General features: G+C 42.7%; 3 protein-coding genes across 7 annotated transcripts; 2 read left to right on the plus strand and 1 right to left on the minus strand.

Moving 5' to 3' along the window:
• The first annotated feature begins 9,747 nt into the window (after positions 1–9,747).
• On the plus strand, positions 9,748–15,960 carry LOC311131336 (transcription factor BTF3 homolog 4). Of its 5 annotated transcripts, none has more exons than XM_084164271.1 (6): positions 9,748–9,834; positions 11,845–11,906; positions 13,193–13,306; positions 14,977–15,178; positions 15,430–15,489; positions 15,599–15,960. In XM_084164271.1, exons 2-6 carry the CDS (start codon positions 11,853–11,855, stop codon positions 15,643–15,645), a joined length of 477 nt encoding a protein of 158 aa, XP_084020397.1. In that variant the 5' UTR covers positions 9,748–9,834; positions 11,845–11,852; the 3' UTR covers positions 15,646–15,960. The 5 variants fall into 5 exon arrangements, with proteins under 5 accessions (XP_084020397.1, XP_084020398.1, XP_084020394.1 ...); XM_084164272.1 differs by lacking the exon at positions 9,748–9,834 and adding an exon at positions 10,976–11,063; XM_084164268.1 differs by lacking the exon at positions 9,748–9,834 and adding an exon at positions 11,059–11,137.
• A 601-nt stretch (positions 15,961–16,561) lies between these two features.
• Positions 16,562–31,244, plus strand: LOC311130995 (zinc finger FYVE domain-containing protein 9-like; the record flags this gene model as incomplete). Its single annotated transcript, XM_084163830.1, has 16 exons — positions 16,562–16,625; positions 17,983–18,857; positions 18,980–19,079; positions 20,638–20,849; positions 21,352–21,484; positions 22,181–22,303; positions 22,492–22,647; positions 22,882–23,106; positions 23,356–23,438; positions 23,619–23,723; positions 23,908–24,058; positions 24,540–24,620; positions 24,936–25,098; positions 29,651–29,756; positions 29,913–30,092; positions 30,378–31,244. The coding sequence occupies 16 exons, from the start codon at positions 16,562–16,564 to the stop codon at positions 30,537–30,539; spliced, it is 2,919 nt and encodes a 972-aa protein (XP_084019956.1). The 3' UTR covers positions 30,540–31,244.
• Positions 31,245–40,160: 8,916 nt separating this feature from the next.
• Positions 40,161–60,057, minus strand: LOC311130304 (very long chain fatty acid elongase 1-like). Its single transcript, XM_084163035.1, has 8 exons — positions 59,937–60,057; positions 45,235–45,334; positions 44,904–45,094; positions 44,445–44,525; positions 44,202–44,258; positions 43,431–43,536; positions 42,850–42,986; positions 40,161–40,988 (listed from the first exon to the last, which is right to left on the minus strand). The coding sequence occupies exons 2-8, from the start codon at positions 45,293–45,295 to the stop codon at positions 40,662–40,664; spliced, it is 960 nt and encodes a 319-aa protein (XP_084019161.1). The 5' UTR covers positions 45,296–45,334; positions 59,937–60,057; the 3' UTR covers positions 40,161–40,661.
• Between the last annotated feature and the right edge of the window lie 12,032 nt (positions 60,058–72,089).

The raw sequence follows: 72,089 nt of genomic DNA on the forward strand, positions 1-72,089 counted from the left end.
TGTATTGCCACATGCGCCGAATACAGCAGGTGCAGACATTACAGTGAAATGCTTACTTACAGCCCTTAACCAACAGTGCATTTATTTTTATAAAAAAGTAAATTAAAACAACAACAAAAAAGTGTTGAGAAAAAAAGAGCAGAAGTAAAATAAAATAACAATAGGGAGGCTATATATACAGGGGGGTACCGGTGCAGAGTCAATGTGCGGGGGCACCGGCTAGTTGAGGTAGTTGAAGTAATATGTACATGTGGGTAGAGTTAAAGTGACTATGCATAAATAATTTGTAGCAGCAGAGTAAAAATATGGGGTGGGGGGGGGGGGGGGGGGCAGTGTAAATAGGCCAGGTAGCCATGATTAGCTGTTCAGGAGTCTTATGGCTTGGGGTAGAAGCTGTTGAGAAGTCTTTTGGACCTAGACTTGGCACTCCGGTACCGCTTGCCGTGCGGTAGCAGAGAGAACAGTCTATGACTAGGGTGGCTGGAGTCTTTGACAATTTTGAGGGCCTTCCTCTGACACCGCCTGGTATAGAGGTCCTGGATGGCAGGAAGCTTGGCCCCAGTGATGTACTGGGCCGTACGCACTACCCTCTGTAGTGCCTTGTGGTCGGAGGCCGAGCAGTTGCCATACCAGGCGGTGATGCAACCAGTCAGGATGCTCTCGATGGTGCAGCTGTAGAATTTTTTGAGGATCTGAGGACCCATGCCAAATCTTTTCAGTCTCCTGAGGGGGAGTAGGCTTTGTCTCTGACCTCCTCCCTATAGGCTGTCTCATCGTTGTCGGTGATCAGGCCTACCACTGTTGTGTCGTCGGCAAACGTAATGATGGTGTTGGAGTTGTGCCTGGCCATGCAGTCATGGGTGAACAGGGAGTACAGGAGGGGACTGAGCATGCACCCCTGAGGGGCCCCCGTGTTGAGGATCAGTGTGGCAGATGTGTTGTTACCTACCCTTACCACCTGGGGGCGGCCCATCAGGAAGTCCAGGTTCCAGTTGCAGAGGGAGGTGTTTAGTCCCAGGATCCTTAGCTTAGTGATGAGCTTTGAGGGCACTATGGTGTTGAATGCTGAGCTGTAGTCAATGAATAGCATTCTCACGTAGGTGTTCCTCTTGTCCAGGTGGGAGAGGGCAGTGTGGAGTGCAATAGAGATTGCATCATCTGTGGATCTGTTGGGGCGGTATGCAAATTGGAGTGGGGTCTAGGGTTTCTGGGACAATGGTGTTGATGTGAGCCATGACCAGCCTTTCAAAGCACTTCATGGCTACAGACGTCAGTGCTACAGGTCGGTAGTCATTTAGGCAGGTTATCTTAGTGTCCTTGGGTGGTCTGCTTGAAACATGTTGGTATTACAGACTCAGTCAGGGACATGTTGAAAATGTCAGTGAAGACACTTATGATGCATTAATTCATTACTCCCTCCTCTGTCAATGCAATTTTCTTCATGCCATTTTAATCCACATTTGCCCTGACTGATCAACGGTGCCAGTGTGTTCCCAAGAATCTGAACCCACTAAACCAAATTAAGTTGAAAATACGTATTTTCCAGACGTTGAAGTTAGGTACATTTTAGGTTCTGAATGAAAGGTGAATAGTTGTCTTTTCAGGAAGTTTCAAAAATGTATTTTCCTGACGTTGAAAATATGCTTTTTTTCTCCAGATGTTGAAAATACATTTTTTCCGGTTCATTTTCGGTTCTGTTGAAAATACTTTCTCTACTTTTTTTTTACTGTACTGTACTGCACTCTGCTCTGCTCTACTGCAGAGGTTCTCAAACCTCTTCTCAGGGACCCCAGACATTTCACAATTTTGCTGTAGCTCTGAACTAGCTATTCAAGAGCTTGAGGATTAGTTGACAAGTTGAATTGGGTGTGCTAGCTCTGGAATAGATCAATTACATGGAATGGTCTGGGGTCCCCATGGAGAGGTTTGAGAATCACTACTCTACTGTACTGTGCTGTCCAAACTTGTGAAACATAGATGACTAAGATTGGTTAAGATGTGGTCAAGTCCGGACCGGACCAAATCTGAATAAATCCTAGAAGTCTATCTTTGGACCAAATCAAGGTCGGTCCGAACTGAACCGGACCAAATCTGAACCAATTATAGATGTCTATGTTTGGACCGGATGTCTGTGGATATTGAAATAAAGTCTGGACCGGACCAAATCTAAACCAAACATAACCGTCTATGTTTGGGCCAAATCAAGGCCAGTCCAGATCGGACCAAATCTGAACCAAACACAAACATCTATTATTGGTTCAGATTTGGTCCGGGCCAGACCCAAAATGTACATCTGTGGATGAGATTCCCTAAAAACATGCCACTTCCATACAGCTACAACTTTTTCATAGCAGGTTAGGAGAACTTACGCAGTGGGTTAGGATAATTAATGCAGCAGGTTAGGAGAATTAAGGTAGCAGGTTAGGAGAATTAGGTTAAGGTTAGGAAGAGGGTTAGGGTTAACAAAAATGCTCTCCTAACCTGCTACGAAAAGTCACTTGTATCTACGTTTTTTTTTTTGGGGGGGGGGAGTCCCATCCGTTAGCCTGGTCTCATAGACTAGACGTAACATAGTAAATGTAAAATCCAGGACACTCAAATTAGTTTGATCTGTCATGTTTGGTATGGTTACATAAGACAGATGGTTACTTAAGGCAAAACGAAATTAGGGTGGTTGGTCGGGGCAGATAGGTGGGCGTATAATGCAAACGTATAGCAACCCAAAGGTTGCGAGTTCGAAACTCATCAATTCGTAACATTGTACATTTTGGAAATTCATAACATATCATACAAATTGTAATTCGTAACATATCATACGAAATGGGTGATGGACATCCACAAATTAATACATACCACACGAAACGTAACATATCATACTAAATGGAGTATCTCGGATTTACATACAGAATACTATGAAATGCTCTGAGACCAGGTTGCATCTAGGGATGTTGAAATTAATGCTGGTCCAGACCGGCCTTGACTGAATGCTCATTCATTCAGTCAATTTATTCAGTACTTTGAGAGTCACTTACAGGAACTGGTATGTGTGTAATATAAAGCAGCTGTTGATATTCACCCCCCTCCCCTATATAAAGGGAGAATCCATATGTTTCCCATAAATGCAAATAACATTTACATTTTTGTCATTTAGCAGACGCTCTTATCCAGAGCGACTTACAGTTAGTGAATACATATATATATATATATTTTTTTTTGTTTCATACTGGCCCCCCGTGGGAATCGAACCCACAACCCTGACGTTGCAAACGCCATGCTCTATCAACTGAGCTACATCCCTGCCGGCCATTCCCTCCCCTACCCTGGACGACGCTGGGCCAATTGTGCGCCGCCCATGAGTCTCCTGGTCGCGGCCGGCTGCGACAGAGCCTGGATTCGAACCAGGATCTCTAGTGGCACAGCGAGGACTGCGATGCAGTGCCTTAGACCACTGCGCCACTCAGGAGATAATAACCATGTCTATGAAGTAATAGCCAGAGCCCGGGTTCCCGATAGCGATGGAATTTAAGCTTATGAGTGTTTTAACGATGCATCGCTTCTATTACGGCCGAAGGACTCACATGCGTTTCCCAAAACACCACGTAGGGAGAACTTTCAATAATTGCATGTGTCGATACTGATACAGTAGTATCGAAAGAAAGCCACCGCAGCTCTTGGATCAGCGTTCTCCATTCAAATCTTACGTTAACATTAAATACTGACAACGGATCAGCTCCTATAACTAAATGATCACCTTTGGCTGCAAGTATTGAGGCGGCTTGTTCTAATGCTTGGGCTATGCACTAAATCGAATATTTGGCACATCATTGCTTACATTTTGTTAGGCCTGAAATTGAGGACAACATTTTACTGTAGCCTACAATTAGCAAAATATAACTCAATTGAATGAACATGAAATTAATTTCAATATGATTTAAATACAGTATATAGGCCTATGTATCTACTGTATTTATCTTTGAATGCAGTCATCTCAATTTTTATTTGAAGCATCTTTTTTCCCTTTGCTTGTTTATAACAATTGCAAAGACATTGGCAACTTTGTATTGTAATCAACTTCTTTCTGAAGTTATCAGTGTCACAGAAACAGATAGAATCAAGATGTTTATGGTTAGTGGAGATCTTCTGTGTATAAAGTGACACAGAAGGGCAAAAAAGTGTCTAACAACCCAGTTAGTTGTTAAGAGTGGTCTGAGGCAGTCGGCAAATAGTGTTTTCAAGTGCAACTTGAGTTACAATGGTTTTGGGAAACAGCTCTGAGATTTAATGATGCGCCTACGAAGGTTCTAACGATGAACTTAGCCTTAAGATGCTTTTGGGAAACCGGGCCCTGGACCATAAATTATGTGAGACAAAACACATAATATTTTTTACATAATTTGAAGTGCAAATTACATTTTCGAAAAACACAATTTTCATGTGGAAATGTTGTATAATTTTGTATAATCACCTTAAAGCCAAGAATACTTGCTAGCAACAGAATTACTTGCACCATCACTGTCTTAGTCTTCATCATAGGATCAGCAAGTTAGCAATGGATGTGCCATCAGTCAAGAAGCGAAAAACAAGAGGACATATGTTTTTTAAAAGAAGTGCAAATGACTGTAGGTATGGTTCTTGGCAACTGCCCACACACCACACCACTAGCCGGGAAATGTAAGTGCTTTCAGCTTAGATATCTTTAACTTCATCACAGTGATTATGGGTCATAAAGATGTATTCCATGTGTTAAGACGTTGTTTGGTGCTATCATGATCATGGCAGGAGACAGACTGGCAGAGAGGGAGAGAGAGAGAGAGAGAGAGAGAGAGGCCACAAAACAACAGGTAAGATACTGAGAAGTGCCAATCCAAGCACATATAGTTTGTAGACTGATGATCTGTCATATTGTGAATCAATCTGAATTATCATATATGATCTCTAATTAAATGATAGCATCTTAAGTCTAGAGGGTGTATTGCATGTGTTAACTTCATGCAGGAGAGAGGCAGCCATGATGATACCCACGAACAGACACAAAGGCAGAGAGAGAGCGAGAGAGAGGCCACAAACCAACTGGTAAGATAGTGAGAAGTGCCTCTCCAAGCTCATATACTGAACAAAAATATAAATGCAACATGTAAAGTGTTAATCCCATGTTTCATGAGTTGAAATAAAATATCCCTGAAATGTTCCATACACACAAAAATTGTACTTCTCTCAAATTTTGTGCACAAATTTGTTTACGTCCCTGTTAGTGAGCATTTCTACTTTGCTGGTGCACCTTGTGCTGGGGACAATAATAATAATATAATAATAATATGCCATTTAGCAGACACTTTTATCCAAAGCGACTTACAGTCATGTGTGCATACATTTTTACGTATGGGTGGTCCCGGGGATCGAACCCACTACCCTGGCGTTACAAGCGCCATGCTCTGACAATTGAGCTACAGAGGACCACAATAAAAAGTAACTCTAAAATGTGCAGTTTTGTCACACAACACAATACCACAGATGTCTCATGTTTTGAGGGAGCGTGCAATTGGCATGCTGACTGCAGGAAGGTCCACCTGAGCTGTTGCCAGAGAATTTAATGTTAATTTCTCTACCATAAGCTGCCTCCAATTTGGCAATACGTCCAACTGGCCTCACAACTGCAGACCACGTGTAACGACACCAGCCCGGGACCTCCATATCCGGCTTCTTCACCTGCGGGATCACCCTGACAGCTGATTAAACTGTGTTTTTGCACAACCGAAAAAGGTCTACACAAACTGTCAGAAACCGTCTCAGGGAAGCTCATCTGCGTGCTCGTTGTCCTCACCAGGGTCTTGACCTGACTGCAGTTCGGCATTGTAACCGGCTTCAGTGGGCAAATGCTGACCTTCGATGGCCACTGGCACACAGGAGAAGTATGCTCTTCATGGATGAATCCCGGTTTCAACTGTACAGGGCAGAGGGCAGACAGCGTGTATGGCGTTGTGTGGGCGAGTGGTTTGCTTATGTCAATGTTGTGAACAGTGCCCCATGGTGGCGGTGAGGTTATGGTATAAATAAAATAAATAATTGGTCATTTAGCAGACGCTCTTATCCAGAGCGACTTACAGGAGCAATTAGGGTTAAGTGCCTTGCTCAAGGGCACATCGACAGATTTTTCACCTAGTGGGCTCGGGGATTAGAACCAGCGACCTTTCGGTTACTGGCACAACGCTCTTAACCACTAAGCTACCTGGTATGGGCAGGCATAAGGGCAACGAACACAATTGCATTTTATCGATGGCAATTTGAATGCACAGAGGTACCGTGACGAGATCCTGAGGCCCATTGTTGTGCCATTCATCCGCCGCCATCACCTCATGTTTCAGCATGATAATGGACAGCCCCATGTCGCAAGGATCTGTACACAATTCCTGGAAGCTGAAAATGTCTCAGTTCTTCCATGGCCTGCATACTCACCAGATATGTCACCCATTGAGCACGTTTGGGATGCTCTGGATCGACGTGTACGACAGCGTGTTCCAGTTCCCGCCAATATCCAGAAACTTTGCACTGCCATTGAAGAGGAGTGGGACAACATTCCACAAGCCACAATCAACAGCCTGATCAACTCAATGCGAAGGAGATGTGTCGCGCTGCATGAGGCAAATGGTGGTCACACCAGATACTGACTGGTTTTCTGATCCACACCACTACCTATTTTCTAAGGTATCTGTGACCAACAGATGCATATCTGTATTCCCGGTTATGTGAAATCCATAGATTAGGGCCTAATTTATTTATTTCAATTGACTGATTTCCTTATATGAACTGTAACTCAGTAAAGTATTTGAAATTGTTGCATGTTGCGTTTATATTTTTGTTCAGTGTAGTTTTCATAGACTGATCTGTCATATTGTGAATCAATCTGAATGATCTTATATGATCCCTGATGAAATGATAGCAGCTAATGGGGATCCTAATAAATACTAAACTGTGTATGTTGGTTATTATTACAATGTAATAACTGTATTATAAGTTTAAAATATTATGTTAAGTTTCAAACCATACAGTATGTAGAGCAGCAGTAGGCCAAGTAACACACTGACATAATCATACAGTAGCAGAGAGCGTACAAAATGGTTGTTTAATTGAATATATCCACATTAAGTCACACTGGTATTCAGTACAGTAGGAATGGCCATGGCCCTAAGACTGATTGGACTGTACCAGAGTAAGTGACCTTCTTAGCCTTGTACATTTACCCATTTGTAAGTTAAGATTTGTCTGTGTGCTTTTCTCAAAAGTCACTAGAAATTAGCATTTAAAACATTTCAGGGGGCATGCCGCTGGACCCCAGTAGCAAAATGTATCCCCCCCCCCCCAATGTCAGAGTCTCTCCTACGCCCCTGCACACCGTTACACCATGGCACATCGTCACTCACAGAAGCAGGAAAGCAGGAGACACCAAGGTAAGGATTCTTGCAATTGATTCGTAATTAATTTTACTGTTAGGAGAACAGTCATACGTGTTCTCATGAGTCTTTATTGAAAATACATGTCCAAAAGACCCTCGCGTGGACAAATGGTGAAATATAATTGCTGAAGACATTGACAGGTGAGGATTTTCCATTATCCAAATGTTTTTATTTGCATAGTTTCGACCAAAATAGCAGTTGTTTACCACGAGTGAAATATTGCAACCTCTAGACTAGTAAACATTAATTTGGATACAGTGATTTTTACACATGACGCACCGTAATGTTGTCAGGATATTAGCCTACCATTTAACTATGTTATAGTCGTTATTATAGTCGTCAAGCTAGAATTTAAAGTGAGTTGCTGATTTTTTTTTGACAAACGCTGTTCAATATCTATTTAAAAGTATGTCAATCCATTGGCTACTGAATCTTTACCAAGGGCAGTCAGCTCTGACAAAGGCAATGAAGTATAGCCTAGTCTACTTTAAGATGATAATTTTAATTTAACATAACAGTGCTTACTTATATGATATACTGTGTTGACGTCATATTACGAATATTTATGGACTATGTATACATCTGAAACAGAATGCGCAAACGTTTCCAATGAAAGTCACATCTGTAAAGTGCAACAGATATCAAGTCACTGCAGTATAACTTGACTGTAAATGCCTCATATGTGTTTAAACATGGCCTGGAAGCGTTTTACCGATCCCAAGGCTCAAGTGGTTTGAGATTTGTGATTAATAAATTAAATATGTGTTCTTGAGTAAAAAAAAAAAAAACGTGCAGATGTTGTGTTTGTGTCAACCATCATGCCAACAATATGCATGCCAAAGATCTGCATTGGTGAAAAACGTATGTAAATGAAAACACATTCATTGTATTGTGTATGAACATTATAGCAATTAAAATATCTGCTCTTTCCTAAAAAACAATATAGGCTACAAGTTCATTTGTGCAATGATCCCCTTTAGCATAAACTAAATTATATACATTTTTCTAGACATTGCCTTTTATGTTCAAACTGTGAATTTGAAGTATTTTGGAAGTAGGCCTATGCTATGTTGACAGGTAATTTTACATTTACATCATTTAGCAGACGCTCTTATCCAGAGCGACTTACAAATTGGTGCATTCAATTTATGATAGCCAGTGGGACAACCACTTTTTACTATTCCAGGTATTCCTTAAAGAGGTAGGGTGTCAAGTGTCTCCGGAAGGTGGTCAGTTACTCTGCTGTCCTGGCGTCGTGGGGGAGCTTGTTCCACCATTGGGGTGCCAGAGCAGCAAATAGCTTTGACTGGGCTGAGCGGGAACTGTGCTTCCGTAGAGGTAGGGGAGCTAGCAGGCCAGAGGTGGATGAACGTAGTGCCCTCGTTTGGGTGTAGGGTCTGATCAGAGCCTGAAGGTAAGGAGGTGCCGTTCCCCTCACAGCTCCGTAGCCAAGCTTCAATAAAAGTTATTACATTGAAATTAATTTGCAGTTATGAGGAAGTAATTTATACAGAGACTTGTTAGAATAGTTATGTTTGATTGTGTTTTAACACACAAAGCTTTTCAAAATGTTTTTTTTCTGACAGACCCCTGTACATCACTCCCATATGGTAGGAGGGTTAATGAGTTTCCCCATTTCCCTTTAACCCATTTTTTTCTGAACAAATATGCAATGCACTTTTCAAACTGTGAAAGGCTTGGCCCTTATAAGGACAGTACAGTATGAAGATAGCTTAAAACTGCTTCTCCAATAGAAATCCCCGATCACACTTGTAAGCGATGTCTGGAGACATTGCCTAGCTAAACTCATGCGTAGAAACACGTAATAATAATAATAATAATATGCCATTTAGCAGACGCTTTTATCCAAAGCGACTTACAGTCATGCGTGCATAAATTTTTTTTGTGTATGGGTGGTCCCGGGGATCGAACCCACTACCTTGGCGTTACAAGCGCCGTGCTCTACCAGCTGAGCTACAGAGGTCCAACGGTCGTCTCGCCCCGAACTGCGCATGTGCAAGACGTCCAATCAAAGGCACTCTTTCGATATCCAGTAATTTTTTATGAAAATGAAAACGTGTCAGTTTGTCACTTTCACAAGGTTGGAGTAATAACATGTTCAACTACTTAGGACATTGTCTCGAATCTAGGTTGTGCCTTTAGATTTCGAGAAAAATAATAACTAAGGAATAATTTTTCACTCTCTCATTGCTCTTTCCCGGAAGTCACGCAATGTTGAGCTTCTGCGTTTAGAAACTCTGTGGCAATACGCAACAAAGCGTCTGGTCGGCTGGAAAACCAAACGAAGAAGTGAGTCGGAGACGGTTTGGGAAAGATTGCTGAAGTGGATGATGAGTTCGAATCAAGCAGCGCGTCGAGCAAAGTTAGTGAAGACGAATGTTCCGAATGGACAACAGTAGTATTGAAAACTGGAACAAAAAGATAATTGTCTCAAATTGGAGTGGAGGATACTTGTATGAATGTTAATGAATCACTTCTTGCTAGGATGCGTTTGTTGAGTAAGGATGCATATGTGGGAGACCCGAATGAGGTGTCGAAAATTGTGAAGTATGCGCTGGGTCTGTCAGAGTGACCAGGAGTGGTCTAATTTTGCGTAATTGTATTTATGAAGAACTGAGGAAGATTGCAGTGAGCCTCAAAAGAATCCGGACAACAGAAGTTTTGTGTTTTTAATTTTGGAGTAGAGCACACGTCAAAGGAGTCATCTCGGGGGTGACGACGGATGTTCAGGTTGAATCCCTGAAGAGAATTATTGGTGTGGTTGGTGCCCGGCGTCTGACCCGCTGGGTGAATGGAGAAAAATAAAAGTATGTTGGTCCTGTTGTTTTTTGATAAAGAGCAAATACCTACGCATGTGAAGCTTGGTTATGTAAGATACGCTGTAAGAGCTTTCGTCCCCAAACCATTGTATTGTAAGAATTGTAAAGGATTTGGCCATGTTTCAAGTGTATGCAGACGGACAGAGTATATTGAAGAACGGTGTGTAGAAAGACAACAGTGTTGCAATAGTGGTGGGGTTCGTGATCCCGAGTTCCCTGTAAGGGTGAAAGAGATTGAGGTGGCAAAAGTTAGAGCGGTCAATCAAATCTCCTATGCGGAGGCGATTAAAAGTATTGAGAAAACAAGTGATGTTAGTGAAGAAATGGTAGTGGACGCACCACAGCCTGTAGTAAATGTTTGCTGCCGGTGAAAATATACCCTGTGTGTTAAAAGGTGGATTTTGTGGCGTTCATTGCCACAGTTATAAACTGTACTGCACGAGTCTCAAAGAAATCTAAGAAATTGGAGATTAAGGATTTTAATCTGAAGATTTGCAAAGGGTACTTGCGCCAGAAGACCCGCCCTCCCAGGTTCCCCTTGAGCCTGTGTAGGGATCAGATCTGTAAAAAAAAAAATGTTACAGAAAAGTTGTTTGATTTAGTTAATTTTATTTATTGTTTGTTCGTTTTTGGGGTATTTTGTTCCATTTTGGGGAATCCTGTTTCCATCCCGCACAGTACGTAGCGGAATGCACATTAAATTGTGCGATCGCCAATATACCATAGAAGAAGAAGGTTTCATGATGCCACCGAAGAAGATATCAGTCACATGGTAAGTGACGTATTTTCTTCGTCATATCCTCCATCTTTCGTTGCCGCATGTTTCCTCGGATATTTGTGGATCAGGTCTGGTATATTGTTATTACGTCATTTTTTAGAGTGGTGTTATGATTTACAATTACGTTTGTGTTTGATATTTGACTGGGACCGAAGTACTTTAGACGAAAAGAGGCAATGACACTTCATATGATACCCAGCAAGTCCACTGTTTTCATTTTGTTAACTATCTAGCGTTGGCGTGCTAGTATGTCTGGTTAGCCTGGCTATATCTGGCTATTTGTTTGCGTCAGCAACAGACAGCATCCCTTTTGTGAAAGATGTCGCATGTGGATTAGGCTCGTTTTCAAATTGTATGTTCTGGTTGTTTTACTGTTTTCTCGTGGTAGTTAACGTTAGCTAGCGAGTAACAACGCCCCCTTGTCAAACGTGGTTAGCTAGCTCGCTAACTGAGGTTCACATAATAAATTAGCTAGCTAGTAGGCTAGCTAGTTACAGTAGTTAGCTAGCAGATAGTTAGCTGAGAAACGCTGAACTTCATTCTCTGAGCGTTCCTCGGATAGTTAGTTTGGCAGCAGATATATGTTGATGTAATCCCTAATACCTCCAGTCAAATTATGGATCAAATTATGAATGAAACTGGTCATCTGGAGCAAATTGTTCTGCTATTAGTGCTGATAATTGACAAGATAACAACCCATATGCCTCCACTTGAAAACAGTTCAGTTGCTAGTTTAAATGTTTTAGTTTGACTCATACCCATGTGATTTTTCCAGGTAGCAACATGAACCAAGAAAAATTAGCAAAACTTCAAGCCCAGGTCCGGATAGGAGGAAAGGTAAGCTAATTTACATCTTTAGAGATTCAACAGGAAGTACCTGGGGTGCGTTCAGCAGGATAGAATGGTGTGCAATGTTTAAAGGTAGTCAGCGATATGATGGTAGATGCACAAAGTAAACAGCATAGTGGGTCAATTTCCGCAACAACTAAGCGCATTGGAGCGCAAGGCTAAACTTCTCAGCTGTTTTGGTCCCGTGGCTACCTATAGAAGTTTGTGAAGCGAACCCGTGCACATGCGCAGATATTGTGTGTGGCTGTGTAAGAGTGAAGTCTTGCATCATGCTCATCGCAATATCTGTGGTGCTGTTCCTGCTACATCATTTTGCTGACTCAACCTTTAATTCAATAGAAACTACTGTTTTGTATGGAAAGTTGAAGAATGTTGTGATTATGGGGTGTGCTGCACAATCCAGTCATGGTCTCAGCTTACAGTTGGGTGCAATTTCGAAATTTGGTTTGCATCAGCTGTTTTTCTCTTGTCAGTCACTACCAGTCACTCAATTAGCCCATGGCGGCAACAAAATGTAGCTTAGGGTCCCCCAAAAGGCTAGTGCTGGCTCTGCCTGCATGTGTGGGTATGGATATGGGTACACACACCCGTGAGCCACTGTGGCCCCTCATGATGAGTTCCTATTTTTTTGTCCCCCATCAAAGTTGCCCATCCCGCTTCTACATGTTGGAGAGGCATATTTGTTATACATAACATTTGTCTATCTGAACATTCCAAAACATTGCATCCTGTTGAACGTGCCCCTGTTGAAGGAACGTGAACCATTTTGGGAAAACGGTTTGTTCAGTACAAACTGTCACGCAACGTAGGAAAACGTTCAATGAACTAAACACACCCCGGATTTAAGGACTATAAGCATGGGCTCCACCATTGGACAGACACACACAGGTCATTTAAGGAAAAAAGTATAGTCATTCTTAGCAAGATTTGGGAGAAATATCCCTGGACTGTCCGTATTTGAAATTAATGAATTAAATCAAGTCAATCTTGAGGAGTTAGGCCTATATAATACATTTTTATCAAATGAAAGTGTAGTCTAAATGTTGTTTCAAATAGCACATTATTTTTGCCATTTTAAGGTGAAACGTTTAAATGAAATATAGGCCTGCTACTTCTATATTATATACTCAATATTTATTTATTTATTTTAGTTAATCAACCTTATGGTTTCTGATACTCCTGATACGTTGATATTTCTCTGAGGACTGGACACACCCCTGCTCTATTTAACCTTTATTGATGTACATTCTTACATCTCCCTGCGTTGTTTTCAGGGCTCGGCACGTAGGAAGAAGAAGGTCGTACACAGAACGGCAACAGCCGACGACAAAAAACTTCAGAGTTCGTTAAAGAAATTAGCTGTCAACAACATTGCTGGTATTGAAGAGGTAAACACAGCTACCATTATACATTTTGTGTAATCTTAAGCTCTTAAATGTTGTATTTTGTTTGTTTCATGCCTCCCTTATACAGTGCCTTCAGAAAGTATTCATACCCCTTATTCCACATTTTGTTGTTACAACCTGAATTCAAAATGTATTACATCGACACACAATACCCCATAACGACAAAGTGAAAACATGTTTTTTGAAATGATAGCAAATTCATTGAAAATGAAATACAGAAATATTTCATTTACATAAGTGTTCACACCCCTGAGTCAATACTTTGTAGAAGCACCTTTTGCAGTAAGTCCGTAAAAGCTTTCCACTCCTGGATTGAGCAACATTTGCCTATTATTCTTTTCAAAATTCTTAAAGCTATGTCAAATTGGTTGTTGATCGTTGCTAGACAACAATTTTTTAGGTCTTGCCATAGATTTTCAAGTAGATTTATGTTGAAATTGTAACTCGGCCACTCAGGAACATTCACTGTCTTCTTGGTAAGCAACTCCAGTGTAGATATGGCCTTGTGATGTAGGTTATTGTGAATTCATCTCCCAGTGTCTGGTGGAAAGCAGACTGAACCAGGTTTTCCTCTAGGATTTTGCCTGTGCTTAGCTCCATTCTGTTTATTTTATATACCCATAACATGATGCAGCCACCACTATGCTTGAAAATATGGAGAGTGGTACTCAGGAATGTGTTGTATTGGAATACTTTATATTCAGGACAAAAAGTTAATTGCTTTGCCACATTTTTTGCAGTATACTTTAGTGCCTTGTTGCAAACAGGATGCATGTTTTGGAATTTTTTTATTCTGTACATGCTTCCGTTTCACTCTGTCAATTAGGTTAGTATTGTGGAGTAACTATAATCTTGTTGATCCATCCTCAGTTTTCTCCTATCACAGCCATTAAACTCTGTAACTGTTTTAAAGTCACCATTGGCCTCATGGTGAAATCCCTGAGCAGTTTTCTTCCTCTCCGGCAACTGAGTTAAGGAAGGACGCCTGTATCTTTGTAGGGACTGGGTGTATTGATACACCATCCAAAGTGTAATTAATAACTTCACCATGCTCAAAGGGATAGTCAATATCTGTTTTTGTGTGTGTGTATTACCCATCTACTAATCGGTCCCCTTCTTTGCGAGGCATTTGAAAACCTCCCTGGTCTTTGTGGTTGAATCTGTGTTTGAAATGCACTGCTCGACTGGGGGACCTTACAGTTAATTGTATGTGTGGGGTACAGAGATGAGGTAGTCATTCAGAAATCGTTGTAAACACTTATTGCTCACAGTGAGTCCATGTGACTTCTTAAGCAAACTGTTACTCCTGAACTTATTTAGGCTTGCTATAACAAAGGGGTTCAATACTTATTGACTCAAGAAATTTCAGCTTTTCATTTGTAATTAATTTGTAAACATTTCTAAAAACATAATTCCGCTTTGACATTATGGGGTATTGTGTGTAGACCGTGACACAATCTCAATTTAATCAATTTTAAATTCAAGCTATAACCCCCCCCCCCCCCCCCCCCCCAAAAAAAAGTGGAGAAGGTCAAGGTGTGTGAATACTTATATATAATAAATGTTGAAGTCTCTTGCATGGACTGCAGCCTAGAATGACATGGAGTAGAATTTTAAAGTAAGCAACCCCCCCCCCCCCCCACTGTCACCAGGTCAACATGATCAAGGATGATGGCACAGTGATCCACTTCAACAACCCCAAAGTGCAGGCATCTCTGTCTGCCAACACTTTCGCTATCACCGGCCATGCCGAGACCAAGCAGCTCACGGAGATGCTCCCGGGCATCCTCAGCCAGCTGGGTGCCGACAGCCTCACCAGCCTGCGCAAACTAGCAGAGCAGTTCCCTCGGCAAGGTGGGTTGGCCATCATGTAGACTCATTAGGTTAGGGCTGGGGTATATTCACAAGGGACAAAACGTGGAGGGACCTACCAGAATTTGTCAAATAGACGCTCTCGTCTTTGTTGCAAAACGTTCTCTGTTGCAAAGAAAAGTTCTGCTACAGTTTGCTACAGTGTGCACTAATGAGTACACCCCTGGGGATTATTTTGAGACCTGAGGAGCGTCTTGATGCTTATTGCTTACAATATATATATATTTTTGCAGTGCTCGACAGCAAAGCCCCTAAAGCAGAAGATATTGAAGAAGAAGACGACGATGTCCCAGGTAAGGATGATTCCGTTTGCAAGGGAAGTATATCAGACACTTCAGAGGAAACGTTGCATCATTTGAACCTGTAAAACCATCCTTTGTTTTCCTCTCCCTTTCTCTTCAGACCTGGTGGAGAATTTCGATGAAGCATCAAAGAATGAAGCAAACTGATTGATCTTCCCCTTGAGACCCCATACAAGGATTGGAACTGCAATTAAGAAACGAAGGGCGACTTCTCCGATGTTTTAACTTCTAGTTACGAAGACATATCATTTCAAACACTATCCCGTCAACCAGAGACTTGTGTATTTTGAAATGGCCCAAGGATGACTGGCTTGCCCACTTAAACTCCCAACACATTGGTCAACGGTTCAGTACTTTTCACCACATTGTTAGTCGGGATCAGGATTGCGGTGGTCATTAATTAAAGCTAGTCTTAATTTAATAAAAATTGTTTATGAAACAAAATAAAGGTGATTAACGTTTTCTACATGGTGCTGTGGTCTTTCTGGCTGTTGAAAGGGGGTATTTAGTTTTTGAAGACTGTTGGCACAATTTCTGCCACCCTGGTTCATCATTGTATCAATATTAATTTCAAGCAGCTGTTGACTCACACTCAAAGTAATCCATGCAACTGCAGCATCAGGCCTTGCAGAGGTCATGATATTAGACTGACTTGGATGATATCGCTGATGAAAGATGGTTGTAAGGCCTTTCGTGATTGTAATTTTAGACCCATATGTTTTATTTCTGAAGTTTCATGTACATATGACTTGGGTATTATGACCTAGCACTTAAACCACTGGGATAAAGATATGAAAATGTAATCTTGAGTCATTATGTCCTATAGACAAATTTTTGCCTAGAAATAAGAGCAAGTTTTCTGTAATAGAATGATATAATTAGGTAAATATCTATTCTAATACAGCTAGAAAAGGACATTGAGGACATTCTTGAGTTTACTTAAGAAGACCTGCAGTGAGTTTGTGGGCGCGCAGAAGGGGGGGGGGGGGGGGGGATAGTGGGAGAGAAATCGTCCCTCCCCGCTAGTGAGCAAGACTGCTTTTCTTCTCACTAATGTTACAATATGTTGAAGTTCTTCAGTGCCCGGGACGATGAGAATGAAAGCCTATTGGGTGCATTGACAGAAGGTACGTTTTTAATTCTATTCCAAAGTAAAATCAGACAGACAGTGCGAGATTATGTAGTTCTATCATAGGGGAAATTGTAGCTAATCTGCAGTCATCGTTTTGCCGCGCGCGACACATTAATAGACTGGCAGAAGCACACGAGAATATCCCTTCTGCCTATATGAATTACTGGAAAAATACGACTTGAATTATATGGAAATAACGTGATAAAGGGAATAATGCTGCGAAATTAACCTGCAACGATTAATGAAGCGGGATGGGGAGCAAATGTCGCATTGCCGTTTTCGCTGGTCGAGAGGGGATTTAAACTGTTGCACGTGTGCTGGATGCGTCACCCGTCCCGCGAAGCAAACGCTCAGTCAGCTGTATCGGTTGAGCCCTATTGCAGTTTATATGCGCCGTAAAAAATAAGATATATTTACCGATAATCTGTAATCGTCAGCATGAATGGCAGGGTTGGGGCGCAATAACAGAGGGAGGGTTAAAGCTGCAATGCAGTTTTACCCCGACAAGAATTCACCAACGCTAAAGGGTAGGCCTACCTGAAATTGTGCAATAGGCAATAACCAACCAAGGCGCAATCACAGCACAATGTAACCGCAAATCTGAATTATGAATCAGATTTTCTTCCTCACAGGTCATAACATTTTGTCTTATTTCATTCGATAGTGAAGTAGAATATTTAAACAATATAGAATGAAATTGATATTGCCTTTATTTGTGTTATTGACATTATCCATCCATTCTCGATCATTTAAAACTATTTGTATGCGCCTTGATTAATAATGTGTAATAATAATGTACATAATCTAACATCCAGTTTTGCCACCTGTATTTTTTTTTATCCTGGTGTTTCACTACAGCCCTATTCCCCAGAGAATGAGTCAGCTTTACCTGGCTCTCTGGATCTGTCTCCCTCTGAAATGGCACCCTATTTCCTATATAGTGCATTACTTTTGACCAGAGCACTATGGGCCTGTGGTGCACTAGGGGGGGGGGGAATAGGCTGCCAAAAGTAGTGCACTACATAGGGAATAGGCTGCCATTTGGGACGTTACCTTGCTCTCTCAGTGACGACATTGCAAGTATGTTGGCCTCAGTGGATTATTTAACCTATTCAAAGCAAAGAAAATGGCGCCCCATTTATTGGACCCATTACCACCTAGGAACACAGCCTGTCCCATCTGGGATCATAGTCGTGTGCGTGAGTGAGTGCTTGGGTGCTCTTGTGGACTAAATGTTATGTTCTTCATATATGTCTGTTTGTTCTCTTTGTGAAGCAGAATGTCTTTGTCAGGTTCATTTGACATATACCTTTACATAGTTTTGATCTGTTTCCACGTCTTTGTATGAACAGATGAATCGGATGCTCCGTCTCTGATGGATGCTAAGCATCACTGGCTCCACAGACCCTGTCTGCTGATGCTCAAAGATGGGGATGTCACAAAGCCAGGACAGCTGGGCTGTGGACACATCGGATCAGAGTCCCCTGCAAAACCCAAAGTCCATTCAGAGGGGGTCCTGAGCCCAGGGGTGGCAAAAGAGGGTCCTGTTTCCCAACTGGAGTCCCCTGCTCAGAGACTGATGAGACAGCTAGAGGAGGGAAACTGCACTGTGACCACTCTCTCAACATGGGGAGAGAGGCATTTTGGGGAGGCTTCCACCCCCCTAATGCTCAGCCCCTCCAAAGCGGCTGGGCCGGAAGTGGAGGTGGAGGTAGAAGAGGTGGTGAAGAGCAGGCCCCAGCCATCCTCCTCCAAGGAGGACTCTGTGGTTGAGGAAAAGGAGCTGGAGGAGAGTGGACTTGAGCTGCAGGACTCCCCCAGTGGCTCAGATGCCCTAGGTCCTGACATGGACGACACGTCTGGTCCCCCTGTAGAGGAGCCCTATGGAGGCGGCCATGATGCCCAGATCCAAGGGCCTAGACTGGGGCTTCAGAGCCAGACCAAAGCCAATGGACTAGCTAATGATGAGACCAACGCCAACATAGTTCAAGCAGATAGTGAAGAGGGAGCTGTGGGGGACTGCACACCTTCCCCAATGTCTCCATTAGTGGATCCAGACAATGAGCTACAGGCCGGCCCCGCAGGCATTCTTTCCAGGGAGCGAGGCACTATCCTGGGGGAGGTGGCCCCCGTGTGGGTCCCTGACGCCCAGGCGCTGGTCTGTATGATGTGTGAAGTCAGATTCACCTTCACCAAGAGAAGGCACCACTGTCGCGCCTGTGGCAAGGTGAGGGTCTTGCACCACTATTTTATTTTTGTGTGTGTGTAGGTTGTATTTAAGGTGCGTCTCTGGTATGTTGTCCCTGAGAAATTAGGCTGACCATTAGTGATTGTGTGTCTGTGCTACAGGTATTCTGTTCATTGTGCTCTGGTCTGAAGTTCCGACTAACACACCTGGATGGGAAGGAGGGGCGTGTCTGTGTCTCCTGTCACTCAACTCTAGTGAAAAGTGAGTATCACATGACAACACTGTTACCATGACACTACAGGGTAAATCCATTTAAATTCAATCACTTTTTGACAGCACCCCTTGTGATTTAAACGAAACCTTCCATACATATTTGCCCATTGTAGAAGTGGCAATAAAGTTATTTTTTGGAGCCGAATGCCAAAACATGATATTGATATAATTTCAAACCTTAAAAACAGGGTTGTCAAACTATTTATATTTTCTGTGACAAAAAAAAATACACAAATACTAATATTTATGTAGTCCCGTGTAGCTCAGTTGGTAGAGCATGGCATTTGCAACGCCAGGGTTGTGGGTTCGTTTCCCACGGGGGACCAGTATGAAAAAAACAAAAAAACAAAACATGTATGCACTCACTAACTGTAAGTCGCTCTGGATAAGAGCGTCTGCTAAATGACTGAAATGTAAAATGTAATGTCCCTTTTTAACCTTTAACGTAAATTACCTCAAAAATACTCAACTCTGATTTTTTTCACATTCGCATATGTGGTAGCTTATACCCTATTTTACATCGTCTAAGGTTTTTGTGTTGTTCCTGCTATCGGTTGAGACACAACATGCTCTTTTTCATATTCGCAAATGTTGTAGCTTATACGCTATTTTACATCGCCTAAGGTTTTTGTGTTGTTCCCGCTATCAGTTGAGACACAACATGCTCTTGAATACAGGGTAGGTGTCATGTTTTGGCTGATGAATGCACTAAAATGGGAATAAAATAGAGATTTCTACTTTCAAATGGTACCACAAACATGGTTGGAGATCCAAACATCAGAGAATGTTGACTTGAATGGGAAAATCTGTTGTTTGAAATTACCTATTGAAATCATAGAAATATAGATAAGAGAATATACATGACAATTTAAGTTGATATTCGACAGTGGGTGGACCGGCTGTAATCTTTGTAGTAGTAATTAGAAGTTACAATTTCAATTCAATTTCAATGGTGTACCAGCTAAATTACAGTCTTCTGAAGGGATAGGTCCATTCTATGAATTTTATTTCTATGATTGAAATGACACCCACCCTGGATTCAAGAGCATGTTGTGTGTCAACCGATGGTGGGCACAACACAAAAACCTAAAATGATGTGAAATAGGGTCTAAACTACAACATATGCAAATATGAGTTTACAAATTTTTTGATAATTGACGTTAAAGGTTTAAAAAAGACAATTTTTCAAAAGAAAGAATCAAATTGTTTGACAACACTGTTTGTAAGCTTTTAAATTGATCAAACTCAACCGTTAATCTTTTCCAGTGATGAAGACATGGATGTCTCATGGTATGGTGGGGTATGCAAAACGGTTCAACTTTTAGCACCTTTATCTCCTGAATGTTTTGGCATTTAGGTCCAAAAAGTAACTTTCTGACCACTTCTTCCATGGGCAAACATGTATGGAAAGTTTTGTTTAAATCAAAAGGGACGCTGTCAAAAAGTGATTGAGGCAATAAGTGTGTTATAAAGTTAATTGGTGCAATATGGAGAAAAATGTTCCTGTCAATATTATTGACTTTCTCTCATGTATGTTTTTCTTTAGCAACCCCTCCCAGGGGGAGGAGGAAGGTGTGGTTTGCTGATGAGATCCTATCCAATGAGAAATCAGACTCTGCCCCTTGTACACCAATCAGAGGCCCCACCTTCTCGCCACTATTATTGAGGAGAAGTATAGCTGCTACAATCAGAAGCGCCACTGGCTCACCACAGACCAGCAGGAGGGCCCCAATAGCACAGGAGATGCCCCTGCTCAATGTATGTAACAACACCTTATCAGACCAGACTGAATTGATACAATTAAAATTAAATAAAAGATCTAAGGATGTGGTCACATGCACATGCATCAGTCTTTCTGTTGGTATCTTTGATATCCATAACCCCACAGTATTCCATAAGCTCTCTCTTTATGACTCTCTTTCTGCCTCTCTATCTCCTTCCTCCCTCCTCCTCCTCCTCCTCCTCCTCCCTCCTCCACCTAGGGGCAGCAGGTAGCCGAGAGGCTAGAGGTTAGAGAAGCAGGTCAGCAACTGGAAGGTTGCTGGTTCGAATCCCATAACTGACAGGAAAATCTGTCTGGAACTGTCCTAGATGCCATCACCTGCCGTTGGGCCCTTGAGCAAGGCACTTAACCCCTAAACTGCTCACCGGGCGCTGTGTGTGTGTGTGTGTGTCAGAATGGTTGGGTAAAACTAGTGGACCAATTTCTGTCTTGTATGGATTAATAAAGTATTCTCCTTCTTCTCCCTTCTCTGTATAGCCTCTGCAGGAGGCTTGTGGGCCCTGTGGCTGGGGTACAGCAGCCTTGGTCAGCAGCCACATCAGCAGCTCTGCTAACCTCATCCCACTGGAGGGCCTCCCTCCCATCCTCACCTCCACTGGAGTCAAAGGAGGTACGACCAGGCTATCAACACTGGAGATGCTAACGGCTAGCTCAATGTTCTGGGATTGTCATAGTTAGCTACTGGAGATTACTCAAATCAAATCAACTGCAGGGCCAAATACTGCAGGGCCATGTTTGGGAAACCCTGGCTTACTGTACTGGGATTGTCATACGGTTAGGTAGTTAGCTACTGGAGATGCTAAAGGCTAGCTCACTGTACGGATTGTCATAGGGTTATCTACTGGAGATGCTAAATGCTAGCTCACTGGTCATAGGCTTGTCATGTGGTCCTCTGTAGCATGGCGCTTGTAACGCCAGGGTAGTGGGTTCGATCCCCGGGATCACCCATACGTAAAAATTTATGCGCACATGACTGTAAGTCGCTTTGGATAAAAGCGTCTGCTAAATGGTATATTATTATTTATAGGCTTAGCTACTGAATGATCGGAGGGTTAGCGTTAAAGGTGTTACTCTGATTCATTATCAGGCTTATTGTCTTAATGTTGGGCAATTTAATTGGATGCAAACAGGCCACCTTACAAATCTTATTTAGTCATATTTAGACACAGAAGTTAAACTATGGTTGACTGTTTTTAAAGGAGGTATTAGCGGCTACTGCTAGCTCCCTGGGCTCAGGGTAAAATGGAAGCTAATGTCTAATAGCTTCTAGGGATGTCTAGCTCACAGTTTCCTCTGTTTTGCCCAGACTACACAGTCGAGGAGAGGCCCTCTGAGATGGTTCTCATCCAGGAGCTGGAGAGCGGCAGGCCCAACTCCCTGGTCTTTGTCCTCAACGCCAACCTACTGGCAATGGTCAAGCTGGTCAACTGTATGTGACCTTTCCTCTCAACCTTCAACCTTTAGTCATTGACAGTGTGTATACACAAGCACACACTGTTTACATGTATTCTTAGCTCACCATTGACTCAAGTCACATGCATATTTTATAAGAGTGTCAGACCGTGTCACCAACAGTGACCTCACATTGAAACGCTGCCTCTCATTGGCTCTCCCCAGATGTAAACAGGAAGTGCTGGTGTGTGACGTCCAAGGGCATGCATGCGGTAGGCCAGGTGGAGGTGGTGGTGCTGCTACAGTGTCTGCCTGAGGAGAAGAGCTTCCCCAAGGACATCTTCAGCCACTTCATACAGCTCTACAGGGATGCCCTCACAGGTGAGACTGGTGTTGACGTGGTCTGGCAACTTAGCCACCATTGATCAGCACTGGATAAAGCTCTGAAGCAGGTCTTGAAAAGGCTTCCAAGTCTGTTTAATGGTGTACTGGTCCCTCTCTATATATCTCTCATTATCTCCCTCCCTCCGTCTCACTCTCCTTTTCCCTCCCTCTCTCTCTCTCTCTCTCTCTTTCCATCTATCTCCCCCCCCCCCCACCCCCCTTTCTCCACAGGCAAGGTGCTAAGCCAGCTGGGTCTCTCCCAGTTCTCCAGTAGTTTCCTGGGCAGTGAGGAGCATGCAGGGTTCCTCTGGGTGCGCTCCACTCTCCAGTCCCTGCAGGGCCTGCCTATGCCCAACCAGCCCTTCCTCTTTGGCCTGCTGGTCCACCGGGCTGAGGTACCCTGGGCCAAGGCCTTCCCCCTGCGCCTCATGCTCAGACTGGGGGCAGAGTACAGATGTGAGTCAGGGCTCTGGAGGCGGAAGAGAGATGTAGCTGGGTAGAGAGAGAGAGAGAGAGAGAGAGTGTGTGCATGTGTGCGTGCGAGCAATATCCACAGGAACGCAGCATAGCTGTCGATTTGTGGTATCTATTACATTTATTGCATTGGAGACGCAGTGTGCAGCTTTTCTGTTCTTTCTATGCGTTTCACTGGTGCATCCACTCAGTGTCATCCCCATTAAGGCATTCCTCTCCCTTCCTTTACAGTTTACCCCTGTCCTCTGTACAGTGTGCGCTTCAGAAAGGCTCTGTTTGGGGAAACTGGCCACACCATCATGAGGCTGCTAGTAGTAAGTAGCTTGCCTCTCATTACAATAACAATAATCAACACCAAGGTTGTATTCATTAGGGCACACGGTACCAAAACGTTTTACAACGGAAAATGAAAGTTCAGATAGTCCCTGCCTGTTTCAGTCAGTTGTTTCCATTTGGGTCCTAATGAATCACACATTTTACCCTCTGCTTCCCAGGACTTCAGGAATTACCGGTACACTCTGCCAGTGGTGCCTGGACTCACTGTAGATCTGGAGGCTCAGAGGACCTGCATTAAAATCCCCACCAACGGCTATGATGAGGTACAGCTAAACCATGAAACAACACTTGGTTAACTGTAATCAATAAGCCGTTATAAATGCTTATAAATACTTTATACATTATAAAAACTCCTTTATAAATAACTCTTTCATCAATAGATCAAGGGTTGACATCAATACATTCTCCCTCTCTTTCACCTTCTCTCTCTCTCTCTCTCTCTCTCAGCTGATGAGGGCTTTGAATAAGTCCAATGAGCATGTGCTGGCCATGGGGGCATGCTTCAACGTGGCAGCAGACTCCCACCTTATCTGTGTTCAGGGGGACGATGGCCAGTACCAGACCCAGGCCATCAGCATCCACAATCAGCCTCGCAAAGGTGGGAAGCCCCTGGAATCAACAGAGGGTGATGGGGACTATGGGAGACTGCAGACTGCACTGCCTGTCCTGTAATGAAAGATAAATAACAGTAGCGGGGGGATGCTACACAGAGGCAAGCAGCACATCACCTACCATCAGAGAGAGGGAGAGGGAGGGAGAGAGAGAGATTACAGTACAGAGAGGTAATATTTACTGCCACGTAACACAACCAGTGTATCTGGCCTTTGACAGCCTAGGAAAAATCTTATGTATGATTTGCCATGTTTTTATATGTGCTCACTGCAAGAACTGTGCCTTAGCTGTCACTTTTTCACCACTGGAGGGCAATGTCGTGTCATGTGAGAGGGTGAACCATCCTGAGAAAGTTACCGGTGGAGAAAGCTTACTTCTGTGATTATATTTGGTTAGTCCAACTGTAATATTTAGATGTTTATATCTACAAGTCAAGTGGTAATATATGGTGTTGTGTTTTGTTTCAGTCACCGGTTCCTGCTTCTTTGTGTTCAGTGGAGCTCTGAAAGCAGCATCAGGATATCTTGCCAAATCCAGCATCGTGGAAGGTAGCATCATACTTGTGTATCTTCACTTAGAACTGGAAAGTTACCTTACTAATCATATTTAATTAAAATACAGAAATAGTCATATTATGATTACTTGACTACTAACTTTCATCCTAAATAAGATTTCCTTATTTAGAGTCTGTCAATGTTTGTCTGTATGTGTGTGTCCATGTGCACTCAAAGTTGTGTGTGTGGCTGTATGTATGTGCATGTGAGTGTGTGTGTCCTTGTTGGTGTCTGTGTGTGTCCTTGTTGGTGTCTGTGTGTGTGTGTGTGTGTGTGTGTTTTTTTTGCTTTTGCTGTCCCTCTCTCCAGATGGGCTGATGGTGCAGATCACTGTGGAGACCATGGTGGAGCTTCGCCGGTCGCTACGGGAGATGAAAGACTACACCATCACCTGTGGGGGGATTGACCAGTCAGACAGCCAGGAGCATGTCCATGTCCAATGGCTGGATAAGGAATGCACTTTGAACAAGGGGTGAGTGTTAGGTCATTCAACTTCTGATCAGTGTCCCATGAATAGTTCTTTAGCCTATCATTATCCTACATTTATGCCACAGCGTTGTTGAATACATGTTTCTGATTGGCTAGAAGGGCATTCTAGAATGGACATTAAAACCTGACAGTGGGAAAAGATATAGGGACAGTTGGAAAAGATATCGGGACACCTTGCAATCATGAAGCAATATGCACCTACACATGCAGACCGTACTTGCTACAAAGTTACAGAAAGCTAAACCAACAACTACACAAACTGAACTTGGATACATTGTAAACACAGGTCCAACGAGGAAAAAACGTAGCTAGCTAGCATTGATTTGTTTTTGCAGAGACATATTTTTTTTGAACATCTGATGACCTAACATGGTGAGTGGTGAACATGAATTTCTCCGGTCCCTTTCGCCGCTGTGCTGTCAAATCTTCCCACATGTTTCTTGTTTGACCAGCTGTTTTCAGCAACTGATATTTTTTAATTTGGTTGTCATATTGGCAGGTTTGCTATCAACTAACTACTTAGCTAGCTTCTAGCCTAGTGTTTAATAAGCAATGCGATCTCCTCGTAATTAACAGTCATTATACAACGGGTGGGTCTAATCCTGAATGCTGATTGGTTAAAACCGCATTCCAGCAGGTGTCTATTCCACAAGTTACCACCGGCTAAATCTATGACGTTAAAATGCCTATTTACTCTGCGCAATCCACTGTCTTATCAGCCTAGCCAAGTTATTTATGAACTTGATCTCCACTATAAAAAGCATCTAGACATTATCTCACATTTCTTTTAGACTAACATTTCGTTTTCAACAGTGGACATTTGTATAAACCTTGCTCTCTGTCTCTCCGACATTTGCAACATTGTTTCAAAATTCAAATTCGATCTCCAGCTGTCCCATAGAACGTGTCGGGAGTCGGGACGAGACAGACAGACAGGCAGCGTTTCTCAGCCAGTTGAAATCATGAATCAGCTTGCATAATTTTTATGGCTATACAGTGGGGAGAACAAGTATTTGATACACTGCCAATTTTGCAGGTTTTCCTACTTACAAAGCATGTAGAGGTCTGTAATTTTTATCATAGGTACACTTCAACTGTGAGAGACGGAATCTAAAACAAAAATCCAGAAAATCACATTGTATGATTTTTAAGTAATTAATTTGCATTTTATTGCATGACATAAGTATTTGATCACCTACCAACCATTAAGAATTCCGGCTCTCACAGACCTGTTAGTTTTTCTTTAAGAAGCCCTCCTGTTCTCCACTCATTACCTGTATTAACTGCACCTGTTTGAACTCGTTACCTGTATAAAAGACACCTGTCCACACACTCAATCAAACAGACTCCAACCTCTCCACAATGGCCAAGACCAGAGAGCTGTGTAAGGACATCAGGGATAAAATTGTAGACCTGCACAAGGCTGGGATGGGCTACAGGACAATAGGCAAGCAGCTTGTTGAGAAGGCAACAACTGTTGGCGCAATTATTAGAAAATGGAAGAAGTTCAAGATGACGGTCAATCACCCTCGGTCTGGGGCTCCATGCAAGATCTCACCTCGTGGGGCATCAATGATCATGAGGAAGGTGAGGGATCAGCCCAGAACTACACGGCAGGACCTGGTCAATGACCTGAAGAGAGCTGGGACCACAGTCTCAAAGAAAACCATTAGTAACACACTACGCCGTCATGGATTAAAATCCTGCAGCGCATGCAAGGTCCCCCTGCTCAAGCCAGCGCATGTCCAGGCCAGTCTGAAGTTTGCCAATGGCCATCTGGATGATCTAGAGGAGGAATGGGAGAAGGTCATGCGGTCTGATGAGACAAAAATAGAGCTTTTTGGTCTAAACTCCACTGGCCGTGTTTGGAGGAAGAAGAAGGATGAGTACAACCCCAAGAACACCATCCCAACCGTGAAGCATGGAGGTGGAAACATCATTCTTTGGGGATGCTTTTCTGCAAAGGGGACAGGACGACTGCACTGTATTGAGGGGAGGATGGATGGGGCCATGTATCGCGAGATCTTGGCCAACAACCTCCTTCCCTCAGTAAGAGCATTGAAGATAGGTCGTGGCTGGGTCTTCCAGCATGACAACTACCCGAAACACACAGCCAGGGCAACTAAGGAGTGGCTCCGTAAGAAGCATCTCAAGGTCCTGGAGTGGCCTAGCCAGTCTCCAGCCCTGAACCCAATAGAAAATCTTTGGAGGGAGCTGAAAGTCCGTATTGCCCAGCGACAGCCCCGAAACCTGAAGGATCTGGAGAAGGTCTGTATGGAGGAGTGGGCCAAAATCCCTGCTGCAGTGTGTGCAAACCTGGTCAAGGTTTCTTTACCAAATATTAAGTTCTGCTTTTCTAATGGATCAAATACTTATGTCATGCAATAAAATGCAAATTAATTACTTTAAAATCATACAATGTGATTTTCTGGATTTTTGTTTTAGATTCCGTCTCTCACAGTTGAAGTGTATCTATGATAAAAATGACAGACCTCTACATGCTTTGTAAGTAGGATAACCTGCAAAATCGGCAGTGTATCAAATACTTGTTCTCCCCACTGTATACAAAGAAAAAGTGTAAAACTAAACTAAGTGCAGCTAGTTTGCGGTCTTTCCAGCTTCAGTTTGAAGTGATTGTGTTAGCTGTGTTGTTGGCTAGCTCCTCTGAACAACAGTGTCCTGACAAGTGAGCACATTTTCTATGCCAGGCGAAATCGCGCCTCATTAGCTCATTGTTATGGATGTATCCAAATAAATGTCACTAGAAAACAGCTTAAACAAATGCAATTGCAGCTACTTTGCTATTATTCTTGCTGCACTTTTTGACGTGACTGTAAGTTAGCCGTAGTTGGCTAGCTAGCATGCAAGCATAAGAAAGTTGCCAGCCAGTATGTCAATGGAACATTTAGAATGATCGACTGGGTCGCGTCCATAGATACAGAACAAAAAGACTGAACGACTGGGTCGCGTCTCTGGCAACCGAACCCATAGAATGAACAACCAGCCAGCTTGGGTAGCAACCCTAGATTTGTGTCAGGACTATATCTTGTGGAAGGATCAAATAGTATAAATACAGTGGCTTGCGAAAGTATTCACCCCCCTTGGCATTTTTCCTATTTCGTTGCCTTACAACCTGGAATTAAAATAGATTTTTTGGGGGGTTGTATAATTTGATTTACACAAAATGCCTACCACTTTGAAGATGCAAAATAAGACAAAAAAACAGCAATCTTGAGCGTGCATAACTATTCACCTATTCACTTCTTCCATATGTTTGGGAGTCTCCCACATGGCTTTTGGCGAACACCAAACGTGTTTGCTTCTTTTTTTCTTTAAGCAATGGCTTTTTTCTGGCCACTCTTCCGTAAAGCCCAGCTCTGTGGAGTGTACGTCTTAAAGTGGTCCTATGGACAGAAACTCCAATCTCCGCTGTGGAGCTTTATTTGCAGCTCCTTCAGGGTTATCTTTGGTCTCTTTGTTGTCTCTCTGATTAATGCCCTCCTTGCCTGGTCCGTGAGTTTTGGTGGGCAGCCCTCTCTTGGCAGGTTTGTTGTGGTGCCATATTCTTTCAATTTTTTAATAATGGATTTAATGGTGCTCCGTGGGATGTTCAAAGTTTCGGATATCTTTCTATAACCCAACCCTGATCTGTACTTCTCCACAACTTTGTCACTGACCTGTTTGGAGAGCTCCTTGGTCTTCATGGTGCCGCTTGCTTGGTGTTGCAGACTTTGGGACCTTTCAGAACAGGTGTATATATACTGAGATCATGTGACAGATCATGTGACACTTAGATTGCACACAGGTGGACTTTACTTAACTAATTATGTGACTTCTGAAGGTAATTAGTTGCACCAGATCTTATTTAGGGGCTTCATAGCAAAGGGGGTGAATACATATGCACACACCACTTTTCCGTTATTTATTTTTTAGAATTTTTTGAAGTAATTTTTTTCATTTCACTTCACCAATTTGGACTATTTTGTGTATGTCCATTACATGAAATCCAAATAAAAATCCATTTAAATTACAGGTTGTAATGCATCAAAATAGGAAAAACACCAAGGGGGATGAATACTTTTGCAAGGCACTGTAAATTCATAATAATAATGTTTATAATCAAAATGTGTCAATCATTATTTGAATATGTTGGGAACCCGTTGTATAAAATTGATAATGCCCTCCAAGCCGGTGTTTGGAGGATATAGTGGCACCGTGCCAATATATCCTCCAAACACCAGCTTGGAGGGCATTATCAATTCTCGGGCATTATCACTTAAGTGTCAACGAGTGTCCCGACGCTGCGTCTTCAATTATTCTGCGTCTTCAATTATTTCCAAGGTACTGTAAAGAACGTTGGCGTTCATCCCTTACTTAACCTCTCTCACTAACCCCAACCCATTGTCGCTTCATGCATTCTTCAAGTCTGCCTCAGACTATCTGACCCTCTTGTCCATCGCTGTAGAATACCCTTTATCGTTGCTTGCTTACTTTGTATGGCTGTGTGTGTGCGTGCATGTATGTGTGTCTTGCAGTGTTATCAGCCCCATTGATGGGAAGTCCATGGAGTCCATCAATAGTGTGAAGATGTTCCAGAAGTCAGAATACAAGGCCAATGGAAAGGTCATCCGCTGGACAGAGGTATGCCTAGTCTCTGGACCCAACAATAACTAGGGCACATCCAACTTTGCACCACTAGTCTTCACTCTTGTGTACTCTTACTCAAAGCCATTTCTCTCTGTACTGTATTCCCTAAGTACATGCTTATGTCTTGTGAGTCTCTTGTGTGTTGCACAGGTGTTTTTTGTGCAGAGAGGGGATCATTCTAAGAGCCAGAGTGACCACCATACAGAACACAGCCGGCTGACAGAGAGACTGGCCCGGGCATTCTGCTTGGCACTGTGCCCACACCTCAAGCTGCTGAAGGAAGATGGCATGGCCAAGCTGGGGCTGCGTATCACACTGGACTCCCACCAGGTGAGAGTGCCATTGGGTAGAATGAACATACTTGACTTAGATAATTTGGACCATTTAGATATTAAGAAATACAACTTTATGGAAACATCTTTGAAATTGTGCATCATCTGACTTTAATAGTTGTAGTAATTATTGAATGCCTAAGATGGGAGTTGTTGACCACCTTTTAATATGAAGTTATTATTCATGTAAATAGTAATGGGATATAGGCCTTCATAATATTACCAAAACTAGCAGTGAAAGCTATAGATGTGTGGTGGTTAACATCGCTGTTTCATGTTCCAGGTGGGGTTTGTGGCCGGCAGTAATGGCCTGCCACTCCCAGCCCCGTACCTTAACACCCTGGACACCGTGCTGATCCCCATCATCCACAGCAGGGGGCGCAAGAGGAGCGAGGGACCCGTAGTCATGGAGCTCATCTTCTATATCCTGGAGAACATATCCTAGGGGAGGGGGTCAAAGTGCACACACTCATCTCCACATCGCACCATCCACTCACCATCCTCTCTCCTGGCTCTCCATTTGTGCTGCTGTGAGTTCGATAGAGCTACAAATCAGCATTGGTTGAAGGAGTAAGCTCATTCAATGGACATAAAAGCTCACCTCCAGGCTCTATATGTCTCAGCCAGCCTGTGGTAACGGGTGGCTGGGTGGTAAGTGGTCTGACTCACCAAAGCTGTTCCATAGGTCACCCTGCCTTGGCCTCTAACTCAGCAGCAGAAAGAAATGCCACCCTCATGTTGTTTTTCCACTGTCAGGCTTTGTACCAGTGTCACCAGTGCTACTATGGAATAACACCAAAACACACACATGAAACCCAAAAGGGGCCATGAGATCAGGGTATAGTAATCTGCTTCATTTCGTGGCTTGAGACCAGTACGTCTGTATATTTTCAATAGAAATGCCCATATTTTGAGAATGCCTTTAAACTGGGGACTGGATTCAGTTCCAGACCTTAAAAATCAATGGGAAAAAGAGAATGACTTCAAAAGTAATATATCAGTAGATCTGTAGCTAGCCGTTTGATGCATACTGAATGAATGAATGTTTAAGAATGTTTTCATATTTGAATGTATTTGAATTCCTCTTGATTGCCCCTGAAATGCATTACTGTCAACCTAGGATTAATTAAACATTATATTAACACAAGGACATCATACAAGGTTTTGATTTTTAAACCAAATCAGATTTTATTGGTCGTGTACACATATTTTGCAGATGTTATCTCAGATGCAGCGAAATGCTTATGTTTCTAGCTCCAACAGTGCAGTAATTCCGAACAATACAAAACAATACACACAAATCCCAAAAAATAAAAATCAAGAAATATCAGAACAAGCAATGTCAGTCCGGAATATAAATATATATGTATATGATGGTGTATAGACAGTATATGAATAGACAAGGTGTGTACAGTAGTAGTTATATAGGATGAGCCTTGACTAGAATACAGTGTATACAGTTTACATATGAAATGGGTAAAACAGTATGTAAACATAATTAAAGTGACCAGTGTTCAATGACTATGTACATCGGGCAGCAGTCTCTAAGGTGCAGGGTAGAGTAACGGGTGGTAGCCGGCTAGTAACATTGACTAAGTTCAGAGCAGGGTACTGAGCAGAGGCCGGCTAGTGGTGACTATTTAACAGTCTGATGGCCTGGAGATAGAAGCTGTTTTTCAGTCTCTCGGTCCCAGCTTTGATGCACCTGTACTGTCTCCGCCTTCTAGATAGTAGCGGGAAGAACAGGCCGTGGCTCGGGTGGCTGAGGCCCTTGATGATCTTCCAGGCGGTGATACAGCCATACACGATGCTCTCAATGGTGCATCTGTAGAAGTTCGTGAGGATCTTAGGGGCCAACCCGAATTTCTTCATCCACCCGAGGATCTCAGTGATGTGCACGCCGAGGAAGTTCAAGCTTTTCACCCTCTCCACTGTGGCCCTGTTGATTTGGATGGGGGCGTGCTCTCTCTGCTGTCTCCTGAATTCCACAATCAGCTCCTTCGTTTTGTTGAGGGAGAGGTTATTTTCCTGGCACCACTCAGCCAGGGCCCTCACCTCCTCCCTGTTTGGTAATCAGGCCTACCATTGTTGTATCGTCTGCAAACTTGATGATTAAGTGGGAGACGTCCATGGTCACGCTGTCATGGGTGAACAGGGAGTACAGGAGGGGGCTGAGCACGCACCCTTGTGGGGCTCCTGTGTTGAAGGTCAGTGTAGCGGAGGAGTTGTTGCTTACCTTCACCACCTGGGGTCCAGGACCCAGTTGCACAGGGCGGGGTTCAGACCCAGCGCCCCAAGCTTAGTAATGAGCTTTTGCCACATTTTGTTACGTTACAGCCTTATTCTAAAATTGGTGTAAAAAAAAAAATCCCCTCATCAATCTACACACTATAACCCATAATGACACAGCAAAAACAGGTTTTTAGAAATAACACATTTACATAAGTATTCAGACACTTTACTCAGTACTTTGTTGAAGCACCTTTAGCAGCGATTACAGCATTGTGTCTTCTTGGTTATGATGCTACAAGCTTGGCACACCTGTATTTGGGGAGTTTCTCCAATTCTTCTCTGCAGATCCTCTCAAGCTCTGTCAGGTTGGATGGGGAGCATCGCTGCACAGCTATTTTCAGGTCTCTCCAGAGATGTTCCATCGGGTTCAAGTCTGGGCTCTGGCTGGGCCACTCAAGGACATTCAGAGACTTGTCCCGAAGCCACTCCTGCATTGTCTTAACTGTGTGCTTAGGGTCGTGGTCCTGTTGGAAGGTGAACCTTTGCCCCAGTCTGAGGTCCTGAGTGCTTTGGAGCAGGTTTTCATCAAGGATCTCTCTGTACTTTGCTCCGTTCATCTTTCCCTCGATCCTGACTAGTCTCCCAGTCCCCACTGCTGAAAAACATCCCCACAGCATGATGATGCTGCCACCACCATGCTTCACCATAGGGATGATGCCAGGTTTCCTCCAGATGTGAAGCTTGGCATTCAGGCCAAAGAGTTCAATCTTGGTTTCATTAGACCAGTGAATCTTGTATCTCATGGTCTGAGAGTCCATTAGGTGCCTTCTGGCAAACTCCAAGCGGGCTGTCATGTGCCTTTTACTGAGGAGTGTCTTCCGCTGGCCACTCTACCATAAAGGCCTGATTGGTGGAGTGCTGCAGAGATGGTTGTCCTTCTGGAAGGTTCTCCCATCTCCACAGAGGAACTCTGGAGCTCTGTCAGAGTGACCATCGGGTTCTTGGTCACTTCCCTGACCAAGGCCCTTCTCCCCCGATTGCTCAGTTTGGCCGGGCGGCCAGCTCTAGCAAGAGTCTTGGTGGTTCCAAACTTCTATTTAAGAATGATGGAGGCCACTGTGTTCTTGGGGACCTTCAATGCTGCAGAAATGTGTTGGTACCCTTCCCCAGATCTGTGCCTCGACACAATCTTGTCTCGGAGCTCTACGGACAATTCCTTCGACCTCATGGCTTGGTTTTTGCTCTGACATGCACTGTCAACTGTGGGACCTTATATAGACAGATGGGAGAAACTCCCCAAATACAGGTGTGCCAAGCTTGTAGCGTCATATCCAAGAAGACTCGAGGCTGTAATCGCTACCAAAGGTGCTTCAACAAAGTACTGAGTAAATGGTCTCTGAATACTTATGTAAATGTTATATTTCAGTGTTTTTTTGTTATTTGTTTAGCAAAATTTCTATAAACCTGTTTTTATTTTGTCATTATGGGGTATTGTGTGTAGATTGATGAGGGGGTAAAAACAATTTAATCAATTTTAGAATAAGGCTGTAACCTAACAACATGTGGAAAAAGTGAAGGGGTCTGAATACTTTCCGAAGGCACTGTATATTTCACAGCGGTTTAGATGTACAATGTTTCTCTACACAATAACTGCTTGCTTTGTCACTTAAACTGAAATTAGGCAAACTATTACACTTTTATCAACCAGGAAATGGCGCCGCGATTTCTGTGTATGTATTTGATAAAAGTTGAGACTCAGAGCTAGAGAATGGTAGTTCATACTCTGCAGTTGAGGAACAAATGGGAAAGTAATTCTGCTTTGAAAGTTGATAAACTTGTAACCCCACTTTTGAGAAAATGGTCCTTGAATGTTTTGGGACACCTACTGGAGAGCTCTTCTTTGTCTACACACATTCAGCATCGTTCACACCCTCTTAAGCCTTAGCCCCACCCATCGCTTTAAGGATTCACATGAGGCCATGTGCTAAACAGTGAGTACGGTAGTGTACAACCAAAGATTTCAAGACTAAAGGCTGGTTTATACTACTTCCATCGACATGTCTGTATACAGTTGTCCCAGTGACATCATGAACATTCTATTGTCGTCCGACATCAAACTTGTCGTTGTCATTATGAAAAAGTATAAACACAAAAACGACAAAAGCAGCCTTGGGGTCCAAAATAGCATAACTGCTGCATTTTAACACCAATAAACCTATCTGTTTTAAAAATGAATTCAGTACATGTCAATCTAGCAAACCAGGCAACTAAAAGCAACTTTCTAAACAATGTTTTTGGTTAGTTTCTAGCTTGTTAGAAGGTGTAAACGGTACAATAAAATGGTTACTTGCATATTGGAGTCTTTTGTTTAGACAAACTTTAATCCCAACTCATAACGTTACTACCCTACATGAATCTACAGGTAGCTAAAGCTAACCAACTAGCAAGGTTCAATGTTAGCTAGCTAGCTAACATTAGGCTATAACTAGCAATGCAAATGGCTCTGAGATATGAGTAACATTACTACACAGATTATACACGTAACGTTAGCTAGCCAGCCAGGCAGCCAGCCAGCTAACGTTAGCTAGCTAGCTAACAGTATGCTTTAACTTGCAATGAAATCGACTTTCTGACAAAATTGGAAACGTATAAATATCTGAAAATGTAGCTAGCTAGACTCTCTTACCCGTATACATGGATGAACACTTCTCCCTCTCTTTCATGGATGCCATGGTAGCCCTTAGTTTGAAGATGTAATCCAGACAGGTGTTTTATACAACAGCCTTCAGTGTTCTCTTTTCGACTCCCTCCGCATTTGCAATCAAATGTCTGAATTTTCTCAATCTCCTTAGCTATCATACTCTGCTTCCACCGGGCATTCCACTGATTTCAAAACTCGGTCACCCAGAAAGTGGAGAGCCTTAGCAACACTTCTGCAGTTCTTTGTGATATCTTTCAAAAAAGCCACTTTAGAAAGTATTACCTACACATACTAAGCAGCTCATGTTATAGACAGACGCGTGCTACATGGCAGACCAATCCGAACCCATCTCTCGGTATGTCCAGACCATCCATTATCTCAGCCAATCATGGCTAGCGGGAAGGTTCCTGTCTTTTTCCATGGCTAAATCAACTAAGCTCGTAATTTAACAATTGTATTCGTATTTACAGATGGCATACAAGTTTGTTTTTAAGGCACATTAAAGTTCACATGTTCCAGAAGGCATTTTTGCCCCCAAACTAATTTTGATAAAATAAAATAAATTACGTTCAAATGTCTCTCCTGTGAATTAGTGATGCACGACATATACCTAGTTTCCTGAAATGAGTCACATATTGCACATTTAAGTAACCTTCTTTCTTATGTAACCATACCAAAGGTAACATATCATACTCATTTGAATGTCCCGGATTTACATTGACTATGTTACGTCTAGTCTATCGGACCAGGCTGCCTACACACACTGCAGCAGTGCGCCCTGTCCATTGTGTTGACACACTGCAGCGGAGGTACAGATTTTTGGGGCGCCAACCTGTCATTCAATCTTTTAACTTTTAGGCTATTTTTATATAGTGACATAAAACTAAAACTGAGGGGGATAAAGTTTGAACTGAGGGGGCTTAGCCCTCTTTAGCCCCCTCGTGGTGCCGGGCCCGCGCCGAATACAACTGGTGTAGACTTTACTATGAAATGCTTGCTTATGAGCCCTTCCCAACAATGCAGAGATTAAAAATAATAACACAAATAAAATAGTAACACAAGAGGAATAAAATAAAATACACAAGAATGTAGATATATACAGGGGGTACCAGTACCAGATCAATGTACAGAGGTACGAGGTATTTGAGGTAGATACTGAATGTACATGAAGGTAGGGTAAAGTGACTAGGCATCAGGATAGATAATAATAAGAGTAAAATAAAGAACAGAGTAGCAGCAGCAAATTAGGATAAAAGTGTGTGTGTGTTTGTGTTGTGTCGGTATGTGTGTGTGTGCGTATGTAGTGTATGTGAATGTGTGTGGGTGTGTCAATGTAGTGAGTGTGTATACGGTGTGTATACTGTATATAGTGTGCGTAGGGTCAGTGCAAGACAGAGTTAGTGCAGATCGTTCAGTACCAATAATTGACTATTTAGCAGTCTGGCTATTTAGCAGTCTTGTGGCTTGGGGTAGAAGCTGTTGCTGAGCCTGTTGGTCCGAGAGCCGATGCTCTGGTACCGTTTGCCAGACGGTAGCAGATTGAACAGTCCATGGCTTGGGTGGCTGGAGTCTTTGACATATTTTTCGGGTCTTCCTCTGACATTGCCTGATATAGAGGTCCTGGATGGCAGGGAACTCGGCTCCAGTGATGTACTGGGCTGTCCGCATCACCATCTGTAGCACTTTGCGGTCAAGGGCGGTGCATTTTCCATATTCAGCCAGTCAAGATGCTCTTGATGGTGCAGCTGTAGAACTTTTTGAGGATCCCATGCCAAATCTTTTCAGCCTCCTGAGGGGGACTGTGCGGGTGTGTGTGGACCATGTTAAGTCCATAGTGATGTGGACGCCAAGGAACTTAAAGCTCTCGACACGCTCCACAACAGCCTCGTCGATGTGGATGGGGGCATGCTGTTTCCTGATCTTTCTTATATCTCTCAGATATAGGACAGATGCTTCAGAACAAACTTCCTTTAGATTTGTTTTGGGGGGGCTATCTGTTGTTTGTACAGGCAAATAGCAGTAAGGCTAAAAATATTTTTATATATTTTTAATACTTCGAAGGGTCTTAAAATTCTACATCAAATAGCAAAATGAGCCTTGGTATGACATTCTTAAAACAATTCCATATAGCTTAGTATAACCCCCCCTATTTAGACAGGGCTTGGACTCTTATGGGTTAAATTCAGAAAGGATGTTTGTGGGAAAATACATTATGACATCTTTCTGTTTTCTCAATGACAAATTCAGATTGAAAAAAAGCACAAGTTTAAGTTTGTTCCACCTGAGCGAGTCTGACCACAAGTCAGATACCACTATTATGAAATACCAAATGCACATTTCTGTTTTCTCAATTACAATAAATTCAGATTGGGGAAAAAAAGCGCAATTTTAGTTTGTTCCACCTGAGCGAGTCAGAGACCACTATTATGACACACCAAATGCATTCAATGGTTTCTTTTTGTCTTCTTCTAATGCCTGTTAAGGGGAAAGTAATCCAAAAGAAAAGGAAAATAATCAGATTACGTTACTGAGTTTGGGTAATCCAAAAGTTACGTTACTGATTACAATTTTGGACAGGTAACTAGCAACTGTAACAGATTACAATTAGAAAGTAACCTACCCAACTCTGTGTGCAGTGCACTTGTCACCAGCTCAAAGTCAAACTCATATACAGTGAGGGAAAAAAGTATTTGATCCCCTGCTGATTTTGTAAGTTTGCCCACTGACAAAGACATGATCAGTCTATAATTTTAATGGTAGGTTTATTTTTACAGTGAGAGACAGAATAACAACAACAAAATCCAGAAAAACACGTCAAAAATGTTATAAATTGATTTGCATTTTAATGAGGGAAATAAGTATTTGACCCCTCAACAAAACATGACTTAGTACTTGGTGGCAAAACCCTTGTTGGCAATCACAGAGGTCAGACGTTTCTTGTAGTTGGCCACCAGGTTTGCACACATCTCAGGAGGGATTTTGTCCCACTCCTCTTTGCAGATCTTCTCCAAGTCATTAAGGTTTCGAGGCTAACGTTTGGCAACTCAAACCTTCAACTCCCTCCACAGATTTTCTATGGGATTAAGGTCTGGAGACTGGCTAGGCCACTCCAGGACCTTAATGTGCTTCTTCTTGAGCCACTCCTTTGTTGCCTTGGCCGTGTGTTTTGGGTCATTGTCATGCTGGAATACCCATCCATGACCCATTTTCAATGCCCTGGCTGAGGGAAGGAGGTTCTCACCCAAGATTTGACGGTACATGGTGCCGTCCATCGTCCCTTTGAGGTGGTGAAGTTGTCCTGTCCCTTTAGCAGAAAAACACCCCCAAAGCATAATGTTTCCACCTCCATGTTTGATGGTAAACATGGACGTCTTGTGGTAATAGGCAGCATTCCTCCTCCTCCAAACACGGCGAGTTGAGTTGATGCCAAAGAGCTCAATTTTGGTCTCATCTGACCACAACACTTTCACCCAGTTCTCCTCTGAATCATTCAGATGTTCATTGGCAAACTTCAGACCGGCCTGTATATGTGCTTTCTTGAGCAGGGGGACCTTGCGGGCGCTGCAGGATTTCAGTCCTTCACGGCGTAGTGTGTTACCAATTGTTTTCTTGGTGACTATGGTCCCAGCTGCCTTGAGATCATTGACAAGATCCTCCCGTGTAGTTTTGGGCTGATTCCTCACCGTTCTCATGATCATTGCAACTCCACGAGGTGAGATCTTGCATGGAGCCCCAGGCCGAGGGAGATTGACAGTTCTTTTGTGTTTCTTCCATTTGCGAATAATCGCACCAACTGTTGTCACCTTCTCACCAAGCTGCTTGGCGATGGTCTTGTAGCCCATTCCAGCCTTGTGTAGGTATACAATCTTGTCCCTGACATCCTTGGAGCACTCTTTGGTCTTGGCCATGGTGGAGAGTTTGGAATCTGATTGATTGATTGCTTCTGTGGACAGGTGTCTTTTATACAGGTAACAAGCTGAGATTAGGAGCACTCCCTTTAAGAGTGTGCTCCTAATCTCAGCTCGTTACCTGTATAAAAGACACCTGGGAGCCAGAAATCTTTCTTATTGAGAGGGGGTCAAATACTTATTTCACTCATTAAAATGCAAATCAATTTATAACATGTTTGACATGCGTTTTTCTGGATTTTTTTGTTGTTATTCTGTCTCTCACTGTTCAAATAAACCTACCATTAAAATTATAGACTGATAATTTCTTTGTCAGTGGGCAAATGTACAAAATCAGCAGGAGATCAAATACTTTTTTCCCTCACTGTATCATGTGTTTGACCTAGCCCAACCCTGAACCAGGCCCCCTCTCCCACATGGAGAAAGCTGTGGGCTGGGTGCTGACACTGATCGGTCGGCAAGGCGCTCTGCTCCCCGGGTCTTCCGATGCATCTCATCAAACAAAGCAGAATGGGCCTCTTGTTTACCTCCTACATGCTTGACATAGTTGAGATGGTTGAGATAACACTACAAGGCAGGCATGCTACTGGAAATGCATTCATACCCATCTGAAACAAAACACTGTTTTATTCACTTTGAGCCTAGTTCCAAAACAATTCAGCATTATGACGATAAGCATTATGTAAAACCAAGTGTGCCTATATGACCAGAGCATTATCCAGTTCATGAGAAAGTATGGCAAGGTTCAATCTCATAAGCATGGGACTATAAAGCAAAGATGTCAATTAGCATTTCTCAAATAGTTGAACTTATGAATTGAATCACTTAGCAGCCTCCAGCTACCAAGTAATTAACAGGACACCTTTATAAGACCTGACACTGTGCAGATGAGATTACTTAAGAAAACAAATGGCTTGTACAAATATATTCCTGGGCAAAAGTTGCACTTTTAAACTTTTCTGAGGATAGAAGGGAAGAGAGACCCACTATAGAGATGAGGCCATTGGTTAACCATTATTCTAAGTACTTGGTCATTGTCAGTCATTGAGCTTCAGGGAAGGCTTTACAGCTTTCATAGCCATAATGCGTTTTTAATGCAGACTGAAATGTGTCAACTTAACTTGTGTGCAAAAGGTTTTTTGAACGCTTTCAACCTTTGGGACTATTTAAAAGCTACTGTATTCAACGAAGGTTCAAATTGTCATTAACATTTCCACAGGTAAGACCAGTTACATAAAATGTAATTTATTGGTATTTAATTTAACAGCATACCAACAGCATACCAATTTCATTAGTTGTTTTTGACGGTAAAACTATTTACAAAGGTGTGTTCAAATTTGATGATAGAAATTGTACAGTGTCATCTGTCTACAGGGGGTCAGAGGGACATGATCGGGTGGCGACAGGTGTTTGTGCGCACATGTACGTACAGTATGTAACCTTCGTAGTCTTCGTTGGCAACATCAGTGAAGATAACATTAGGTCATAATAACATGTCTTCTCTTCATACATTGTGTTCCATAGTTAGTTTCCCATTTTAAAGAAAAAAACTGTTAATGTGGGACCCCAACTGAGGAAATCATTGACCACATAATTTCCCCAGGTTGTTGTGCGGAATAAAACTTAACGATCAGAAAATAAATATAACCAAAACATTATTTGGAATCCATTGTAGTTTGTGCGGGATCTCATATTCATGCGTCTTGGGTGTTATTTTCCGAAGATCCTAGGACTTCTTCATTTTTCCTGCATGGGCACTGCCATTTTTGTGGTGACTGGAACTGTTGCTGGTGCCATTGCTGGTACTGTTCTCATGGTACTTGCCATTGGCGACCAAGGTGGTCCCGTTGGCCTTGTCGTTGAGGCTGGGATTGGTATCCTGCTTGGGCAACCTCTTGCCCTTTACGTAAGCCTGGTACCAGAAGTTGGAGAAAAGCACAAAGAAGAAGGTGCCGTACATCCAGATGAGGTGGATGAACAGGGGGACCTGGTAGTCACAGCTCTTCATGAAGTAATACTGGGTGGCGTGAAGTGACACCATCACAAACTGAACCTGTTGGATAGAGTTGGTGGAATGATGAGGAACAATATGGGGATGGATGTTCTGAAATGACACAGTGCTTGCACTGATCAACAATGGTATTTACTACTTTAGTATTCTGCATCTACAACAGTCCAAAAAATCTAGTAAAGGTAGCCTTTTAGAGAAACAACTAAAAACTAAATGGCCACGAAGACCTGGCAAAAGCTAACTACTCATAGTACAAATCCATACAGGAAATGACAAAGCCATATACATCCATTCAAACTAACAAAAACATACAGTGCCTTGCAAAAGTATTCATCCCCCTTGGCGTTTTTCCTATTTTGTTGCATTACAACCTGTAATGTAAATTGATTTTTATTTGGATTTCATGTAATGGACATACACAAAATAGTCCAAATTGGTGAAGTGAAATGAAAAATTAACTTGTTTCAAAAAATTCTAAAAAATAAATAACGGAAAAGTGATGTGTGCATACAGTATGTATTCACCCCCTTTGCTATGAATACCCTAAATAAGATCTAGTGCAACCAATTACCTTCAGAAGTCACATAATTAGTTAAATAAAGTCCACCTGTGTGCAATCTAAGTGTCACATGATCTGTCACTTGATCTCAGTATATATACACCTGTTCTGAAAGGCCCCGGAGTCTGCAACACCACTAAGCAAGGGGCACCACCAAGCAAGCGGCACCATGAAGACCAAGGAGCTCTCCAAACAGGTCAGGGACAAAGTTGTGGAGAAGTACAGATCAGGGTTTGGTTATAAAAAAAATATCTGAAACTTTGAACGTTCCACGGAGCATCATTAAATCCATTATTAAAAAATGGAAAGAACATGGCACCACAACAAACCTGCCAAGAGAGGGCTGCCCACCAAAACTCACAGACCAGGCAAGGAGGGCATTAATCAGAGAGGCAACAAAGAGACCAAAGATAACCCTGAAGGAGCTGCAAAGCTCCACAGCGGAGATTGGAGTATCTGTCCATAGGACCACATTAAGCCGTACACTCCACAGAGCTGGGCTTTACGGAAGAGTGGCCAGAAAAAAAGCCATTGCTTAAAGAAAAAAATAAGCAAACACGTTTGGTGTTCGCCAAAAGGTATATGGGAGACTCCACAAATATATGGAAGAAGGTACTCTGGTCAGATGAGACTAAAATTGAGCTTTTTGGCCATCAAGGAAAACGCTATGTCTGGTACAAGCCCAACAACTCTCATCACCCCGAGAACACCATCCCCACAGTGAAGCATGGTGGTGGCAGCATCATCCTGTGGAGATGTTTTTCATCGGCAGGGACTGGGAAACTGGTCAGAATTGAAGGAATGATGGATGGCGCTAAATACAGGGAAATTCTTGAGGGAAACCTGTTTCAGTCTTCCAGAGATTTGACACTGGGACAGAGGTTCACCTTCCAGCAGGACAATGACCCTAAGCATACTGCTAAAGCAACACTTGAGTGGTTTAAGGGGAAACATTGAAATGTCTTGGAATGGCCTAGTCAAAGCCCAGACCTCAATCCAACTGAGAATCTGTGGTATGACTTAAAGATTGCAGTACACCAGCGGAACCCATCCAACTTGAAGGAGCTGGAGCAGTTTTGCCTTGAAGAATGGGTACAAATCCCAGTGGCTAGATGTGCCAAGCTTATAGAGACATACCCCAAGAGACTTGCAGCTGTAATTGCTGCAAAAGGTGGCTCTGCAAAGTATTGACATTTTTTTGTGTCTTATTTTGCATCTTCAAAGTGGTAGGCATGTTGTGTAAATCAAATGATACAAACCCCCAACATTTTTTAATTCCAGGTTGTAAGGCAACAAAATAGGAAAAATGCCAAGGGGTGTGAATACTTTCGCAAGACACTGTACCAGCTGGATGGCGGTCATGTACTTCTTCCACCAGAGGAACTTCTGGAATCGTGGTCCAGCCACAGACAGGCCGTAGTAGGAGTACATGATGATGTGGACGATGGAATTCACCATGGCATGGAAAGAGCCCATTCCCCCTGGGGTAAAACACACAGAACACATCAAACCAACCCTGCCCACATTCCACTGGATCCACCAACAACATACTTGTCTTCTAAGAGTTTCTTTAAATTAATGATTGAATGGGTGATGAGCTGTTTCTGGTCTATATTAACAGCTAATACATGACAGTCATTTATGTAGTTTCAGGATTCCTTCTGGGGTAAGCATGTAATCACGGGTAACACAAACACAATTTTAGAAGGCATGGACTTTTGGACTACTACACTTTAATTGAAAAGCTCAATTTTCTCCCAATTGTTTGTCTACTGCAAGTGGAATTGTCTTCCCACCATTTCACACACCCAGTATTACAATACCGGTCGGTAACATGACGATAAATGTTTTCTATTTTGAAATGTCAAAAGTTGAACTAGTATTCCAGCTGACTGGTAGCAGGCCAGGCAGTAGTGTGGACTGACCGGGAGCGAAGCTGACGCCCCACCACCAGGTCCAGGGCATGAAGGAGTGGTGGAAGACGTGCAGGAATGTGATCTGGCCGTGTTTCTTCCTCAGAACGAAGAACACCTGACCCAAAGAGAGAAACACGTCAAATTCAGCGATGATCACCTCAACGTGAACAGAGGGAGTGTTAGAGATGATTGAGACATATTTGTATAAAAGACAGAACATACAGAGCTCCATGTACGTGTGTGGAAATATATCACATATGAATGTATATGATGAAATATTAGGTACGTACCTTTCTGATTTATATTTACCTGATTGAGATATATTCCTTTGTTATTAGTGTAACTTAGTTTTTAGCTCCCCCTCTTGCCCATTCATTGTACTGTGGTAAGTGTGTTAGTGATAGGATAGAGGCAGGAAGTTGGGCCTTCGGGGGGAGGGGAGTCCTAGCTAGATGTGGGAGTGGTATATTCTTTTGACCATACATACACAATATGGCCTGTTTATATACATGTATTTTTCATGTCAAGTAATCTATGCTTTAAGTTGATTGGAAAATCATTTTTTGTTAGATATAAGAAGAATAAACCTTTTTTGTGTTGCACCATATCCCTGGATCCCATTGAATGTTTTTGCCGTTTGGAAACTTCGAATGTGGACTGTATGCGTCCGAAACAACCCCGCTTCAGACTTGGGCAGTGGCTATGGTCAATTGGTAAGGAAGCCACTACAGGGAGAGACTGGGGAAATCCAAATCTAAAAGAAATAATCTGAAGTCTTACCGTGTCCAAGAGCTCAATGAATTTGGAGAACAAGAACAACCAGGCCACTCGAACCATCTAGTAAGGGAACAAAACATGAAAAGGTGAGAATTTGGACAAAACAGTCTAAAGATAGTATTGACACAGTGGATCAGTAGGAATATATAAGAATGTTGACCTTTTCATGCATACTTTCTTTCAAAGAAGATGCATCTCATGACCATTACGGGGAAACCATGTGTGAAGCGAAGATTCAACACTTACTCTAAGGCCTTGGGGGCTGTCCGAGTAATCAATTGCGTCACATCTCCATGTGTATGTTGTGGCCCAGCCAGACATCAAGAACTAAGAATACAAGAGGACAAAATCAGTTTAGACATGCTGTAGCTACCGGTAGTCAAACTAGATTGGTAGATTGGAAAGGACCCACACTGTTATTGACTATATGGGAGTATATCGGTCATCTTCATGTAAATCTCAAATCTTATTTACCTCTGTGCCTCCCGTCTATCTAGGCAATAGTAATTTAGCTAGTGTTCCAATTATCCAACACACTCTGGCCAAGGAGGCGAATGACCCATTTAGATAGAGCTGCCACATACCAAACACCCAATATACTGCCAGGGAATGACTGGCTCCAAGTTCTGTAGAGATGCCTCTCAAAAGAACCAATCAAGAACCCTGATCTTTGAGAAACAAGAGCTTTGCTTCACAGTGTCTCACCTCATAGACAATAAAGGTTGACATCGCCACCATGGTAAAGTTGTAGGTGATCATGGCCTCCTTGAGCTGAAAGGGCTTCCTGTTGGCCATGAAGCGAGGCCCAGCGACCAGCACGAAGAAGATGTAGGTCAGCAAGATGGCCGTCATGTTCACCGGACTCTGCATGAGTGGGTAGCCCCACAATCGCGGGTCTGAGAAATAAAACATTCTCAGAGTTGTGAAAATACACTACAGAACAGGTCTATGACCAATAAGTCATGTACAGCTTTCAAAGTACACAAAGCAGAGGTATAGTAAGGTAATTAACTATGTAGAAAAATAAATCCCTCACCTGTTCCCTTCAAGAGGAACTCGTAGACCTCCATGGTTCTAGCACCAATGTCCTGGAGCATTTTGACTAGCTTCCCCCTGTGGTATCACTACCCAATCACCTGTGGAAGAGCAAATTGATTAGTCATGATGTCATTTTAATACTAGCTACTTGTCACGCCCTGGCTCTGGGGACTCTTAAATGTTGAGCCAGGGTGTGGAGTTTCTATGTTGTATTTTCTATGTTGTGTTTTCTAGATCGTGTGGATCTATGTTGGCCAGGGTGGTTCCCAATCAGAGGCAGCTGTAACTCGTTGTCTCTGATTGGGGACCATACTTAGGCAGCCTGTTTGGCACTAGTCGGTGTGGGATCTTGTTCCGTTTAGGTTTGTGTTGTGTAACCTAGGACTTCACGTATCGTTTGTTTGTTGTTTTGTTGTGAGTTAAGTACTAAATAAAATGTACGCTTATCACGCTGCGCCTTGGTCCGTATCTTCAGTAAACGAACGTGACACTACTACACTCAGCAATTACAATATACCGTATATAGAGGTAAGTGTAATATGCTACTGCAATACCCTTACGTACTGACTTACAGTGCATTCGGAAAGTATTCAGACCCATTTACCTTTTCCATATTTTGTTACATTACAGCCTTATTCTAAAATGGATTAAATAAAAAAAGTGTCCTCATCAATCTACATACAATACGCCATAATGACAAAGTGACACATTTATTCAAAATAAAAACAGAAATACCTTATTTACATAAGTATTCAGACCCTTTGCTATGAGACTTGAAATTGAGCACAGGTGCATCCTGTTTCCATTGATCATCCTTGAGATGTTTCTACAACTTCATTGGAGTCCACCTGTGGTAAATTATATTGATTGGACATGATTTGGAAAGGCACACACCTGTCTATATAAGGTCCCACAGTTGACAGTGCATGTCAGAGCAAAAACCAAGCCATGAGGTCGAAGGAATTGTCCGTAGAGCTCCGAGACAGGATTGTGTCGAGGAACATATCTGGGGAAGGGTACCAACACATTTCTGCAGCATTGAAGGTCCCCCAAGAACACAGTGGCCTCCATCATTCTTAAATGGAAGAAGTTTGGAAACACCAAGACTCTTCCTAGAGCTGGTTGCTCGGCCAACCTGAGTAATCGGGGGAGAAGGGCCTTGGTCAGGGAGGTGACCAAGAACCCGATGGTCACTCTGACAGAGCTCCAGAGTTCCTCTGTGGAGATGGGAGAACCTTCCAGAAGGACAACCATCTCTGCAGCACTCCACCAATCAGGCCTTTATGGTAGAGTGGCCAGACGGAAGACACTCCTCAGTAAAAGGCACATGACAGCCCGCTTGGAGTTTGCCAAAAGGCACCTGAAGTACTCTCAGACCATGAGAAACAAGATTCTCTGTGAAACCAAGTTTGAACTCTTTGGCCTGAATGGCAAGCGTCACGTCTGGCGGAAACCTGGCACCATCCCTACGGTGAAGCATGCTGGTGGCAGCATCATGCTATGGGGATGTTTTTCAGCGGCAGGGACAGGGAGACTAGTCAGGATTGAGGGAAAGATGAATGGAGAAAAGTACAGAGAGATCCTTGATGATAACCTGCTCCAGAGCGCTCAGGACCTCAGACTGGAGCAAAGGTTCACCTTCCAACAGGACAACGAAACTCCCCAAATACAGATGTGCCAAGCTTGTAGCGTCATACCCAAGAAGACTCGAGGCTGTAATCGCTGCCAAAGGTGCTTCAACAAAGTACTGAGTAAAGGGTCTGAATACTTATGTAAATGTAATATTTCCGTTTTTTATTTTAAATACATTTGCAAAAAATTCTAAAAACCTGTTTTTGCTTCGTCATTATAGGGTATTGTGTGTAGATTGATGAGGGGGAAAAACAGTTTAATCCATTTTAGAAAAAGGCTGTAATGTAACAAAATGTGGAAAAAAGTCAAGGGGTCTGAATACTTTCTAAATGCACTGTATATGCTATGCTATAGCAATACCTTAATGTACTGACTTTACAATGTCATTACAGTGTCATTACCCAAACATCAGTCATGGTATTAAACATAACAGGGCTACCTGCATCAAATTATTAATTTTGTATTTGTCAAAACCATCAACCCTTGTTACTCCCAAACACATCAAATACAATAGAACGTCATAGCATAGCACTACTATGGCATCACTTTACAGCTGGTATTTTATTTGGTTTCCTGACATGAGAGAATGAGAAAGGAAATGTGTGCAGTTGATGGTCCTTGTTCAGCAGCAGAGTGCTCTGGTTCTGAACAACTATCACTGACCCAAACGGGTTGTCATCACTGACCCAGCTTTCCACATTCTGCCCCCCACATCCCAGCATACCTTGGCCCTGTCCCGGCCGCTCGGCAGACATGGCCTGACAGAAGAGGGGAGGGGCTACAGTGGACAGATAAGCATCTCCATCCCACAGCACAGAGGCAGCCCTCGCCTCAGTTTGGGACTGCCAAGTACAGGAACCAGGCCAAAACACAGAACAATGGAAAAACTCTCCCTCTCTGCTCTCCCAAAATGACCCCGACCATGAGAGAGAGAAGGCAAAGGCAACAGTCTTTGATGTTTAAATTTGTTCTAAACCGGACTCAAGAGATCAAGGTGCAGACATAACTACACTGACTGAAGAAGGGAGATCAAACAGGCTTATTTAAAGACACGTTACCTCTGGAAACAAACAGCATAACACAGGTTTGACGGTTTTACCTCAAGGTTTATAAGGATAATTGGACTGAAGACAGTTGTTCCACAGACTGACACTTTTACCTCAGGTTTATCAGGAGAATTTGACTGAACTCAACGACCTGCAACTTTTATCATCTACCAAACTAGAAGTACTTAATAAAACAAACAGTAACCATCTGATATTTGGATGAAAATGAAATACTTTGATAAAGTAAAAAAGTAAAGCTGTAAACATTTGTGTTAATATGTTAGTTGTTGTTGAAAACAAGGAATGGTTTTTCAAACATGAACAGGTTTGTGTGTGTGTGTGTGTGTGTGTGTGTGTGCGTGTGTGCATGTGAGTGTGAGTGTGTGAATGTTGCTGACTTTCAGATGGAGTTTCATGACTCAGAGTTTTGACAAGCAGGTCTGAACCAATCATAGACATCCTATGTTTCACAAGTTTGGACAGCACAGTATACAGTAGAGCACAGCAGAGTACAGAACAGTAAAGAAAAGAAAAGTAGAGTGTATTCAGTACAGTAGAGTAGAGTACAGTAGGGCACAGTAAAGTAGAGTTTAGTTCAGTACAGTAGAGCACAGTAGGATACAGTACAGTAAAGTACTGTAGAGTATGGTTCAGTGCAGTAGAGTAGAGTATAGCACAGTAGGGTGGAGCAGGGGTTCCCAAACCTTTTCACTTGGGGCCCCCCTTCCAGCATTGGGGCCCCCTGCAAGCGCGTGCACGCGCCACGTCTATTTCTATGGGCACAAGCACTGTTCATGACACAAACTGTTCACACCTCTCTTGTTGGTGGAGATAATTTTTCAGGTTTGAATCTTATTTCCTGCAATTCTACACATTCTGTCATGGGGTGCAAAGAAAATTGAGCTGTTTTTACGCAAATTTTCTTGCAATTCTATACATTTTGCCATGTCTAATGTGTATTCATGTCATATTTGAGTGACTCGAAAATTAAATGTATAAGGGCTAAAAAAACTAAATATAAAACATTAGCTAACATTGGCAAGTTGATCTGTACATTTCAGACTCTGTCGTAGCCGGCCGCGACCGGGAGACCCATGGGGCGGCGCACAATTGGCCCAGCGTCGTCCAGGGTATGGGAGGGAATGGCCGGCAGGGATGTAGCTCAGTTGGTGGGTTCGATTCCCACGGGGGGCCAGTATGAAAAATAAAAAAATAATAATGTATGCACTCACTAACTGTAAGTCGCTCTGGATAAGAGCGTCTGCTAAATGACTAAAATGTTTTAAAAAATTGACAAGTTAAAAATAGCTCTCTAATGTATGCAATGACTAACATGACAAGAGGAACTGATGATGCACTACCCAATTTCGAAATTTCACCTTGTGCATTCTACTATTACAACTTTAAAGAGAAAGTTTAAAGCTGGACTGAATTCCTTAAAAAAATGTCTTAATAATTTTTTGGGCGGGACCCCCTCGCCACCCCTGCCGACTGTATTGTATACTTAATTAAACTCAACTGCACTGTACAGTACTCTAATGTACTGTACTCTACTATACTGAATTCAACTGTACTTTACTCTAATATACTGTACTCTACTTTGCTCTACTGTACTGTACTCTACTGAATTAAACTGTGCTGTACTGTGCTGTCCACACTTGTGACACATAGACAACGTTTCATTGTCATTTAGCTTACTGGGTACATTGTTACAATGGGGATGATTGTCAGATTGGGACAAGCAACCCTGACATCAATGCTAATTAAGATGCTAGTTACCATGGCTTGACCTAGGAACTCACAATTAGGCTTGAAATAAAGCTTTCCCTTTCCTCCTTTCAATAAAAGTAATTGTTTATGTATACTCCCATCATACAACTATTTATTAAAGAAATAACAAGCATATGAATATTTACTTTCACCAATGAAAAATACAAATATTCCTCTCACCTCAATGTTTTGTGATCCTGACCTTAATTGGCCACATGGATGACCTCTGCTATAGACGACACACATTTTTATCTTGAAATTATTACTCCAGATTTGGAGTCACACTCAAAATTAAAGTGGAACACCATACTACAGGCTGATCCAACTTTGATGTAATGTCCTTAAAACAAGTCAAAATGAGGCTCAGTAGTGTGTGTGTGGCCTCCACGTGCCTGTATGACCTCCCTACAATGCCTGGGCATGCTCCTGATGAGGTGGCGGATGGTCTCCTGAGGGATCTCCTCCCAGACCTGGACTAAAGCATCCGCCAACTCCTGGACAGTCTGTGGTGCAACGTGGCGTTGGTGGATGGAGCGAGACATGATGTCCCAGATGTGCTCAATTGGATTCAGGTCTGGGGAACGGGCGGGCCAGTCCATAGCATCAATGCCTTCCTCTTGCAGGAACTGCTGACACACTCCAGCCACATGAGGTCTAGCATTGTCTTGCATTAGGAGGAACCCAGGGCCAACCGCACCAGCATATGGTCTCACAAGGGGTCTGAGGATCTCATCTCGGTACCTAATGGCAGTCAGGCTACCTCTGGCGAGCACATGGAGGCCCCCCAAAGAAATGCCACCCCACACCATGACTGACCCACAGCCAAACCGGTCATGCTGGAGGATGTTGCAGGCAGCAGAACGTTCTCCACGGCGTCTCCAGACTCTGTCACGTCTGTCACATGTGCTCAGTGTGAACCTGCTTTCATCTGTGAAGAGCACAGGGCGCCAGTGGCGAATTTGCCAATCTTGGTGTTCTCTGGCAAATGCCAAACGTCCTGCACGGTGTTGGGCTGTAAGCACAACCCCCACCTGTGGACGTCGGGCCCTCATACCACCCTCATGGAGTCTGTTTCTGACCGTTTGAGCAGACACATGCACATTTGTGGCCTGCTGGAGGTCATTTTGCAGGACTCTGGCAGTGCTCCTCCTGCTCCTCCTTGCACAAAGGCGGAGGTAGCGGTCCTGCTGCTGGGTTGTTGCCCTCCTACGGCCTCCTCCACGTCTCCTGATGTACTGGCCTGTCTCCTGGTAGCGCCTCCATGCTCTGGACACTACGCTGACAGACACAGCAAACCTTCTTGCCACAGCTCGCATTGATGTGCCATCCTGGATGAGCTGCACTACCTGAGCCACTTGTGTGGGTTGTAGACTGTGTTTCATGCTACCACTAGAGTGAAAGCACCGCCAGCATTCAAAAGTGACCAAAACATCAACCAGGAAGCATAGGAACTGAGAAGTGGTCTGTAGTCACCACCTGCAGAACCACTCCTTTATTGGGGGTGTCTTGCTAATTGCCTATAATTTCCACCTGTTGTCTATTCCATTTGCACAACAGCATGTGAAATTTATTGTCAATCAGTGTTGCTTCCTAAGTGGACAGTTTGATTTCACAGAAGTGTGATTGACTTGGAGTTACATTGTGTTGTTTAAGTGTTCCCTTTATTTTTTTGAGCAGTGTATATAAAAAACATGGGGAATTGGAAATGATGCAGACAATTACATTGATGGAAGTTACAATCTATCTTCAATATTAAGCTGATCTACCCCCCAAAAAAATTAAAATAAATAAATAAACAAATAAAAAATAAAAGAATGTCAAACAACACTGGTTTTCAAGGGGACAACTTAAGGTAAGTGCTTTGTTGAGGGTGGCAAACACGCAAACGTTTTTTGTGTGTACATGTCAACAGTTACTATTTCATGCACTTTCACACCATTTGAAACTTTAACCAACATGATTTATTTAAGTGGTGTAAATGACAACCTGTGACCTACTTAAATTGAACCTAAGACAAACAAAAGTTTGTCAACACTAGGTTAAGGGAACTAGCTTAGGTATGCACTATTCTAAATGGTGTTGAATAGCAAGCCATTCCCTTTAATCTGTTTCAGCATCTATACTCTTTCATAAGGAAAATCCAGTGTCTTGTTCTTTTCATTTGACAGTGATAACCCACTGGGCAAAAACTGGTTGAATCAACTTAGTTTCCACGTCATTTCAACTAAAGAAATCCATGTGATGACGTTGAATCAACATGGAAAACTGATTGGATATGAAAAAAGTAATCGACGTAAGGGAATTGTCTTTTTTTCACCCAACTTTTAACCTAAATCCAATGACATGGTGACATTTTTTGTTTATTTCACATTGCATTCACGTTAGTTGACAACTCAACCAAATGTAAATCAAAACTAGACGTTGAACTGACATCTGTGCCCTGTAGGAACGAACTTGAAGTTAGCAGCCAGCCATTTTCAGACCAACAGAGCTTTCTATAAAAGGAATGGCCTAATCATCTAAACTGCAAACAAAACTGTATGCAAAGGTAACTGGCATTAGGTTATCTGTACTTCTCTTGAAATCTGGTAAAGGTGAGGAGTACCACTAACTGTAGCCACAAGGCATAGCAAATGCACCCATCGAAGAGGCAAAGGAATGCCCTGTATGCGAGATCCAATCTAGTGGCCGATGGCACCTGCACATTTTGTTCACCTGGATACCTTCAAGGACCAGTGGCGATCCGTCATTCAGGGCAGGTGGGGCAGAGCCCCACCTGTTTTAAGCCCCACCTTTTAATGTTATTTTGACATTAATATGCGCCACATGTCATTTTGCAAACAATGTAAAACAAATAAAAATAAAACATTGAGTTAATAAAGCTGCATACAAACATGGTCTCTTTTTGCTTTCTTGAGTAAGGCAGCTTCAAAATGCAGGTGTTTCAGCCTAGCTCAGTGCTTTCTGTGGCGGTCGGGCAGCCAGTGGAAAATACAGAGCGTAGGGGTTGGTAATGTTCTCTAGTTGCGCCGTGATTGGGTAATGTTCTCTAGTTGCACCGTGATTGGCTCAATGTTCTGTCACTCATGGGGACATTACATCTTGGGTGGCAGGTAGCTTAGTGGTTAAGAGCGTTGTGCCAGTAACCGAAAGGTCGCTGGTTCTAATTCCCGAGCCGACTAGGTGAAAAATCTGTCGATGTGCCCTTGAGCAAGACACTTAACCCTAATTGCTCCTGTAAGTCGCTCTGGATAAGAGCGTCTGCTAAATGACTAATTAATTAATTACATCGTCGCCATATCTAAAGGTAGAGCTCCAAAATTCAAGCCCCTTGGGTGCTGCCATAGAGTTACATTAGAAGTGCCCATCCAAGAAGGCTCAAGGTCATTGGCCACAGATAAAATGACGTCAAATCACACTATATCTACAGTAGCTTTGATTGGACTGATCATGTCAAAATCTTAGCTAGCAGTCATCATCATGAATCAAGTCGACAATCTACTGGCAAATGCTTTTTAATCCTTGTCATATGAAGAGAAATAATGAAGAGAAATTATAGAGAAAACGTATCGGTGCTCATCAGCCATTGGACATAAACATTACACAACAAGATGAAAATCACAAATTCAACAATGAGTGGTTTGGAAGGAATTAGTGGCTAACTGCAAGCATCGCAAAGCAATCACTAGCCTGCTATTCAGTGGAGTGGGTTTGCGGTTCCAAGTCTGGGTTTAAGGGTCTCTTTTCCAAGCTTAAGAGGATAAACATTCAACATTGGCCATGCTGTCAATCCAGCATGATTTCTGCTGCGCTCAAAACAACTGTAAACTCAGAACTGAGAAATCTGACTTCAGTGAGTTCAAGACAACTGGGAACTCGGGAAAAAACGAGGTCTGACTGGGAAAATACCTTTTTAGCTATAAAAAAACAGGGGGTTACCTGTTTTTAATGTTATTTTGACATTAATACGTGCCACATATCAGTTTGCAAACAATGTAAAAAAAAGAGAAGCATTGAGTTAATAAAGCCGCATACAAACATGGTCTCTTTTTGCTTTCTTGAGTCAGGCAGCTCCAAAATGCAGGTGTTTCAGCCTAGCTCAGTGCTTTCTGTGGTGGTCGGGCAGCCAGCGGAAAATACAGAGCGTAGGGGTTGGTAATGTTCTCTAGTTGCGCCGTGATTGGGTAATGTTCTCTTGTTGCGCCGTGATTGGCTCAATGTTCTGTCACTCATGGGGACACTACATCGTCGCCATATCTAAGGGTAGAGGTCCAAAATTCAAGCCCCTTGGGTGCTGCCATAGAGTTACAATAGAAGTGCCCATCCAAGAAGGCTCAAGGTCATTGGCCACAGATAAAATGACGTCAAATCACGTTATATCTACAGTAGCTTTGATTGGACTGATCATGTCAACATCATACTGTCAAAATCTTAGCTAGCAAGCTAGCAGTCATCATCATGAATCAAGTCGACAATCTACTGGCAAATGCTTTTTAATCCTTGTCATATGAAGAGAAATAATGAAGAGAAATTATAGATAAAACCTATCGATGCTCATCAGCCATTGGACATAAACATTACACAACAAGTTGAAAATCGCAAATTCAACAATGAGTGGTTTGGAAGGAATTAGTGGCTAACTGCAAGCATTGCAAAGCAATCACTAGCCTGCTATTCAGTGGAGTGGGTTTGTGGTTCCTAGACTGGGTTTAAGGGTCACTTTTCCAAGCTTAAGAGGATAAACATTCAACATTGGCCATGCTGTCAATCCAGCATGATTTCTGCTGCGCTCAAAACAACTGTAAACTCAGAACTGAGTAATCTGACTTCAGTAAATTCAAGACAACTGGGAACTCGGGAAAAAACAAGGTTTGACTGGGAAAATACGTTTTGAACGGTCATCCAACTCGGAATTGCAAGTTGGGAACTCGGGCCTCCGACCTGAAGATCACTGACGTCATCATGATTCGACCTTGTTTTTTTCAGAGTTCCCAGTTGTCTTGAAAGCACCATAAATCCAGAGAATACCAGACTTTGATGACAAAATTTGTCCACGAAGGACCACCGCGCCACCTTCCTGTTCAAGTGAGCACAGCACAACAAGGTGAGTTCAAAAATGTATTGTATGCTGCTGCATAAATTATGTAATATGCCAGGGAGATACAGTATCTCACAAAAGTGAGTACACCCCTCACATTTTTGTAAATATTTGAGTATATCTTTTCATGTGACAACACTGAAGAAATGACACTTTGCTACAATGTAAAGTAGTGAGTGTAAAGCTTGTATAACAGTGTAAATTTGCTGTCCCCTCAAAATAACACAACACACAGCCATTAATGTCTAAACAGCTGGCAACAAAAGTGAGTACACCCCTAAGTGAAAATGACCAAATTGGGCCCAAAGTGTAAATATTTTGTGTGGCCACCATCATTTTCCAGCACTGCCTTAACCCTCTTGGGCATGGAGTTCACCAGAGCTTCACAGGTTGCCACTGGAGTCCTCTTCCACTCCTCCATGACGACATCACGGAGCTGGTGGATGTTAGAGACCTTGCACTCCACCAGCTTCCGTTTGAGGATGCCCCACAGATGCTCAATAGGGTTTAGGTCTGGAGACATGCTTGGCCAGTCCATCACCTTTACCCTCAGCTTCTTTAGCAAGGCAGTGGTCGTCTTGGAGGTGTGTTTGGGGTCGTTATCATGTTGGAATACTGCCATGCGGCCCAGTCCCCGAAGGGAGGGGATCATGCTCTGCTTCAGTATCTCACAGTACATGTTGGCATTCATGGTTCCCTCAATGAACTGTAGCTCCCCAGTGCCGGCAGCACTCATGCAGCCCCAGACCATGACACTCCCACCACCATGCTTGACTGTAGGCAAGACACACTTGTCTTTGTACTCCTAACCTGGTTGCCGCCACACACGCTTGACACCATCTGAACCAAATAAGTTTATCTTGGTCTCATCAGACCACAGGACATGGTTCCAGTAATCAATGTCCTTAGTCTGCTTGTCTTCAGCAAACTGTTTGCGGGCTTTCTTGTGCATCATCTTTAGAAGAGGCTTCCTTCTGGGACGACAGCCATGCAGACCAATTTGATGCAGTGTGCGGCGTATGGTCTGAGCACTGACAGGCTGACCCCACACCCCTTCAACCTCTGCAGCAATGCTGGCAGCACTCATACGTCTATTTCCCAAAGACAACCTCTGGATATGACGCTGAGCACGTGCACTCAACTTCTTTGGTCGACCATGGCGAGGCCTGTTCTGAGTGGAACCTGTCCTGTTAAACCGCTGTTGCTTTTCAGTTCTTTGCCATGAGGTGCCATGTTGAACTTCCAGTGACCAGTATGAGGGAGTGTGAGAGTGATGACACCAAATTTAACACACCTGCTCCCCATTCACACCTGAGACCTTGTAACACTAACGAGTCACATGACACTGGGGAGGGAAAATGGCTAATTGGGCCCAATTTGGACATTTTCACTTAGGGGTGTACTCACTGTTGTTGCCAGCGGTTTAGACATTAATGGCTGTATGTTGAGTTATTTTGAGGGGACAGCTAATTGAGACTGTTATACAAGCTGTACACTCACTACTTTACATTGTAGCAAAATGTCATTTCTTCAGTGTTGTCACATGAAAAGATATACTCAAATATTTACAAAAATGTGAGGGGTGTACTCACTTTTGTGAGATACTGTATGTATACTGTAGCTAAGAAAGTAATACTAAATGTGTGTTGTGTAGTAATCTGTTAGTAGCCCACGTGCCTCACCCTAATAATTTGGTCCCTTTTCCTGCTCTTAATTTCGCCTACTGTTCTGACCTGGTGGTGCACATGTAGCCTGTAGCCTGTTTTAGATAAATGTAATCATTGAATTTTGTAAGGGCTTTCATTGTCTGCTTTATATGCCCCCTTTATTTATCCTACGGTTCTGACTTTGTGTACAGGGAGAATACTGTAAAAACGGCCCACGTTCTGAATTCTGTCGCTGTACATTTCAAAAGTGCTGAACAAACAGTTATATTGACTACGTCTGTCCTAGCTCGCTCATTAATGTCTTAATCAAAATTAGGGATTGCCTCTTATCAGTGGTGGAAAAAGTACCCAATTGTCATACTTGAGTAAAAGTAAAGATACCTTAACAGAAAAATACTCAAGTAAAAGTGAAAGTCACCCAGTAAAATATTACTTGAGTGAAAGTCTAAAAGTATATGGTTTTAAATATACTTAAGTATCAAAAGTAAATGTAATTGCTCAAATATACTTATGTATAAAAATAAAAGCAAAAGTATAAATCATTTAAAATTCCTTATATTAAGCAAACCAGACGGCATTATTTTCTTGTTTTTTAATTTACAGATAGCCAGGGGCATGCTCCAACACTCAGACATCATTTACAAACGAAGCATGTGTTTAGTGAGTCTGCCTGGTCAGGGGCAGTAAGGATGACCAGTTTTTATCTGACAGCATCATCACTTCAATCTGGCCATCTCTACCAAATGCTTCAAGACATACCAATCACATGAGCTCACTACAAACACTTTAGCTTTGAAACGCCACTCAAGACTCCCTACTGACAATGTAACAAAGCTTGCTGAATGTTACTGTAAAGACTTCCAGGAGAATTTCCTCATTGTGTTGTGACTGCTAAGTCAGCAATAGTCGTTCCCCCAGCAGACAGTGGTGGATCACAAGGTGGCAGGGCCGGAGTTATGGGCGTGCCTTAACATACCTGGCCCGCCCTACGGTACCTCCTTGCCCATCCAAATAAAATATTGAAATATTTATAATTTATTTGACCAAGACGCTCGCCGACAGAAAGACCCATCATTGTCAGATAAAGCATCCAAGCAAGCGAAACAGCGCCTCTCTGTCTCAGTATGTGTAGTCCATGTATCTGATGCTGTCTGGACTAAAAGAGTATGGCATGACATTCTCTTTTTTGCCAGACCACATCAGATACATGGGGCTACATATTGTAAGACAGAAGGGTGCTGTTTTAGTCGATTGGATGCTATTTTGGACTAACATGCGAAGGTAATCTACTTTTTTAAGTTATTTGTTTTTTACAATCAGATCATGCCACATCGAAAGATAGGCTAATACATTTTTACAGTTAAGTTGCATGTCGTTACTATAAAACCCACAATAGAACAGCTAAAGCAGTCATTTGTAATGCTCATTAATTTAAAAAATGTATAACTCTGCCAATTTTTAAATCATGCCCTCCTCTGTCCTTGACTTTCCTAAATAAATCTATAACACACACTGTCATTGTTCTAATCTTAATATCACAAACAGAACTGGTGTTATAAACTGTTTTAGGAGGGCATGTCATTTTTTATATGGTTTTCCCGTTGCCCCTTCTTCTCCCAATAGTTGAAGAGGCCGTGCCCAGTTGAAAATCACCCCGATAATTACCTCGAAAGGAAACCGAAACTATAGCGAAACTAATTTCACACATATAATAAGAGATTAAATAATTAAGTAGGCTCAAGTATGATGGGGAAGAATTGATGAGTTGATGAACGAAGGGAAGCGAATGATGCATAATTATGTGATCACCAATTGTGAATGAAGAACAGGGCGGGCCATTCTAATGTATTGATCTATTCTAATTATAATCTCAAAATGTTATGTGCTCTATCAGTCTACTCTGGCCTACTTGGAGTACACAAGAGAGCGTACGTAATTTACAATGGCAAGAAGACCAAGATGAAAGGATGCACTCGTTAGCATTGCTACAACATCTGAATGAAAATGACTCTGATGGTGGGGAAGAAATAAATCATTATGACATAGCTGATGAGTATTCGTCTGATTCTGAAGCTCAACCTGAACCTACACCTCTGAGGCCTAAGCGCAAAAAAGCCAAAACTGTGCGCACTGAGCAGGTGCCCACGCCACCACCAAATGAAGCGGTGCGAGTGTAGAAAGGACGGCACGGTTTGGAATAGAACAAGCCGGTGAGAATTCTACGGGCTATTATCAGCACAAAATGTCATCACTGAGGGAGCAGGCCCTACATATCAAGCAATAAATCAAATCAGCAATGCACTCAACAGCTTTCGTTGTTTAGGCTATGTGACATGTACATGCTCCAACTGATAATTGACTTTTTGACTGCTGTCATATCAACACTTATGTTCATAATACCTGATTGTTTTTGTGATGATTTTCACTATTATCAAGCACACTTGGCACTTGTAATGATGTTTAGGCTACTGATGTTTTCATCTTTTGACCATGCATCTTGCTGACCGTGCACATTGGTGGTTGGGTTTTTTATTTGTATTTTGTTGTTATAAAAATAAGCTTATACCGGGTTCCAACACCAATGCTTTCTGTTTCATAGTTGTAACAAAGGCACTCCACAAATACAATTTATTGAACACTTATTGTTTTTAATTACACATTTTTTAAATGTATATATATCCACATAGGAGGTTGAGTGAAACAAACTTGCCCCCCTATGGAAATCAAATCACCTTGACCAGAGGGTCACAAAGTCCATGTGCTACACTACCTCAATTCCATGAAAGAAACACCATATATGCCTAGCTAACCTTACTGTAAACAAATAGACAAATGTAGCCAATTGATTTACCCCTTTTTGGTATTCTGGTCCTCAAACACTAAACTCTACAGGGCTGCAGAGAACAGTCATAAACCAGGAGGGCAGCGACTGTCAGATCACCTCATCCCTCCCTGCTCCAGAATTGATGGAGGAGATATTTCCTCGAAGCTATCAACCACGACCTATCATGTGATGATAAGCCATCTCGAAACCTTGGCCTGTCGCTATTCTCTGTGACTTCACTATTGACATTGAAAACGCAGAGGAGAGACGGAGGAGAGGGAGAAAAACGTCCACAGGGAGAGGGAGTCAAGGAGGAGCCCATTAGAACAAACACACAGTGCAGCATCTGTTTAACAGGAGTGTCTGCAGGGCTGCTCTACCTACTGTACACACACACCAGGTTTTCTACCTCCACACACACACACACTCACACTCACACACACACAACGTCCAAACAGCGTCTCTCTGTGTTTACCCCAGCTGGTTAAGACACAGAACAGAGCCATTCCCTGAGGTGATACAATACCTAAAACCAACTTAGGGACACAAACCCGACCGGTAGAAACCATTGGCTCAACAAGTGGGCCAAAATGAGAGAAAGGTAGAGAGGGGTTAGAGTTAGTTTCCTGGGTACTCCATCTTGTGCTAATTGGGCGGACTTACCTCGTCGTTGCTGTGGTTTACTTCCTGTTCTCCTCAGAGTGGGCTAATGGATGCCAGTGTGGATGCCAAGTCCTGTTCGCCGCAGAGAACAGCTAGCTAGCTCTCCCTGTCCTGATGAAGAGAAGGGCCAGGACAGCAGTCGAGGGAGAGATTTGGAGAGAGAGGGAGGGACAACGAGAGAGAGAGAGGAGGGAGAGGGAGTGAGTTAAAGAGATAGAGGAGGGAGAGGAGTTAGAGAGAGAGCAAACTGACAAAGTGTGACTGGTACTGCTGCCCTCCAAGTCCCCACCCTCCCTGTCACACAAACACAGTGGATGAATAACGAGTTCAGAAAAGAGAGCGAGACATAGAGAGAGGGAGTGCAAGGGAGAGAGAGAGAGAGAGAGAGAGGGAGGGAGCAGTGTATATGTGTCAGTGAGAGTGCAAGCCGGACGAGTGAGAAAGTAAAAGCAAGAGGGAGCTGGCCTTCTATTTCAACCGGCGGTGTGAAAAACCCCAAATAGCAAAAAAGGTGCCCTGGTCTGACAGGAGTTGCCCCATCCCCCTCCTCGCTCCCTCCCCCATTCCTCTCACAGAGGTAAACACAGCAGAATATGGCATCCTCCTGTGGCTGGTTTCTCTCCCAAGGGGCGGGCTGATAATATAATTCTCAGGCAACGCAGCAGAGAAATCACTGCCGACTCTGTTATCATGAAGGGGGCCATTGTTGCGCCGCTAGCGTCTCTGTCCCCAGCCAACACAAAGAAAGCAAAGCTAACATCCATTTCACCCTTCATCTTGACTGGAAGTCAAAGTCTTTACTAAAATAAACATGTACAACCCCACAATAACACCTACAAAACAATCATTTGAGATTTCCACATTTAATTTTAAAATGTATTTCTCATCAAACAACATGGAATCCTTTGTCATGACTCTCCCTGGGTGAGGATCAAAGGTCTCACATCAGCTTGGCAAATGGCTGACAACAACAAGAGACCCTCTTACCCACAGAGGGGGTGGGGTGGGGGGAGGGGTGGGGTGTGCCGGTCTTGACGCCTTAACACTCAGCCCTCTAGTATGGTGAAAGGAATGTTTGCCGCCCAAAACTTTTACGTCCTAAAAGTAAACACTGGAACAATATTCCTAACATCCGAATGTTTGGAATGGTCACTGGGGATCTAAACACTAATCATGTCATATTGTTCATTATTTTGTGATGTCATTAAAAATGTTGTGCAACTAAGATAAAGGATGATGAGAATATGTCTGTGAAGATAGGAATGTGATTTTAGTTTTCTAACTGCGCTCACGGTTATCCTAATACTTTTTCCCAGTCCGTAGCCACGCCCGAGGGAGCTCAGAAAGAGTGTCGGCGTGATGGAATGTGCCCTTTTACCCGAGGGTATAAGGGATGAGTTCAGAATTAACATATCAAACCAGACGGACTCAAGCTGCAGCTTTTGTCTCCATTGGTTACGACCCTGAAAATCAACACGAGGTGAAGACGACAAAGTCGCCTCTCTAACAATCAATGTTACGGCTGAGTAGCTGTTCTAAGGACTGTATCTAAGAAGGTGAATTTAAGTAGGACCATCCTGTTACTCTCTTCAAACCATCTTCTACTACACTGCTCTCATCACCCCACAGGGGATCATCGACATGGCTGATTAGCTCTCTTCAGAGGACCACTCTTCTAGAATGAGTGAAAGGAAACACTACCCTGTTGGGCTTTGGCTCAGACTACATGACCAGTCATTTAAGCCACGGACTACTAAGACGAAGGACATTGTGATCTCTGGTGGACAACCAGAGACTTACACTCAAGGTTGGAGAGAAGGCCCAACGAAACCGTTCCCAAGAAGGCTTGGGTCCAACAGAGATAGAACGACAAAGGAAGACAATTCAGACAGGGAAATACATTCATTGCATCTTCTCCCAATGGACGGTGGTTAGGGTGCTAAGTATTCTGATTATTGTGAGTGTAGTTTACAAATGTATAAGTTTTGTGTCTCTCTCCATCTCTCTCTCTTTCCTCTCTCTCTATTCCTCCATCTTTTGGGTAAACAAGCAGTCATGCATAGTTAGTCCACTAGGGACCTGTTTCCATTGTATTACGTTTCTAATCAATAACCTATACCGTGTGTATCCTGTGTTACCGTTTAGTTAGTTAGTAAATAAATAATTAAACCAATTTGTGTGGTACAGATTGATCAGTAAAGGCTGGGGTTTGTGCGGATGCAAGGACTATGCGACTTTCAGAATGATTTGATATGTGGTAGTGAGTAATTAGTGACTGTTATTGACGTAAGAGATATCCACATATCTTCTAGAGTTAATTTGGGAGATGGCAACTCGTTAAACAAATTCTCCCGTGGTGCCCCAAATCCTATTGAGTTAATTGTTACATGATTAATTTAATCTGGTAACAATTAAACATAGTTAGTTAATTAGAGAAATTACAGTCATCAGATTAATATTAAGTCACGTCACGACACCTTCCTCTAGTCTAGAAACTGTGACGTTCAGAACACATAAAAGGAAGAGACCAGTTGGTGCATACAATAAAACATATTATTATCCTGTTTACTCAAGGCTGGTTGTTAAATCTAATAACATAGACACAGCCATTATGGTTCCTACTACATGACAACAGTGACTCACTGACTAGTACTACAGTATGTTGGAAGTGCAGCTTGGTCTCACTCGTATGAAATCACTTAGTCTGATCTCCCCACCACGCCCAGTTTTAAAAGGAGGAACAGATATTCAGATAATCTTTAACGCTACATAGTTATGACATAGCTATGACGCTCATTCACTCTTCCTCTAGAACAAACATGTGCGACACAGACACACACACACACACACACACATCTTGGTATACCAGTCCTGGGCCATACAGAACACTTAGGTGGGAGTCAGACACACTACGCCCTTTAGTTTTATATTAACAGGGTAACCCTTTCCTGCAACCATTGACCAAAAGTGCCCTATTTGGCCTCATGGGTGGAATGTTATTAATATTTTTCATAATTTCATAATTAATAAAGATTATTTAAACAAATATATTTCAGTCTTCTGTGATGTACAGTGAGGGAAAAATGTATTTGATCTCCTGCTGATTTTGTACGTTTGCCCACTGACAAAGAAATTATCAGTCTATAATTTTAATGGTAGGTTTATTTGAACAGTGAGAGACAGAATAACAACAAAAAAAAACAGAAGAATGCATGTCAAAAATTTTATAAATTGATTTGCATTTTATTGAGGGAAATAAGTATTTGACCCCTCTGCAAAACATGACTTAGTACTTGGTGGCAAAACCCTTGTTGGCAATCACAGAGGTCAGACGTTTCTTGTAGTTGGCCACCAGGTTTGCACACATCTCAGGAGGGATTTTGTCCCACTCCTCTTTGCAGATCTTCTCCAAGTCATTAAGGTTTCGAGGCTGACGTTTGGCAACTCGAATCTTCAGCTCCCTCCACAGATTTTCTATGGGATTAAGGTCTGGAGACTGCCTAGGCCACTCCAGGACCTTAATGTGCTTCTTCTTGAGCCACTCCTTTGTTGCTTTGGCTGTGTGTTTTGGGTCATTGTCATGCTGGAATACCCATCCACGACCCATTTTCAATGCCCTGGCTGAGGGAACGAAGTTCTCACCCAAGATTTGACGGTACATGGCCCCGTCCATCGTCCCTTTGATGCGGTGAAGTTGTCCTGTCCCCTTAGCAGAAAAACACCCCCAAAGCATAATTTTTCCACCTCCATGTTTGACGGTGGGGATGGTGTTCTTGGGGTCATAGGCAGCATTCCTCCTCCTCCAAACACGGCGAGTTGAGTTGATGCCAAAGAGCTCAATTTTGGTCTCATCTGACCACAACACTTTCACCCAGTTCTCCTCTGAATCATTCAGATGTTCATTGGCAAACTTCAGACGGGCATGTATATGTGCTTTCTTGAGCAGGGGGACCTTGCGGGCGCTGCAGGATTTCAGTCCTTCACGGCGTAGTGTGTTACCAATTGTTTTCTTGGTGACTATGGTCCCAGCTGCCTTGAGATCATTGACAAGATCCTCCCGTGTAGTTCTGGGTTGATTCCTCACCGTTCTCATGATCATTGCAACTCCACGAGGCGAGATCTTGCATGGAGCCCCAGGCTGAGGGAGATTGACAGTTCTTTTGTGTTTCTTCCATTTGCGAATAATCGCACCAACTGTTGTCACCTTCTCACCAAGTTGCTTGGTGATGGTCTTGTAGCCCATTCCAGCCTTGTGTAGGTCTACAATCTTGTCCCTGACATCCTTGGAGAGCTCTTTGGTCTTGGTCATGGTGGAGAGTTTGGAATCTGATTGATTGATTGCTTCTGTGGACAGGTGTCTTTTATACAGGTAACAAACTGAGATTAGGAGCACTCCCTTTAAGAGTGTGCTCCTAATCTCAGCTCGTTACCTGTATAAAAGACATCTGGGAGCCAGAAATCTTTCTGATTGAGAGGGGGTCAAATACTTATTACCCTCATTAAAATGCAAATCAATTTATAACGTTTTTGACATGCGTTTTTCTGGATTTATTTGTTGTTATTCTGTCTCTCACTGTTCAAATAAACCTACCATTAAAATTATAGACTGATCATTTCTTTGTCAGTGGGCAAACGTACAAAATCAGCAGGGGATCAAATACTTTTTTCCCTCACTGTATATAAAGTGTAATATTGGGATGCAAACTCAAAATGGAATACATTTCAATGCTATATCTGACATGGTACAGGTGTTTAATTTTTTTAAGCCCGTAGCCATGTGTGTGAGGTGTATACTTTTGTTTCAAAGTAGATTTGTTTAAGACTACCAATAATGTGTGATCCTGATTTAGCCCACTGCAGCAAAAGGTTATTAAGTAGCCTACTAATTTCTCCCTACTTTCAGCAAGCTCGAAGATCCTTTGTGATGTAAAACATTTGGCAAACAAGCCATCACTAATTAAGAGTGAAGGTCACTCGTCAAGTCCTGCTATCATCTTTTATCTAATATCAATCTATTGGTCCTCTGTAGCTCAATTGGTAGAGCATGGCGCTTGTAACACCAGGGTAGTGGGTTCGATCCCCGGACCACCCATACGTAAAAATGAATGCACACATGACTGTAAGTTGCTTTGGATAAAAGCGTCTGCTAAATGGCATATTACTCTATTACTGTAATGAGGTACTTAGCCATGACTAAGACCTTGAAGTGTGCATCACAAATGGCATTCCATCCCTATTCCCATCAACTGTTAATAGTTGTACTTCCCTGTAGCAATAGGTTTTCGCTCCAACCCCAGGTGTTACTAACCTGATTCATTTTATCAACCTGCTAATTATTAGAATCAGGTGTGCTAGATTAGGGTTGGAGCAAAAACCTACAGGACGGTAGCTCTCCAGGAACAGGGTTGGGCAGTCCTGGGTTAGAGTGTTGGGCCAGTAGACGAAAGGTCGCTAGTTTGAATCCCTGAGCCGACAAGGTGAAAAATCTGTTGATGTACCCTTGAGCAAGGCACTTTACCCTAATTGCTACAGGGTCACCGTTGATAATGGTAGACTCTGGCCGTAACCCCACTTTCTGAGGGTCTCTTACCCTTGGGGGGTAAGATACGCAAAAAATAAACATTTCCAATTAATATACACTTGTACATGTGTGAAATAGGACAAATATAAGCACCCACCAAATTATTAATGTATCTCTCTGTGCCCTGCTGACCTGGTGTGTGTGAGAGTGTGTGTTCTAATACCTACACAACAAGTAAGCATGTGTCTCCGGGACTCCTCTCTGTACCCAAGACTGCGCAGTACCAGGGCCTTCGCTACTCACACATTCCATTGAATGGAATGAGCTACGGAGTAGGAAAGGTACAGTAAACGACCAAGGCAAAAGGGTACATTTCTACAAAAGACGCAGTCCTTTCTGAAATTGAATAACATTTCTTAACTGTCCACGACATTGCACACTATGAATCACCATGGTTAGGTGGCACATAAAAGAGACAGTTCACTGTAAAATAAAAGTTTGTCAGATGTTTGCAGACCTCAAAAGTGGTCTAATGTCAAAATAAGTCCACGTCCCACGACATCTGTTATGTTGGTACAGTTATATGGCTCAACTCCAAGTGAATAAGAAAATTAGGCACCGTCTGAAATTATGTTATTACGGTGCCCGTCTTTCCCATACATTTGGGATTGAGGCATATATCGGTAGTGGATCAATGAATCAGATGGCCATCGGTGGGCTTGGGACGTGGACTCAATCGACAATAGACCACTTTTCAGGTCTGTCTGTCAAACTACAGTAGTTACACAGTACTAAACACATTAGCATGGAATCAGAATCAGCATCACATTTGTATTTTTTTTATCACTTTTGCATTGCTTTTGTATGACCTAGTTGTTTATTTTCATTGGGGAGGGTGGAGCGGCTTCCCCATGACGGTTTTTACTTCGCAAAAAAAAAAAAAAAAAGATAATAGCTATCAGTTTTGACTTATTTATCCTCTTGTTTTCTGGAGAAGAACTAGTTTACTGCAGGATGAGCGATGAAAATGTGTCTTATGACTTTCTATGACTGGCTCATTTTTTTCCAAGCAATGTCTTGCATTGAAATATCATAATGGAGTATTGCAGAATACTATGTGACTTTGTAGTTAAATACATTTTTTGTCAACTATGAGTATGACACGACATCTCACTGAGCATTACACCTTGCCCTGTTGCAGCACTGATGCAAGACAAGCAGCAGTGTTATAGCAAGTTGCTGTGGCAGAGGATGCAGTGGAAGAAATGCTGTTTTATCTGTGTTGTCATGCTGAGTGTTTCTTTGATACTTTCAACTAGATACTGTCAACAAAACCTCCGATTATCAGCTCAAATGGCTAGATATTAAATCTTTGTTTTATTGTCACTTACTTACGATTATTATTTGATTAAGAACTTGATTTTCTAGTCTTTCAGTCTTGTAATGGATATTGTAAATCACAAATACCAGTATACTTTAGGGTTATTATTGCACTCCCACCCCCTGTAGATACAGTATGTAAATGACATGTATTGACTAATAACAGTGGCAGAATGATCTACTTACTATGTTGGGGGCGGATTTTGGTGTTTCTAGACAGGGACAATCTATCCCATGTCCCCGGCAGCACAGTGACTACACTGTGAGTCACCAGCTTATTTTAGCCTAATCAGCCACTTTATTTTACAGGGAAAGGAAGTTCAAACGTATATCTTCTTCAACGAGGACTATCCTGAAGCTGTGCGCCAGAAGAGGAAAGAACTTATCCCAGCCATGAAAGCTGCCAGAGCGTGTGGGGACATTGCTTACATCCGCTATGACAGGCTCATTGTCCACCCTCCCTCCCTCCCTCCCAAAAGCCTGTAAGGGATGAGAGAGCCAAGCCTATGGGTTCGTAATTTCAACCCCGCAGCACACACACACACTTACACACACCAACTGATTAATGGACTGCTGAATGTATATTTTTTTATCTTGCTTTGTTTGGTCTTTTCCATATTACAGTTGAAGTCGGAAGTTTACATACACTTAGGTTGGAGTCATTAAAACTTGTTTTTCAACCACTCCACACATTTCTTGTTAACAAACTATAGTTTTGGCAAGTCGGTTAGGACATCTACTTTGTGCATGACACAAGTAATTTTTCCAACAATTGTTTACAGACAGATTATTTCGCTTATAATTCACTGTATCACAATTCCAGTGGATCAGAAGTTTACATACACTAAGTTGACTGTCATTTTAAACAGCTTGGAACATTCCAGAAAGTGATGTCATGGCTTTAGAAGCTTCTGATAGGCTAATTGAAATCATTTGAGTCAATTGGAGGTGTACCTGTGGATGTATTTCAAGGCCTACCTTCAAACTCAGTGCCTCTTTGCTTGACATCATTGGAAAATCAAAAGAAATCAGCCAAGACCTCAGAAAAAAAATGGTAGACCTCCACAAGTCTGGTTCATCATTAGGAGCATTTTCCAAACACCTGAAGGTACCACGTTCATCTTTACAAACAATAGTACGCAAGTATAAACATCATGGGACCACGCAGCCATCATACCGCTCAGGAAGGAGACGCGTTCTGTCTCCTAGAGATGAACGTACTTTGGTGCGACAAGTGCAAATCAATCCCAGAGCAACAGCAAAGGACCTTGTGAAGATGCTGGAGGAAACAGGTACAAAAGTATCTATATCCACAGTAAAACGAGTCCTATATCGACATAACCTGAAAGGCCGCTCAGTAAGGAAGAAGCCACTGCTCCAAAACCGCCATAAAAAAGCCAGACTACGGTTTGCAACTGCACATGGGGACAAAGATCATACTTTGGAGAAATGTCCTCTGGTCTGATGAAACAAAAATAGAACTGTTTGGCCATAATGACCATCGTTATGTTTGGAGGAAAAAGGGGAACGCTTGCAAGCCGAAGAAAACCATCCCAACCGTGAAGCACGGGGGTGGCAGCATCATGCTGTGGGGGAGCTTTGCTGCAGGAGGGACTGGTGCACTTCACAAAATAGATGGCATCATGAGGAAGGAAAATTATGTGGATATTTTGAAGCAACATCTCAAGACATCAGTCAGGAAGTTAAAGCTTGGTCGCAAATGGGTCTTCCAAATGGACAATGACCCCAAGCATGCTTCCAAAGTTGTGGCAAAATGGCTTAAGGACAACAAGGTCAAGATATTGGAGTGGCCATCATAAAGCCCTGACCTCAATCCTATAGAAAATTTGTGGGCAGAACTGAAAAAGCGTATGCGAGCAAGGAGGCCTACAAACCTGACGCAGTTACACCAGCTCTGTCAGGAGGAATGGGCCAAAATTCACCCAACTTATTGTTGGAAGCTTGTGGAAGGCTACCCGAAACGTTTGACCCAAGTTAAACAATTTAAAGGCAATGCTACCAAATACTAATTGAGTGTATGTAAACTTGTGACCCACTGGGAATGTGATGAAAGAAATAAAAGCTGAAAGAAATAATTCTCTCTACAATTATTATGACATTTCACATTCTTAAAATAAAGTGGTGATCCTAACTGACCTAAGACAGGATTAAATGTCAGGAACTGTGAAAAACTGAGTTTAAATGTATTTGGCTAAGGTGTTTGTAAACTTCCGACTTCAACTGTATGTCTATCTCTGATAAGCTACCCAGGAAAGGGCTGAAAATAGCCCATATTAATATATGTAACCTTAGAAATAAGGTTCATGAAATCAATAACTTTCTAACATCAGATAACATTAATATGTTAGCCATTTCTGAGACTCACTTCGAGAATTCATTTGATGATACAGCAGTAGCAATACAAGGATATAACATCTATAGAATAGACAAAAATGCTTATGGGTGAGGTGTTGCTGTATATATTCAGCGCTATATCCCTGTAATGCTTAGAGAATATCTCATGTCAAGTGTTATTGAAGTGTTGTAGTTGCAGGTTCACTTGGCACATCTAAAGCCTTTTCTTTTGGGGTGTTGCTATAGGCCACCAAGTGCTGACAGTCAGTATCTAAATAACGTGTGAAATGCTTGATAGTGTAAGTGATGTAAACAGAGAGGTCTACTTTCTTGGGGAACTGAATATTGACTGGTTTTCATCAGGCTGTCCGCTCAAGAGGAAGCTTCCTACGGTAACCAGTGCCAGGGTATTAATTTATTGATCACATTTTTACTAAGACTGTAGAACTTTGTTCTTAAGCTGTATCCGTACACAGTGGATGCAGTGATCACAATATAGTGGCTACTGTAAATCCAGGAAAGCCAAAGTTCCAAAAGCTGGGCCTAAAATAGATCATACAAAATATTTTGCTGTGACTCTTATGTGGATGATGTTAAAAATATCGGTTGGTCTGATGTGATTAATAAGGAGCATCCAGACGCTGCACTTGATGAATTTATGAAATTACTTCTTCCAATTATTGGTAAACATGCACCTGTTAAGAAACTGACTGTTAGAACTGTTAAGTTGCCATGGATTGATGAGAAATTGAAGAACTGTGTGGTTGAAAGAGATGGGGCAAACTTCTTCCATTTAAGAATGATGGAGGCCACTGTGTTGTTGAGGACCTTCAATGCTGCAGAAATGTTTTGGTACCCTTCCACAGATCTGTGCCTTGACACAATCCTGTCTCGGAGCTCTACGGACAATTCCCTTGACATCATGGTTGGTTTTTGCTCTGACATGCACTGTCAACTGTGGGTCCTTATATAGACAGGTGTGCCTTTCCAAATCATGTCCAATCAATTGAATTTACCACAGGTGGACTCCAATCCAGTTGTAGAAACATCTCAAGGATGATCAATGGAAACAGGATGCACCGGAGCTCAATTTCGAGTCTCATAGCAAAGGGTCTGAATACTTATGTAAATAAGGTATTTCTGTTTTTTATTTTTAATACATTTACAACAATTTCTAAAAACCTGTTTTCACTTTGTCATTATGGGGTATTGAGAACACAGTGGCCTCCATCATTCTTAAATGGAAGAAGTTTGGAACCCCCAAGACTTTTCCTAGAGCTGGCCGCCCGGCCAAACTGAGCAATCGGGGGAGAAGGGCCTTGGTCAGGGAGGTGACCAAGAACCCGATGGTCACTCTGAAGAGCTCCAGAGTTCCTCTGTGGAGATGGGAGAACCTTCCAGAAGGACAACCATCTCTGCAGCACTCCACCAATCAGGTCTTTATGGTAGAGTGGCCAAACCGTAGCCACTCCTCAGTAAAAGGCACATGACAGCCCACTTGGAGTTTGCCAAAAGGCACCTAAAGGACTCTCAGACCATGAGAAACAAGATTCTCTGGTTTTACATCAACATTTACATCATTTAGCAGACGCTCTTATCTGATGAAACCAAGATTGAACTCTTTGGCCTGAATGCCAATCGTCATGTCTCGAGGAAACCTGGCACCATCCCTACTTTGAAGCATGGTAGTGGCAGCATCATGCTGTGGGGATATTTTTCACCGGCAGGGACTGGGAGACTAGTCAGGATCGAGGCAAAGATGAACGGAGCAAAGTACAGAGAGCTCCTTAATGAAAACCTGCTCCAGAGCACTCAGGACCTCAGACTAGAGCAAAGGTTAACCTTCCAACAGGACAACCACCCTAAGCACACAGCCAAGACAACGCAGGAGTTGCTTCGGGACAAGACTCTGAATGTCCTTGAGTGGCCCAGCCAGAGCGCGGAAATTAACACGATCTAACATCTCTGGAGAGACCTGAAAATAGCTTGCAGCAACGCTCCCCATCCAACATGACAGAGCTTGAGAGGATCTGCAGAGAAGAATGGTAGAAACTCCCCAAATACAGGTGTGCCAAGCTTGTGGCGTCAAACCCAAGGAGACTCAAGGCTGTAATCGCTGCCAAAGGTGCTTCAACAAAGTACTGAGTACCAGGTGGCACAAAATAATCAAAGGTCTGACTGCACGGAGATGCTTGGGAAAAATGGTTACAACGGGGGACCAGAGTGTTTGTGTCTCAGGTGAAGAGGGTGGATCTGATCTCCATCACCTAGGACTTGACATAGATTAAGTAGATTAATCAAATCTCACATTGTTGTCAATTTCTGCTCAATCTTGCATGCTTTCTCAATCAGCTGTAACTGTATGTGTACTCGTAAATCAGGTCCTTTCTTGAGTTGGGCTCTGGGATGTAACAACCTTTGAGCATCTGATTTTATGGTGGATTGTGGAGGAGGGGGGTTGAATGTGTTGGCGTATGTGAGTATGTGCGTGTGTGTTTGTCCGGCATCTGTTGTGGGGGGGTGGGGATGTTGGGGGGGTATGGGATGGACCGCGGTAATTATTTGCTAGGATAATAATTGCTTGTCAATAAATTAAACGTAATACAATGGCAATCCGGGTTATGTGTTAAAATCCTACGCATGAACTGCCAACATTATTACGCATATTAATTGATAATGATGGAAAATAAGATATGCAAGATATTTGAATAGATATATATTTTTTAATATATATATATATGCATATACAGTGGGGAGAACAAGTATTTGATACACTGCTGATTTTGCAGGTTTTCCTACTTACAAAGCATGTAGAGGTCTGTAATTTTTATCATAGGTACACTTCAACTGTGAGAGACGGAATCTAAAACAAAAATCCAGAAAATCACATTGTATGA

The sequence above is a fragment of the Coregonus lavaretus genome (assembly GCF_964263955.1).
Source record: "Coregonus lavaretus genome assembly, chromosome: 6".
In the NCBI taxonomy this organism is placed as follows: Eukaryota; Metazoa; Chordata; class Actinopteri; order Salmoniformes; family Salmonidae; genus Coregonus; species Coregonus lavaretus.

Bases quoted from the DNA above. Each gene is read 5' to 3' on its own strand.
- LOC311131336 (XM_084164271.1), top strand. From the start codon at position 11,853: ATGAACCAAGAAAAATTAGCAAAACTTCAAGCCCAGGTCCGGATAGGA. The intron at 13,307-14,976 runs GTAAACACAGCT...CACTGTCACCAG, and splicing joins ACATTGCTGGTATTGAAGAG to GTCAACATGATCAAGGATGA. The intron at 15,179-15,429 runs GTGGGTTGGCCA...ATATTTTTGCAG, and splicing joins AGAGCAGTTCCCTCGGCAAG to TGCTCGACAGCAAAGCCCCT.
- LOC311130304 (XM_084163035.1), bottom strand. From the start codon at position 45,295: ATGCTCCAGGACATTGGTGCTAGAACCATGGAGGTCTACGAGTTCCTC. The intron at 44,526-44,903 runs GTGAGACACTGT...TTGTATTCTTAG, and splicing joins CAACCTTTATTGTCTATGAG to TTCTTGATGTCTGGCTGGGC. The intron at 42,987-43,430 runs GTCAGTCCACAC...GTTTTACCCCAG, and splicing joins GGGCGTCAGCTTCGCTCCCG to GGGGAATGGGCTCTTTCCAT.